This window comes from Cibotium barometz, chromosome 23, assembly GCF_041138505.1.
Source record: "Cibotium barometz isolate CiBa-2024 chromosome 23, ASM4113850v1, whole genome shotgun sequence".
Lineage (NCBI taxonomy): Eukaryota > Viridiplantae > Streptophyta > Polypodiopsida > Cyatheales > Cibotiaceae > Cibotium > Cibotium barometz.
In genome coordinates, this window is record NC_141068.1 from 47091244 (window position 1) to 47163332 (window position 72089).

Below are 72089 nucleotides of genomic sequence, written 5' to 3' on the forward strand. Positions count from 1 at the left end.
TTGTGTGTGTGCATTGTTGCAACCCTAACACTAATTCCAACATCACCCATGTAAATGTAAAGTAAGCTGCCTAGATCTAGAAAGGCATTCCAATCTAAAATCATCTGGGAGAATTCATAAAAGTGGGAAACATGGGAATATATATTCTATTGAGATTAACTCTAATTTAAAAATAATAGAAAATGTGGGAATATATATTACATGACTTAACTCCTCATAGCATACCTTAAGGGTGACTCTGTAAGATTCCTCCCCCGACCTCCTTTTTTGATCTTATAATTATTCCCCTCTCTGAAATAAAAGAAAGATTCTATTTTACCCTATTTTGACCTAGAGAGAGAAAATGTCTAGAGAGAGATAGTTCGAAATTGAGATATTTTTGGATATAAAAATCCTCCTAGTATCTAAAATGGGTTCCCCTGAAACAGAAATTCAAAAAGAACTTTTCAATGTGCAATTGGAATTAATTGAAAATAGGTATAAAGGACCTTAGCCTAACTAGGGTCTAGATTTTCAAAAATTTTTGGATTATGTTCTAATTAAGGTTCCTATAGGCCAATAGGATCAATCCATGTGTGGGGAGGAGATAAATCCGATACCCAAAAATGAGTGAATGCCCACATAAGATGAAGAGTTGACTATGTACAAGGTTTATTAGTAAAAGACTATGAGTATTACAAAAAAAATGAGATATTTTAGGTATAATGATTCCATTTTGACACATGTGTAAGTAAGGGGAGTCCCTTCAAGGAGGCACCTACTTCACATGCTTGAATGAGTTTTAAACTCAAAAATAATGTGATATTTTTATCTCTCCTCTCTCTTGGATCAAACCAAATCAAAAGGGAACCAAACTAGGTCCAAATCTTGTCCAAATTCAACCAAACTGAACCTAGAAAATTCTAGAAATTAGTTGGACTTGGTTAGAGGCCTCCCTCTCCTATAAATAGATCCTTAGCCCTTTGTAAAAAAATATGAGAACTATACTATGCCAGTATTATGCTAAAATAATGATAATTTTTACTATTCTCTAAAATTCTCTCCAAATTGAAGAAATTGGAACTTCCCTCTTTCTTCAATCTCCATTGGTGGCTCCATCAACATACCAAACCAATTGATTGGTTGGGGGCCTCTACTGTGATCAAAGAATCAAGCAATTTGTAAGGTAAAGGGTGAATTTTGATCTTTTTCTATAATTTCTCAAATGTTTCTCTCTTCTCAACCCTTCTCAAGCTTGAGACTAAGGAAATACATAAATTTCCATTTATGCTTAATTTTGATGGTTTTTATGTAATTTCTCTCTCTCTCTCACTCAAAGAATGGTCATTCCTATGACCTATTCTCAATCCAAATGAAGCTTCTCATGAAGCTTTTTCCTAATCCAAGAATAAATTCCATCCTTGTTTAATTGGAGGCCAAATTAATGGATTTTTTATGCTTTTTCCTAATCTAAGAATAAATTCCTAATCCAAGAATAAATTCCATGCTTGTTTAATTGGAGGCCAAATTAATGGCTTTTTATGCTTTTAAGTTAGTTATTTCATGAAAATTTATGATTCAATCCATAATGGGTTAATGATCAAATTAGGGATCATTCTAATCATATCCATAATGTTAAAGTTCATTCTTTTAGAATAAATTGAGATTTAAAAGTAATAGCAGTGGAGCTATGGAAAAATTTTTGTAAAAATTACACATAAAATATTTTCATTCAAAGTATGAAAAGAGGACTTCCTACCATATTCTAGGAATTATCATCCTAGATAAACGGATTGATTCTCATTGTAATCATAGAAATATTGATTTTTAGGTTTATGCATGAAAAAGAAATTTTTAGATAAATTTCTTTATCTATGAGAAATAATTAAATATTAAAAGAGGAATTTTCATTACATTTGGAATTCCATGATTGGATGGGAAAAGAGAGTTTCCTATCATATTGGAATTATGGGATAATTCATTTAATTTCAAAAATGAATTTTTAGATAAATTTATTTATCTATGAGATATAATTAAATGTTAAAAGAGGAATTCCCATTACATTTGGAATTCCATCATTGGATGGGAAAAAGAGAATTTCCTATCATATTGGAATTATGGGATAATTCATTCAATTTCAAAAATAAATTTTTAGATAAATTTATTTATCTATGAGAAATAATTAAATGTTAAAAGTGGAATTCCCATTACATTTGAAATTCCATCATTGGATGGGAAAAAGAGAATTTCCTATCATATTGGAATTATGGGATAATTCATTTAATTTCAAAAATAAAATTTTAGATAAATTAATTTATCTATGAGAAATAATTAAATGTTAAAAGAGGAATTCCCATTACATTTGGAATTCCATCATTGGATGGGAAAAAGAGAATTTCCTATCATATTGGAATTATGGGATAATTCATTTAATTTCAAAAATAAATTTTTAGATAAATTTATTTATCTATGAGATATAATTAAATGTTAAAAGAGAAATTTCCATTACATTTGGAATTCCATCATTGGATGGGAAAAAGAAAATTTCCTATCAAATTGGAATTATGGAATAATTCATTTAATTTCAAAAATAGATTTTTAGATAAATTTATTTATCCATGAGAAATAATTAAATGTTAAAAGAGGAATTCCCATTACATTTGGAATTACATCATTGGATGGAAAAAAGAGAATTTCCTATCATATTGGAATTATGGGATAATTCATTTAATTTCAAAAATGATTTTTTAGATAAATGCATTTATCCATGAGAAATAATTGAATGTTAAAAGAGGAATTCCCATTACATTTGGAATTCCATCATTGGATGGGAAAAAGAGAATTTTCTATCATATTGGAATTATGGGGTAATTCATTTAAACTCAAAGATGAATTTTTAGATAAATTTATTTATCTATGAGAAATAATTAAATGTTAAAAGAGAAATTTCCATTACATTTGTAATTGCATCATTGGATGGGAAAAAGAGAATTTCCTATCATATTGGAATTATGGGGTAATTCATTTAAACTCAAAGATAAATTTTTAGATAAATTTATTTATCTATGAGAAATAATTAAATGTTAAAAGAGGAATTCCCATTGCATTTGGAATTCCATCATTTAGATGGACAAAGAGAAATTTCTAGCATATTGAAATAATAGATATTTTAAATGAATTTATTTTATAAGAAATATTTGATGGGAAAAGAGGAATTCCCATGGTAATTGGGATCCTATAAATTAAATGGGAAGAAGAGGAATTTTTTTGTATAAATTTGATTTATGATTATTTTACCATAAGAGAAAATATGGGTAGAATTGATTTCTACAAATCCCATGAATTCTTTTATTCAAAAGAAGAATATTGAATATAATTCAATTGAGAAGTTGAGAAGGAAGACGGAACTAGTTGTCAGAAAAAGAATCTTTAATTAGGCCAAGACATTGGCTGAAATTTAGAAAAAGTCCTATTATCGGTATCAATCTAGAAAAAGCTATTAAATGGTAATAGCATGTGACTGGATGTGATAAGAAGAAAATAGGATGTGATAAGATGTGTATGGGTTGTGATAGGATGAGAATAGATGTGTGTATGGGATGCGATAGGATGTGAATGAATGTGATAAGATGAAAATAGAATAAGATGTGATGTAATGGAAATAGATATAAATGTGAATAATGAGATGAGAAAGAGATGTGCAAGGGATATGCATGTGTATGTGGATGTATAAATGTGGATGTGTTTGTAAAAGAATAGATGTGAAGGTGTATGTGGATGTATAGATGTATAGATGTGGATGTGGATGTGGATGTACGAATGTGAATGTGGATGTGGGATGTGAAAATGGATGTATGGATGTGGATGTATGAATGTGGATGTAGATATGGATGTATGAATGTGATTGTGGATGTGGATGTATGAATGTGAATGTGGATGTGGATATATGAATGTGGATGTGAAAATGGATGTATGGATGTGGATACGGATGTGGATGTATGAATGTGAATGTGAAAATGGATGTATGAATGTGGACGTGGAAATGGATGTATGAATGTGGATGTGAAAATGGATGTGTGGATGTGGATGTATGAATGTGGATGTGGATGTATGAGTGTGAATGTGGATGTGGATGTGAATGTATGAGTGAATGTGGATGTGGATGTGGATGTATGGATGTGGAAGTGGATATGATATGGAATGTGGATGTGGATGTATGGATGTGGATGTGGATGTAGATTTGGATGTGGATTTATGGAATGTAGATGTGGATGTATGAATGTAGATTTGGATGTAGATGTATGGATGTAGATATGGAATGTGGATGTGGATGTATGAATGTAGATGTGCATGTGGATGTATGGATGTAGATATGGAATGTGGATGTGGATATAGATGTATGGATGTAGATGTGGATGTGGATGTGAAAATGGATATATGGATGTAGATGTGGATGTGGATGTATGAATGTGGATGTGGATGTGGGTGTATGAATGTGGATGTGGATATGGATGTATGGATGTGGATGTGGATGTGGATGTGGATGTGGAAATGGATGTATGGATGTGGATGTGGATGTGGATGTGGATGTGGATATGGATGTATGGATGTAGATGTGGATATGGATGTATGTATGTGGATGTGAAAATGGATGTGTGGATGTGGATGTGGATGTGGAGTATGAATGTGGATGTGGATATATGGATGTGGAAATGGAAGTGGATGTATGGATGTGGAAATGGAAGTGGATGTATGAATGCGGATGTGGATGTGGATATGGATGTGGATGTACGAATGTGGATATGGATATGGATGTGGATGTGTATGTGGAATAATGAATGCGAATGTGTATGTGAAAAGATGTGACGTGGATATGAGTGAATGGATGAGATGTGATGACATACGAATCAGGACGTGAATGAATGAAATGGGATGTGAATGAATGATATGTGATGTGAATGAATCTGATGTGATGAGATGGAAAATGATGTGATTGGATGAGAATGGGTACACATATGAATTGAATGTGGAATAAGTAATGTGGACTGTGGACTGATGAGGGATAATGTGGAAAGACGAGAGTTCATTATAGAAACTATATTTGTGACCTATTTGTAAATGACTGTTTTATGTCAAGAATGCTGGGGAAGCATTTTGACCGTCTTGTGAATAAGGTCGTGGAGACCTAACTGATAAAGTTGCAACAGCTGACGGAGTCAACGGAGGACGTCTCGCGTAGCAAGGTCGGCCGAGGTCTTGACCAGCCTCAGTTCGATTTAAATGGTGAGCTTCCGGTATGGTGGATGAGGGACCAAGGAAGCGGCCTATGAGTGAAGCGCTAGGTGACCTGCGACGAAGGATCCTAGAGGGTGCTGACCATACGGTGCTCGAGCTCTAGGTCGCCAAAGACACCCACACGTGCGTCGTGGAAGATATTGGAACAAGGAGTAAGAGTTGTTTTCTGAAATCGGGCATGGATCTGGTTGACTGACCTTGCTGGTCCTCAACGGATGAGTCCATGGCTTTTTTTATATGGATCTGGTTGACTGACCTTGCTGGTTCTCAACAGATGAGTCCATGGCTTTTTTTATATGGATTTGTTGGTTGATCTTGCTGATCTTCAACGGAGATTCCATCTTGATTTTTATAAGTGAATATATTGCCGGGTACTATGAGGGAGCTAGGAACTATTGAAAAGGCCCCTGAGTGGACAGGTGGTGAGCGTTTTGGTTTCCAATGATGCCATAGATACTCTGATGAAGGAATGATTGGAAATTAAGATTCAACCGGATATTTTGGAGGATTGTGATCAGTAATACTATGGTTTCATTAAATGATTGTTTTAAAGATGGCTAAATCTGTGAAAAAGGCAATTTCATATTGGGTGTGTAAGTGGCATGATTGGTGTTAAATTTGCTTGAATATCCAGCTAGGGGGCCTGGGAACTCTTTTCCCTGGTACTCGGGACAAAACCTAACCAAATTCTAAATTGGATCCCATCACTACAGTGGTTGGGCAGTTGGCTAACCCATGGGACTAGATGGGGTTAGGCTGGACTGATGGATCCGTAAAATGAGACTCAATTCTGTTGTAATATGATAGATGAAGTAAATCCCCGGATAGTAATTGTTCTATGGATAAGAATCAACTGCTGTGCCTCTCGATGGAGAAAAAAGCATTGATCTCTATGATCCAAGTGCAAGTTTCCTCCTTGATCTGACCGAGTGTCTTTATAGGTTCGGTCGGATCAGTTTGGTTAGTAATGACCTTGACTACGTTAGAGTAAAAATATTTTGGAGGAAACACCCGTGCTTCCCGGGCGAGGGAAGTTTTTTTCGGGTTCGGTTTTAGATGAACTGAGGGATTAGTCTCCTGTCCAGATATCCGTGGGCTGAGGCCCCGAGTGAGAGGACCCTGCACCGCGCAAGGAGTGCTACTTCTGCTGCTAGCACCCCCGAATCCGCTGCTAGCACCCCCGAATTCCGTTGCGCGGAGGGGGCAGGGATCTTTCAGTTGGTATTAGAGCAAATTGGCTAATGAGGATCAACTGAGAAGCCAAAAATGTCAAAAAGTTATGAAGTAATAGTAAAAGGGTGGAATTGTGTGATGAAATTCATACAAACTGGTATTCAGACTGAAATTAGTAAATTGGTAATTGGTTCTTCAGATGGAAGTACCGCAATTGTATGGAATCCGTGACTTGCTTGAGGCCTAGACATGATGGTATTTACCTTATAGTTCCAAGGAACTACCCGTATATACCGAGGGTTATACCGAGGGTATAACTGCAGCTCTTTACTGGCAGTATATACGAGTAAATCTAAGACCTTGAAATTATAAGCTAAAATGCTATCTAGATGATGAATTCGAATGTGGTTGATATGATTTTAAAATTCTGGTTGAGAATTGATGAGTTGATTTGGATTCTGATTGGAAAAAGACGATTCCTAAATTTTGGTTAAAAAGGGCTAAGCTGAGCAAAAACCACAATGAGGATGAATAGGACAAATCCCTGTGATAATGTTCGTAACTGGAATGATGATAATGACTTTAGCAAATCATTATGAGATTAGTGGATTGTGCTGTCAGATTGCTACTGTTAACCCTTGACCTGGTGGATCAAGTTAAGGGATGACAAATTGAGAACTTGCTTGACTGAAATTCCCGTGGAGGAATGTTCAGAAAGAAATTTTTCGGTCTAATGGACTATTATTGTGTTAAAGATATGAATGATATGATCTGAATGAATTGTTATTTAATAATGAGTTCTATATAAGGGATATTTATCCCAAGATTTTGTTGGGTTGACCTGAATATAAGGAACCCCATAATAAGTTGGATCTTAAGGGAAAGAGTTGTCCTTTACTTTACGAGATGAGGACATCTCGCGTTTTTTAAGTGGGGTAGGATGTAAGATTCCTCCCCCCCAGCTTTTGAGGGGTATACAGGAGTAAGAACCTCCCTTTCTGATCTTATAATTATTCCCCTCTCTGAAATAAAAGAAAGATTCTATTTTACCCTATTTTGACCTAGAGAGAGAAAATATCTAGAGAGAGGTAGTTCAAAATTGAGATATTTTTAGATATAAAAATCCTCCTAGTATCTAAAATGGGTTCCCCTGAAATAGAAATTCAAAAAGAACTTTTCAATGTGCAATTGGAATTAATTGGAAATAGGTATAAAGGACCTTAGCCTAAGGGTCTAGATTTTCAGAAATTTTTGGATTATGGTCCAATTAAGGTTCCTATGGGCCAATAGGATCAATCCATGCGTGGGGAGGAGTCCTATCATATTGGAATTATGGGATAATTCATTTAATTTCAAAAATAAATTTTTAGATAAATTTATTTATCTATGAGATATAATTAAATGTTAAAAGAGGAATTCCCATTACATTTGGAACTCCATCATTGGATGGGAAAAAGAGAATTTCCTATCATATTGGAAGTATGGGATAATTCATTTAATTTCAAAAATAAATTTTTAGATAAATTTATTTATCTATGAGAAATAATTAAATGTTAAAAGAGGAATTCCCATTACATTTGGAATTCCATCATTGGATGGAAAAAAGAGAATTTCCTATCATATTGAAATTATGGGATAATTCATTTAAAATAAATTTTTAGATAAATTTATTTATCTATGAGAAATAATTAAATGTTAAAAGAGGAATTCCCATTACATTTGGAATTCCATCATTGGATGGGAAAAAGAGAATTTTCTATCATATTGGAATTATGGGATAATTCATTTAATTTCAAAAATAAATTTTTAGATAAATTTATTTATCTATGAGATATAATTAAATGTTAAAAGAGGAATTTCCATTACATTTGGAATTCCATCATTGGATGGGAAAAAGAGATTTTCCTATCATATTGGAATTATGGGATAATTCATTTAATTTCAAAAATAGATTTTTAGATAAATTTATTTATCCATGAGAAATAATTAAATGTTAAAAGAGGAATTCCCATTAAATTTGGAATTCCATCATTGGATGGGAAAAAGAGAATTTCCTATCATATTGGAATTATGGGATAATTCATTTAATTTTAAAAATAATTTTTTAGATAAATTTATTTATCTATGAGAAATATTTGAATGTTAAAAGAGGAATTCCCATTACATTTGGAATTCCATCATTGGATGGGAAAAAGAGAATTTCCTATCATATTGGAATGATGGGGTAATTCATTTAAACTCAGAGATGAATTTTTAGATAAATTTATTTATCTATGAGAAATAATTAAATGTTAAAAGAGGAATTCCCATTACATTTGTAATTGCATCATTGGATGGGAAAAAGAGAATTTCCTATCATATTGGAATTATGGGGTAATTCATTTAAAATCAAAGATAAATTTTTAGATAAATTTATTTATCTATGAGAAATAATTAAATGTTAAAAGAGGAATTCCCATTGCATTTGGAATTCCATCATTTAGATGGACAAAGAGAAATTTATAGCATATTGAAATAATAGATATTTTAAATGAATTTATTTTAAAAGAAATATTTTATGGGAAAAGAGGAATTCCCATGGTAATTGGGATCCTAGAAATTAAATGGGAAGAAGAGGAATTTTTTTGTATAAATTCGATTTATGATTATTTTACCATAAGAGAAAATATGGGTAGAATTGATTTCTACAAATCCCATGAATTCTTTTATTCAAAAGAAGAATATTGAATATAATTCAATTGAGGAATTGAGAAGGAAGACGGAACTAGTTGTCAGAAAAAGAATCTTTAATTAGTCCAAGACATTGGCTGAAATTTAGAAAAAGTCCTATTATCGGTATCAATCTAGAAAAAGCTATTAAATGGTAATAGCATGTGATTGGGCTGTGATAAGAAGAAAATAGGATGTGATAAGATGTGTATGGGCTGTGATAGGATGAGAATAGATGTGTGTATGGGATGCGATAGGATGTGAATGAATGTGATAAGATGAAAATAGAATCCATTCGACTAATAATTCTCTCAGAATTCAGTTCCTGAGAACCCTTTCTCAAACATCAAGGATTTCTTCAGGTTGGAGTTCCATCAGCCCTTGGGTTGAAGAAGTTAAGAGTTCATCATTAAGCACATGATTCGGGCTCGGTACATACTTCTTAAGTAGTAGGCTGACATGAAATACATTATGTACTTTGAGATGCGGAGGTAGAAGAAGTTCATAGGCTAAATCACCTACTTTCTTTGTAATCAGATATGGCCCACACTATCTGGGGGGATAACTTCTTGTACTTCCCAAGAGATAGAGAACTTCTTTTGGCACGTACTCGAATGAAGACCATATCTGCTTCTTTGAATTTTCTGTCTGACCTCTTCTTATTTGCATACTGCTTCTGTCTATCCTGGGGCAGCTTTTATATCTTTGCGGATTGACTGTATCTACTGCTCCATGTCGTCAAGCATCTGTCTGGACATCTCGACCCTAATCAATGGGTGTCGGACCAAGTTAATGGTCACGTTAGGCAGTCTTGTCCATACAGAGCTTTGAAAGGACTCATCCCGATACTTCGGTGATACGAAGCATTGTAGGCGAACTTGACTAGGTGCAGATAGCTTAGCCACTTCTTGGGTTCCCACCCTTAGGCTAAGGTCTTTTGAGCATATTATAATTTATTTCTAATGCACCTTAGGAATTTCTTTTTAAACTTCTGTTTCGAGCGAATTTATTTTAATAAGAAAGGATATTTTTCCATCCAAAGAAATCTAAAAACTGAATTACCTCTCTCTAGAATATTTTCTCTCTCTAGGTCAAACAGGTAGAAACAAGATCTTTTATTATTCTGAAAAGGGGATTGATCACAAGGGAAGAACTGGACATCTTGAGGGGCTGGGGAGAAATCTTACAAAATGAGGCCCGAAACACACTCAAATTGTGCATGCCAAAATGCACAAAAAATAAGTTAATGTAGTTAACTACACATACTATGGTATTCTTCCTTCACCCACCAAGAGGATGCCTCAATCTGAGATAGTGACTTCCATGTTTGCCTGTAGCTCTCATATCTACTAAAGGTGTTTCTCCAAAATCAAAGAGGGAAAAGATGGAAATACCCTTACCCATGTGCTGGTTCCTTGCTTGCCTTGAACATGGCTATTATCTAAGTTGTTCTTTGGGAATATGGATATTGGAGCAAGAATATCTTGCTCCTCTAAGATGGATGGAAGCTCTCATGTGAAATGTCCAAAATTTTGTTAGATGTCATCAAAGGACTCATGATGTAAGACATAAAGTTTATCAAGGATTTTTGAATAAGAATGAATAAGAACTAGAGGGTGGAAAAGGAAGGAAAAATTGAAAACATGTTTATCAAGGAATTATGAATGAGAATAAGTGTTATGAGGAGTTGATCCGGAATATATATTCCCACATTCCCACTTTTATAAAATTTTCTAGGTGGGTTTAGGTTGGGACATCTTTCTAAATCTAGATAATCATAGGTAACTTTCCGTGTACATAGGTGAATCAATACATGCGTGGCAGTATTTGTTGCATCGTCTCGATGATATGAAGTGTTGTATGGCTGTTTATATTTTTAATTAATTTATTTATTATTTGATTGTGGCTTAGTTGATACAAGTGCAGATCATTGGATTGGATAATGGGGAGGACGAGATGGTCAAGAATATTTTGAGATGACCAATTTTGAAATGTTGACAAATAATATTCCATTTTGTGACAACAAGCACCATTAATTCATTTTTGACGTCATTCATATTTATTAGTATTGTATATATTATTTAGAACATGTGAAATCTCCCTTGTACATATTTGATTTTTCAAGATATGTACACTTTTATAGATATATATGGCTCACATATATTTTTGAAGTAGTTTAGTTTGCACACCCAAGAAAGCTATTTTTAAAGCAAGGTATTCTTTTGAAGAAGTCGACATATTTGTAAAGCACACTATTTTGAGCCCCAAAGGCTATCTTAAGAAATATATTTAAGTACACCAAGAGGAAGCATGGGCTCACTCTGTGTGGAGGCAAACTGGACCCAATCTTGTGTCTTGAGTAATTGTTTATTCTATTTACACTTGATATTTTATATTGTTGCAATCATTAGTTTGGGTTCATGTCAACCTCGCATAAAATAGTGGTATTAGAGCCAAGAGTGATTGCAACTAATTGAAAGTCGTGAAGAGCTAGTGGAAAAAGAGGTGAAAGAGCTTGTCCAAAGGTACGTTTCAAATTGCAAGCATAGAGAGACTATGGTTTCAAAGAAAATAAATCTTTTGTTCATTAGATAATAAAAGCCCATAATTATTTTACCTAAGAGTCTCTACAAGGTGGAAAATAACTTTTCCATTTGCAAAACCATATGCCCAAGGACTCAAAGTAGTTTTTTTAATTTTCAGCCCTCTTCCCAATTGGCCAAAACCACCGAAGATTTTGTCCCACCCACATGAGGCCTCAAAACCACTTTTCCCTTGATACGTGGGCTGAATTTCATCTTCACCTATTAGGTTGATCTTTTTTCCCAAGTTACTTTTTAAAATTGCATGCACGCTGCATAAATACGTCGATTGTTGAAGCTTTCTCTAAGCTTTAGTTACTAAAGCTTTAAAGCTTTAAACTCAAAAGCTTCTTTTTAAGCTTTATATCATTAAAAGCTTATTCTGTAAAAAATCCTCTTTAAAACCTTAAAGCCTCTTCAAATTCTTGAATTTTTTTCTTTAGATCTCTGCTCTCAACTCTTTAGACAAACCTATGTACATTTCTCCCAATTCTAAGAATTTTCCAGAATTTTAAATTTACTTTTATCCTTCCATCTGAGCCCAAAAATTCTCATAAATTCTAGAAAATTACAAAAAATACCCAATCAATTTTTATTTTTTTGGAAGTTTCCACAGGAAATTGGATGCATTCTTAAAACTTATGATTTTGTGACAACTGAGGATAATTACTTATCACCACCAGGGCATGTTTGAGTGTAGCTAAACTAAATGCCAATGAAAAACGCATAGATTTAATTCATTGCCTGGATCAATGGAAAAGCCCATTTTTATACATTTTCATGGTTCCAAGGCCCTTGTTACAATCCCTTGCATTTGGGATAACTCACACAACACTTTACTCTCCTTCCACTTGTTCCATTGGATAGCCTACCCTTCTACAGGTGCCCCGGATGTTAAGAGTTCAGTGTCTTGGTGAATAAGCATAAAAACAAGTACATAGCTTCTTTCATATGCATACCCACCAAACTACCACAGATCCAAGTACAAAAGATAGCCATCATCAATTACATGAGCATGAGAAGGTGGAGTCAAGCTTGAGTAGTCATGTTACCAAACCATCTTGTCCCTACTGCACCAACCCTCTGCCCCCTTGGCTCCTAAGCTAAGGCACCAAGAGTGGGTTACACCATCCTCCCTCTTGGCTCCTGAAAGATCCCTGCCCCCTCCGTGCAATGAATTCCGGGGTGCTAGCAGCGGAAGTAGCACTTCTTACGCAGGGCAGAGCCTCTCACTCGGGGCCTCGCACATGGATATCTGGACAAGAGACTAATCCCTCGATTCTTCTAAAACCAAACTCGAAAAAACTTCCCGCGCCCAGCAGACATGCGATTCCTCCAGGATATTTTTATTCTAATGTAGTCAAGAGCCTTAACTAACAAAACTGATCCAACCGAATGCGTAAGTCACATGGTCAGATCAAGGAAGATACTTGCACTTGGATCATAGAGATCAACGCTTTTTTCCTCATCAAGAGGCACACCTGTTGATTCTCTTTCATAGAACAAAGACTATCCGGAATTCACTTCATCTATCGTAACATAGAATCGAGTCTCATTTTAGTAGGGATCCATCAGTCCAGCCTAACCCCATCCAATCCCATGGGTTAGCCAACCGCCCAACCACTGTAGTGATAGGATCCATTTAGAAATTTGGTTATGTTTTGCCCCGGGTACCAGGGAAAAGAGTTCCCAAGCTCCCTAGCACCGGCGCTTCAAGCAAACTTCAAGATAGTCACACCACTTACACACCCAATATGAAATTGCATGTTTCAGACATTCAGCTGTCTTTAAAACAATCTTTTAATGAAACCATAGTATCACTGATCATAATCCTACAAAATATCTAGCTTGAATTCTAATTTCCAATCATTCCTTCATCGGTGTACCTATGGCATCATTGGCAACCAGAACGCTCACCACCTGTCCACTCAGGGGCCTTTTCAATAGTTCCTAGCTCATAGTACCTGAAAATATATTCACATAAGAAAATCCAGATGGACTCTCCATTGAAGATCAGCAAGATCAACCAACAGATCCGTATAAAAGAGCCATGGACTCATCCGTTGAGGACCATCAAGGACAACCAGATCCATGCCCGAGTTCAAAAAACAACTCTAACACCTTGTTCCATTTTTCTTCCCCGATGCGCGCGTGGGTATCTTCGGCGACCCAGAGCTCGAGCACCGTATGGTCAGCACCCTCTAGGCTCCTTCGCAGGTCACCTAGCACTTTACTCATAGGCCACTTCCTTGGTCCCTCGTCCACCGTACCGGAAGCTCACCATTTAAATCGAATCGAGGCTGGTCAAGACCTCAGCCGACCTTGCTACGCAAGACATCCTCCATTGACTCTCCGCCGTCAGATGTTGCAACTTTATCACTTAGGTCTCCATGATCTCATTCACAAGATGGTCAAAATGCTTCCCCAGCATTCTTGGCATAAAACAATCATTTAAAAACAGGTTTCATAAATATAGTTTCTAATGAACTCTCATCTTTCCACATTGTTCCACATCATTTCTCGTTATTCCACATTCTTCTACATCAATTCACATTGCTTATTCCACATCCAGTCATATTATGTATTCCCATCGTCCTTCATCCATTCTCGTCCAATCACATTATATTACATCTCATCACATCTGTCCTCGTCACATCACATTATATTACATCTCATCACATCACATCATAACATATCCACATCACATCTCATCCATTCATATCACATCGCATCCATCTACATTCATTCAGATCCACATCACATCCATATATCATCACATCACATTCACATATATTTACATCCATTCACATCTACCCAAGTCCACATCACATCACATCTCATATATCCACATCATATCTCATCCATTTATATCTAACAAGATTCACATCACATCACATCCATTCACATCACATTCACATCTCACCACATCCACTCACATCTCATCACATCCATCACACCCCTTCACATCTCACATTCATTCACATGCATATCTATCACATCACATCTCATTCTCATCAATTTACATCACATCACATCCTTTCACATATCATCACATCTCATTCTCATCCATTTACATCACATCAAATCCTTTCACATATCATTACATCTTATTCACATCTCATCACATCCATATCCACATCCATTTACATCTCATCACATCCACATCCACATCCATTTATATCACATCACATCTCATCCACATCTCATCACATCGCATTCACATCTTATCACATCGTATTCACATTTAGTACCATTTTCTACTTTCGATACCGATGGGACGTTTCTAAGTTTCTGCTAATTGCTTGGCCTAGTTAAAGGTACTTTTTCTCGATGGATATTTTCATATTCTTTCTCAAATTTCTCAATTGAAATATATTCAATATTCTTCTTTTTGAGTAATAATGCTCAAAATTTCACTTTTGATAAATACTCATAATTTGAATTATGCCAAAAATTCCTCTTCTACCATTTAATTACTTGGATCTCAAATATCATGGGAATTCCTCTTTTTGCATAAAAATAAATTTACCAAAAATTCCTCTTCTTTTTGCATAAAAATAAATTTACCAAAATTTACTCTTTTCTCATAATCAATTAATTATGCATAATTACAAAAAAAATTATTTCTCATGAATATGATGAAAATCATTCTTTTTGCATAGGATGTCCAATCCTAGAATATGGTAGGAAGTCCTCTTTTAGCATTATGCATAAAAATAAGATATGTATTATTTTCTTTATATTTTGCCATAGCTTCGCTGCTATTACAGATAATTCTCAATTTTTTTCTAAAGAATAAAAGCTTGTAATGAAAATATGATAGTAGTTCCTCTCTTATGCTTAAAATCAAACTATGAATTTAAATCATAATTTTAACCATAATCATAAACTTAATTATGATTATTTCACTAGATTAAGCTAATTCCATTATTTTTCTTTTCCCAAATTGATAGGATAATCTGTTTCTCATTTAGAATCAATCAAAGTAGTTTTTAACTACATCTAAAAGAAATAACCATTATTTTGTTAACACAAAATCATAAAAATACCATTTTCTTAATCTCTAGCTTATCAAGCCTGGAGTTTAGCTTTGAATTAAGAGACTATCATTGAGAAGCATCCTTTTTCAAGGGATATAGCCATAAAGATGGCTATTCTTTTAGAGAGAGAGATTTACTTAAAGAAAGCATTACAAATAGGCATAAAGATTAACTTTCTCTTAATTAAGCATTAAGACTTTAAGGGAAATCTTGATTTGAATTAAAACAATTATTTAGAAAGCTTCTCAAGCTTGATAGGGGTTGAGAAGAAGAAAGTTATTGAGATAAATTGAAAAAAAACCATAAAATTTGATTTTACCTCTAAGTTTAGCTTGATTCTCTATTAACACTGAAGCCCCCAACCAATCAATTGGTCCACCAAGGGGTTAAGAGAAACTCCAAGAGTTGTTGTAGAGAGAGAGAGCTCCAAGCTCCAAAGATAGAGGAAAATTTAAGGAAAAAATATGATTATTTTAATATAATACTGGCATAGTATAGCTCCAATATTTTTTTACAAAAGACTGAGGGTCTATTTATAGGTGAGGGAGGCCACTAACCAAGTCCAACTGGGTTCTAGAATTTTCTAGGTTCAGTTTGACTCAATTGTTGGGGGATAAGATTTGGACTAGTTTGGCTCCCTTTCTTATTTGGTTTGATCCAGGAGACATGAGAGATAAAAATATCACAATTGTTTTTGAATTAAAAACCCTTCCACATGTGTAAAAGACGCCTACCTCAAGAGTCCCCCTCTCCTTACCAAGGTGTCAAAAATGCATCATTACTCCAAAATATCTCATTTTTTAGTAATATCTCATAATTTTTAACTAATAATCCTTGTACTCAGTCAACTCTTCATCTTATGTGAGCATTTACTCATTTTTAGGTATTTTCTTTTATTCTTTTGGATTTATCTCATCCCAACACTTGGATTAATCTAATTGGCCCATTGGAACCTTAATTGGACCATAATCTAATTTTTTTTGAAAATGTAGACCCTTAGGCTAAGGTCCCTTATACACATTTTCAATTAATTCCTAATGCACATTGGAAAGTTCATTTTGAACTTTTGTTTCAAGGGAATCCGTTTTAGACACTAGGAGGATTTTTATATCCAAAGATATCTAAATTTTGGATTCTCTCTCTCTAGGCCAAAACAGGGTAAGACAAGATCTTTCTTTTATTTCAGAGGGGAATAATTTCAAGAATAGAAGGGGAGGTTCTTACACCCTTACATCTCAAAAGATGGAGGGAGGAATCTTACACTACCGGCGAGGACTCGACAATGTAATCTATTGAGTCAATTGTACTATGGCTTTAGTTAACTGCATTCAATTGCAAAATCGGTGGATTGGGGAGAAGGGTTGAGCCTCTGATCCCAAGACCTTCGGTAGATAGCTTAGTTGTTTTCTTATTGAGTCTTGGTTTCTTAAAAAATCTTCAAAAAATCCCATTTGTGGTTGAGACACTCTCGTTGTTAGATTAGCATTTGCAAAGATCTTGTGAGCATACTAATAGTAGCCAATTAGGCTATTATGTAGCTATCCACTTGCTAATTCAAGAATCTCTCCACCTTGATGTCTTGCACCATGAGGAGCTATCCTCTGACCTTCACAACAGCACGGGCTTGTCCCAACCTCCATCCTTTCTACCTTCGTATATAGATTTGATATTAGAGAATGCTACTTTCCAACCTCTTTGTCAACATCTTAGGCCCTTTCCACATTGCCCAAATAACATCTTGCATGGGAAGCAGAAGCCTCTCATGGATGGCCTACAAATGGAAGCTAGATGATGGGGTGAAAAGTGAGCACACGAGTAGTGTGCAACTTGTTCTCTCTATTGATTTTAGGGTATGTCTTTTCTCTGAGCGTCTTGGTCTGAGCACATTTTTCTGAGCATGGCCTATATTGTGATTTCGTAGACAATTTTATCATAACATCACACACCATTTAGTCATAAAACTACCCCAAGAAGATACTATATACATTTCTACCCCACAAAGATGCCGCTAACATCACACACCCTTTACTCATAAAACTACCCTACAAAGAGGCTATATACATTTAATTACATTTCTTTCCAATAGTATTTAGGGCTTATAAGATCCCTTTATTCACAAAACTACTTTTCATGTCTACTTCATTTCAACACCCTCCACCTACATCATCCATCATTCATACTACCATGATAGATAGTGATGATGAAATGATTGCAAGTCACATGGTGAAGAATTTAGGGTGCAAATTTGCATGCATCTATGCCGAAACATTTATTAGTTGCATGGAGATACTTCAAGATTCAATTCACCATGATGATCATTTGTACACAACTCATAGTTTTGACATGCAAACCTTAATTAAGATATGACATGATTATCACATCTCTAGCAAATAGAAAAAGTTTTATGAAACCAACATGCTCAAAATTGAATATGCGATATTGAGATTAATATTCATGGTGGGTACTCACATGATGTACTAATAGTTCTTCAATATGATTACTACATCTCTAGCAAATGAAATAGGTGTAAGACACCACAAAAGTTATGCATGTTCAATACTAGGGCATCACAAGCAAAATGAATTGCTTGAAGGAAAATACTCATGTCAAATCACTAGACTCAATGCTTGAAAGGAAAAACTCATGTCAAATCACTAGACTCAATCTTCTTTACTAATGTCATCCACATAGATATTGCGACGATGCCTTCTCTCTTTGATGGGAGCATTGAATGCAATGTCATTACACATCATCTCAGCCATAGCACCTGCATAAGAAGGAAAAAAGCTAAAATAGATTAATCAATATCAATGCCTCATTGATAATAATATTCTCCAACCAACAAATAAGTTTAAAAAGATTAAACACGAGAGTAACATACTTACTAGTCGTCTGGAAGATTAACAACCATTTCCACATCTTCGGAATCATTTAGAGTCCCATAGTTGCTTAACACATTTCCCTTTCCTTTCTGTCCATCCAAAAATGGTTGCAATATAGAATTGCAAATGTCAGGATCATTCTCAATAGATAAGCATGCTCTCCCAGAATGCACGCATGCTTTTTGCATAGAACCAGTCCCAGCACCTAAGTCCACCACATGTCCAGAAATTGGACACAAGAACTCCAAGAAGTACAACATCATGCATGGAGCCTTCTCCAATGCACCTCTCCATGGAATACTCTCTCCATGTTTTATAGTCTGCTCACTTGTTGGTAAATAATGATGAAACAAACTACTTCCAAAAGCAATGCCCAATTTGGTACCAACCACGGAAGCATTTCCAGGATTACAAACACAAGACATACCAGCCCGATGAAGAAGGCATAAAACCACAACATCCACCTAAAGATAAGAAAAGAATTAAACATATACTTAGTACAAGCCATTTCATTATACGAGAGCATAAATTCTTTCAACAGGTCATTGTATGACAATTGTCTCACCTTATGATCAATACCACCAACTTTGATTGTGCAATATGCATCTAAGCATTGCATGTACATTCGACATGCAAACTCCAATCTACTGATCCTAGCATAACGCTCAACCAAATGAAGAACATGAGGAGCACACATAACTAGGATCCAGCCAGAATCTGAAACAACTGTGGCCGCTACTAGCAAGGAGTAGCGTACATGGTCCTCTGTTAATAAATTCCAAGATGGAGATGTGGAATCCTCTACTCCAAGAGCTTCTAGCTGTGTAGGCAGATCAATAATGACAAAATCTGCAGCCCAAGCAACACTCTTACCATTTCTTGTTTTTCTTTCACCTCCAAGACCCACAAAGTATTCCTTCATGTCTATATAGGCTTGTGTGAAGTTTGAGACAGACAATTGCTTCCCAAACTCGACATAATCATAGCACCAAACCTTGCAATGTGAAGCATCACATGTGCCACTCTGATTCAAAGTTAGAGAGGTCAATGGAATGTACAAAAAGCGGACAGACCTATCTTTCCATTTACATCCTTTCAGAATGGGTGTAGACTGCAGTACCTGCACATCTGTACCCACACCACATATGTAAAGACACAAAGTGATAACAACATATGTTACACAAACAAATAATAGCTTGAAAAAAGATCAAGAGAACTTACCATTATTAGTACCAGGATTTTTTGGTGGCCTACCACCCTTCTTTAGTTCCATACTTGAATCTTTGTCCTTTTTAGTCATCTTCTCAAGTGTTTTTTGAACCTCAATGACTGCATCATCCTCATGGACTGAATTTGAGCTTGATGAACCCATCTCTCCCTTTTTATGCTGTGCGTACAGCTCTACCTCCTCCTCGATGCAACATCCTTTTTTCATATCGAGCCACCACGGGCAGTTCTTTCTCTCCCACTCAGAGAGCACTTGCTTCCCTTCTTTTTCTATCATGTTTGGAGAGTACATACAGAATTTTAAGTCCTGAATTTTTGTCCATACTCGACATATGGGCAACAATTTTTTAATCTTACCAATAGCTTTTAAGGATTGCAAGAATCTGCATACAATAAGAGTCTTAGTACAGAAGCGAAATACTTAAGGATGGATTTTTAATTGAAAAGGAAAAAACATGTATTGCTTACCTAAACACCAATCGTCGAGATGCCCTCGTCATCTCCATTTGTCCTGTTTGCAGCTGTAGCAACAGTCATTGAATCCTTTAAATCTTCATAAAGTTCAAGTCTGTTCATTGCTTGTATTTCCCCAAAATACTCTCTCAACGTAGGATCTTGAGGAAGCACAAAGCTAGCTTGTTGACTAGCAAACAAGACCTGAGAGAGTAACCTCTCAGATTCACAAAGCAACTGATCCATCCATGCCTCTTTCGCCATCCACTTTATGAATTCTCTATCAGCTTTTGGCATCCCATAACTTGTTCTCAAATTTGAATCTGACCCTAAGATTCTGAGGGTTGCTAGTTGTGTCTCCTTTGAGACTTTTGCAATGGAGATGTTATACAACTTTTCCAATGTGACAATGGATGATTTATCATCAAATGGGAGGCTCCACAAGATATTAAACCAATCTTCACCATTTGTTGGTTTGACAATAGACAGAATCTACATATAAACAGTACATGTAATCGTCACACTCAACTGTATTTTTTAATCATACAATACATGCATATCCCATACCTTGATCATTTTGTAAACAAAGATCATATGACCAATCTCAAAAAACACTTGAACACTTTAAAAAGTCAACTTTATGTTAAGAATCATTAAATTAACCATACCTTGATCATTTTTCGACCATACTTGAGATTCACATCCTTTCGAATACTTTTAAGTGATTTCTCCATATCAGCAACACTCAAATTTGGCTGAAGTTCCTTTAGCTTTGCCTCATAATCTTGCTTGTATAGTGGCTAAAATATATTCCAAAGAGATGAATGAGTACAATGAATTAGTTAGTTCTAATTTAAAAGACATCCATGACAAATGGTATGAAACTTACTGCAAATACCATTCTCCCTAGCATCAGAGATGTCAAAGGATACCAAGTACTTGATCCTTTACTGCTTTCATTTGCCCTATGCTTTTCAAGTGTCCTTTTTTCTTCCTCAGAAAAAAGTGATAAGTACTCATTCTCATCACATGAACACATTGTCTTCGTGTTGAACAAATAATCCTTGAGATTTGTTTTAATAATTGCTGTTTCATTAAGGCTGAAAAATAAAAAATACATAGCTTCAAACATATTAAGAATTGTTCACAAAACCCTTAAAAGCTCGAAAAAAGGTAACACATATAAGTAAGAACTCGCACTTACAGATTGAACCTTTGAAGAGCAGCTATTAGCTTCATTTCTGTTTCTTTCTCTGGAGTAATAAAACTTGCTAAAACTCGAATATGCCATGCCTTTGATGTCTTGAATTTCTCCTCAATTAGAGACATCCATGCAACAGTACGGTGATTCCCCTCCCACACAAAAAACATCTTTCGAGACAAAAATGACCAATCAGCATCATCAACAATCTGTGCCTCAAATTTTGCATTTACATCCCTCCAACAAGAATCCCATGATTGTTCAATTTCATCTGTCACCTCTTGTGAAACACCATCTGAAAGTGTTGTAGATAAAATAAACATTCCTTTCTGTTGAATATATTTTTCTACCTCTAGAGCTTGCTTTAGGCTATCCATATCAGTTCATAGGCCTCTCACTCTTGTGTTTACAACACAACGACATAATGGGATCAAGGGAGCAATCTTTCCAGGATTGATTGCAAGAGATTCAATAACATCCTTCCCTTGGCCAATATCAAGTGCAGCAGGAAACTCTTGCTCAAACTCCTCATCTAGTTGTTTATCCTCTTTCTTTCTCTTCTTAGAAGATTCCTCCACAATTATAGTAGTGTCTTCAAAGTCTTCCATCTCCTTATCCTCTTCAACTTCAATTTCAACCTCTTTTTGAATCTCTAAATTTGGTGTAGATTCCACTTGCAAACTTCTCTTGCTACTTGTCCTTCCACCTCTCTTGCCTCCTCGTTCTCCTCTTCCACCTCTCCCCCTCCTCTCAGAAGTTCTTAATTTTACCATCCTGCCAATGTGACAAAGATGCATTTAAAAAAAGAAGTCATCACATGGCATAGAATAGACTTACAAGGTCAATTAAGTCCCAGCATTACTTCAGTAGCATACAAAGAAACCCCAAGAGGCTTCAAAATAGAAAATACCTGAAGCTTGATCGTGATGCTGCTAATTGAAGTTGCACTTGACGAGATGATGGGGCTTGAGGAGACTAGCTGGACAACAAAAGCATACAAGAAAAAGTTATTAAGCATACAAGAACAAGTTATTAACCTTAAAAGCGTACAATCATACTTGTAAATCTAAGAGATGAAAGATCACTAAACTTTTGATATGCTTGCATGTTCATAGATATGAGTTGTGGCTTCTTGTTTTGGACAAAACTCATGTATATCCTCCTCGTCTCAAGCACCCTAAGTAACATGTATGGTATCTCTCCTCAATCTACTTATATATGCTAAGCCCAAAATCCTTTGAGGAGATCTACACCCCCATATGCAATGTTGTACTATCTTACAAGCTACCGGGCATCTAGGGTCTGCACCCCTAAGTAACATGTATGGTATCTCTCCTCAATCTACTTATATATGCTAAGCCCAAAATCCTTTGAGGAGATCTACACCCCCATATGCAATGTTGTACTATCTTACAAGCTCCCGAGCATCTAGGGTCTGCACCAAAAATAGCTCTCCACTAAATAATGGGGAGGCCACCATGTAAAGCTCAAATGGGCCAATAGAAAAGCCTGAGACTTGGAACTCCAAATGGAGACTCAATTTGGTTCTTAGCAAGATAGAGACTTCAACATAAAGTGTCCCTACTCTCTATTCACAAGGAAGGGCGACAAGTTTGGGTTTTGACTTGTCAGACTTTTGGATGGAGTTTTTGTGGAAACCATGGCCAACCATTTAGGAGTAGTGAGTGAAGATGGAGAAATGCCTGGATCACCAATTTACCAAAACCAAACAAAGTATTACACATACTTGAGGCCCTAATAATTATGGAGAGAATCAACAAAAAAGGGGGGGTATCTTACTTCAAGAAGGATGGATAGTCCTTTGTGTCCTAAATTTAAGGACTCTTGTTGTCTAATGTTACATCAAGGTTTTTGGAAGATCTACATACCACGCCAAAGAACACACATAGTAGTTATATGTGTAAATGGTAGTTATATGTGTAAATGGCTAATTACATGTAGAGACCAAATTTATTTATTTTGGGGATGTATTTAAAATCTTGCTCTTGGTGGAATATTGGATTGCTAGGTGTTCTCAAGGCATTATTCTAATGGTCTGCTTTTCCCATGGTTTTGCTGCTGCTGCAGGGCATCAGAGAGGAAGAGTCACACACCACCACCATACAACTTGGGTCATCATTAGTATTTTGGGTTTAATGTTATGCATTATGGATTTTTAGGGGAGAGGCTATATAGGAAATGTTTTGCTGAGCTCGTCACAAAAAAAGGTCAAAAAACATTTACTGAAAACATTGTAAATAAATACATTGTAAATAAAGCACTAGCCTTATCATTTACTGAGGACAGCGATGGCAGAGGCGGTGGCGGCTTTTGACACGCGGAGGAGCTTCCGAATGATGCAGCAGCGCGCCTTCCACAGGTGTAAAGACGCCGTCCACAGGTTGACGTCGAGGGAGGCAGAGCAAGGGCGAGGGCGAGGTTGACGAGGGACTTGACGTTGGCTTAACCTGGTCAAGCGTGTCAATCTCCCACAACGGGAGTCGGCGACGACTCAGGTTCATCTACACGCTCTCTAATGAGACCTAGGCTCGTCTACACGCTCTCTAATGCGGAGGCAGAGCAAGGGCAAGGGCTAGGTTGACGTCGAGAGGGAGGCAGTTGACGTCGAGGGAGGCAGAGCAAGGGCGAGGGCGAGGTTGACGTCGAGGGAGGCAGAGCAAGGCCTTGATGATTTGTATACAGCGATGCAGAGCAAGGGTGAGGGCGAGGGCGAGGGAGGCAGAGCGGCGTTGAAGATTGAAAACGAAAGGCCAAAATACCCCTTTCGTCGACGAAAGGGGTATTTTGGCCTTTCATTTGCATGAGGAAAAAGGTGGGCCACCCCCAAACGATGCCAAAATTAAAGGATACCGTCTTCTTGTTATTTGTGTAAGATTCTCATGATTTTATTGTTATAAAAAATTTCATGAAAACGATGCCAAATATGGTCGGTCATTTAAGGATACCGTCTTCTCTCATGATTTTATTGTTATAAAAAATTTCATGAAAATATCGTGTGATATCGTGTGTCTGCTAACACCATTGCAAAAAAACAAAATGGAAAAAACAAAATGGTTGTTTGAAGTTTAAAGTCGATTTTTCATAGGGATATCAGTTCAAGTTATGGCATTTATGGTTGGTGAAGTTATGGCATTTATGGTTGGTGTTTAAGAGACTAATGAGGAGAATTAAGACAAATGTTTTTTTTTCAAATTTGGGGCTCCTTTTTCCTCATGAAAATGAAAGGCCAAAATACCCCTTTCGTCGACGAAAGGGGTATTTTGGCTTTTCATTTTCATGAGCCCTTAAGAAAATTTAAAGGCCAATAGACCCCTTTCGTCGACGAAAGGGGTATTTTGGCTTTTCATTTTCATGAGCCCTTAAGAAAATTTAAAGGCCAATAGACCCCTTTCGTCGACGAAAGGGGTATTTTGGCTTTTCATTTTCATGAGCCCTTAAGAAAATTTAAAGGCCAATAGACCCCTTTCGTCGACGAAACGGGTCTATTGGCCATTTATTTTCATGAGAGCCTAGAGTACAGAGAGCCACGAGGGCGCGGGAAAGGTGGGTCGCGAGTCATCACGAGGGCTAGGGCGGCGATGGCCGATCCAATCCATAATTCATCCAAGGGCTCTCATGAAAATGAATGGCCAATAGACCCCTTTCGTCGACGAAAGGGGTCTATTAGCTTTAATTACAATCTATGCTACCAAACTATGATGTTAATAGGAACCATGACTTATAATGATTATCATACGAATTCGATTGCTAATGAGAATGCAGCAATGATGAGTGATCATTTAATTAAACATCATTACTGTGTGAGGTTGATAATTTTTCATAATTGTGAGGTTGATAATTTTACTGTGTGAGGTCGACATACAATTAAATTTTTTTTGATTAATATTCAATTAATGATAGACCCCTATTGGAGAGAATAATTAAATATAGAGGCCAACGAAAGGGGTTTATTAACCTCTATATTTAATTAATGGTTCATGAAAGATAGAGGCCCCTGAAATGGTGAGGGCTGGTGGTGATGTATGCCCTAAAGGGATACAAAATATAATTGTCCAAGATATTATTCTGGAATCTTTATTGTCTAAAAATGTGCAAGATGGGATTAAGATGTCGGATGTTGAGCTACAAGATTTGCTAAAACAATGTGAACCTTTGCTTGACAAAAGAAGGTAATTACCATAACATTTGTTATTGCATTGGTTTATTAAATTATGTTATCACAATGAATATTGATCAACTTTATGTCTGTGTAGATTATCAAGATGGATTGAGGAGAGTCGACGTGACTCTCAACCTGTGTCAGATGGGCTAGATGGAATTTTATACTTGAAAAGACATTGTAGATATAATTATTTCCAAAGTGTAGTGTTTCCTGGACAATTGCAACATAGTTCATTCAGCAGGTGTCATGTATTTAAAATGTCTACCCAAGGTTCTGGTTCAGGGGTTGATTTGGTAAATAAAATGAGACCTGGAGGAGAACTGGGTCATTGTTGGGTGTTGTTTGACTTTGTGAAGCGAATGAAAGATTGGACTACCATGGCTTGCCATGTGTATAATCCTTTTATCCAAGAGTTGCAAACAATTGCAACTTGTGACTTCAAGGTGGAAGATACTGACGCACAAATTCTATTTTGGGATACTCTCAACAAAGTAATGGTTTCAGAAGGGTTTGACAATGCTGAATTCAAAGGGTTCATGGCAGATGAGGCCCAAGCCAACTGGAGAGCTGTACATGCCACTTTCAATGGTGGCCCTGACAATATAATGGAAGGGAAAGAGCGTTCTTGCCTTTTCCATTGGGAGCAAAGTCTTCATTCCCATGCAAAGGCATGTATAGAAGTTGGCAGCCAAGAGGAATTTAAAATCCGATGTAGACGCTGGAAGGATGCCTCTACAGAGCAAGCTGCAGAAGTCGAAATGAGAAGCCTAAGGGCATGGTGGAATGCAGGCCATGCAAGTGACTCAGACTTGCCACGGCTTGAAACTTGGTTTGCATGGTGGCATGCTAGGATTTCCCATTGGGGCCACTACATTATAGAGGTTGGTTTTGTATTTCTCTTGAATTTTTTTTGTCATGTTAATAATGTAATTTTGCCATTACAATATCTCTGCAGAGTATGTCAGATAACGAGAAGTACTTGATACCTCGAACAAATCTAGCAGAGTCTATTCATGGTAGTTGGAGGGCTGGATTGAACCATGTCAAATATGTTGGTCTCTACAATGCCTCTATTAGTGACCTCTCAAATGCAATTTTACAAAGCGCTAGATACACATCTTTTTTGAAGGGCCAGTTTATCGGAAGTGGGCCGAGTCTGGAGACCTTTAAAAAAAGATCTTTAAAATCTCGGATTGACATTAGTGCCAAAACAGTTGTTGATCTAACAAGTGATGTTGCAAAGGAAATGGGTGTTGCATCTGAAGTATGTTTTAATGATGGAGATGACAAGACTGTGCGAAGGAAAAGGCCAAAGTCAATGCCTTCAAATATATGTGAGGATGATAGTCACCGCTCTGAGTACAGTTATGCAAATAAGAAAAGATACTCCATGTCTTCAAAATCTATTACTAAATTTGCAACAGAGAGTTTTGAGGATGATGATTCCAAGAGTGTACAAGAATATGAAGTGCATGATGCAAATTGGGCATTACGAAGAGTTCCTATAACAAGCCAAGTCCGTTGCCAGGCTTGGCTTGGACAAGGAGGAAAATGTAACAAGCTTGTCAATATAAAGGATCGTGAAAATCGACGTGGAGTTGTTGCACCATCATTCTTTGGGAGGATTCAAACACCAATTGGAGTGCGCTCCCAAATGATTTGGTTTTGTGGAAATGATGTAACCCACACGTGGAAGCCATCAACTAGCATTACAGGTATTCCAGGACCATCACCAGGAAGGTGGAAGGTTCAATCAGGAACATCCTTGACAAGTGCAGAGATTGCCAGGTTGACAAGCTCAGGGTTTGTCATATTAGGAGTGTCAACTCCGATGGTGGGTGCAAGTTGTGCTTCACCAATTCAAGCCCATGATGAAACAATAGTATTGCATGAAGATCGACCTCGGCGTCGAGATGGCAAAGCAATCAGATGGTGAAACAAAATCTCCAAAGAAATGGAAGATAGAATTCAGAGGTCATTGGTCATGAAATGCATTGTTAAGGACGCAACAGTCGTGAAGGCCATGGAGCATGCTGAGTTCATTGTTTCTACAGAAGGATCAATGCAAAAAGGTATTGAATACAAGATTGACATTTCTCCATTTCCTTCTTGCAATTGTGAAGACTTCATTGGACGATCCCGCAAATTGGATGCCTATATTCCATGCAAACATATTCATTACATCTTCCTTTCATACCTTGGATTGGATAGCAGAAATAATATGTTTGTTCACCAAGCCACCTTGAGTAAAAAAGAGATATTCCAGGCATTGTCCCGCATGCCTTGGTTTAGTTTTTGGAGACTGTACTTTCATGATGGTCAACAAAAAATGGAAGGGCTATTATAATAATCCTTTTTTCATAAGGATTTTGAAGCACAAAAATGGTATTTTTTTGAAGACTGAACCTTCATGATGTTGAATACAAAATGAAAAGATATCTATAATAATCCTTTTTTCCATGAAGATTTTAAACCACAAGAACAATGTTTTTGGGGCCTTTTGCATTTCTCCTTGTGTAAATTTTTGGTTTGTTTCTCTACTTGTTGATAATTGTGGCAAGACGCTTTGTAGGAAACTTATTTGAAATAACATGAACTCAACACATCTAGTAGTAGCAAAATACCAAACTATGAGTGTAAAATATTGACTTAAAATTTGGCTATATTTGTTACATTTCCTTTTGTACCTTGGATTGGATATAAGAAATCCTTTTTTTCATGAGTAATTTGAACCACAAGGATAGTGTGCTAATTATTCTCCACTTGATAATTGTGGTAGGACATTTTGAAGGATGATTTTACATCACAAAAGTTTGAACAAGTCTTCTATGTGATAAATCATGTCTTCATTTTCATTTGCATAGGTAGAAAACTTATTTGAAATAATGTGAGCATGTATTGGAAAATACAACAAATAGCAAAATAGAAAATATTGTGAGTGTATTTGACTTAAAATTGGGCTATATTATTTACATATTAACTTATATGGATAGAAAAGATAATATTTTTGGTCACCAAGCTAACTTGAGTACAAAAGAGATCTTCACAACATTATCTTGCATGCCTCAAGGCCTGGTTTTTGCAGATTGCACACCTTCATGATGTTGAACAAAATTTGAAAGGACTATTATAATAATACTTTTTGCAGATTGCACACCTTCATGATGGGAAGCCTTGTAGGATGATTTTACAATCACAAAACTAGTTGTTGTGGTTTATTAGTTTACAAGGATAACCACTTCTTTTATTGTTTCTTTAATTGAGCAATATGGACCCTTCATTTACAAAACGGTTTCATAATCATGGCCTCACTTCAAGAGTTAGAAAACTTGTTTAGTCAGAAATGAGGATATCCATTTCTTTTCTTAAGCAATATGACCCCTTTATTCACAAAAGGGGTCCATACACTTGGATTGTTTTCATAAACTTTGACACAAAAAAACTACATTCTGATCCAATTTGCTCAAATGCTCAGATGGTTTTGCTCAAAAATTAGAAACCCCCTTGATTTTACATCACCCTAAACTTTATATCACATTTTGTTTGCTTAATAAACTTTAGAGGACAATGCATTTTCTCAATAAGCTTTCCAATTTGTAGAATTATTATTAAAATGCTACATGATGTTGGAAGAAAACTTTTACAAATAAAAAATTAGATAGATCGTTGACTTTCTAGAAAAATATCTTCAAGGAATGAAAGAGGCATAAAAAAACCATGGAAAGGGCTTCCTTAAGGGGCACTTGAACTTCAAAAGAGAAAACATTGGCATAATCCTTTCAAGGCTTTTAGCTCAAATTTTGAAAGAAGGCGACTTATTTAATCCACATACTTTTGAACTTGAAAACTCTGATCCAAAATAGCTTGTTATGTGTAAAAATTTAGTAGTATATATTTATTTTTTTAGATCATGCTTTTTGTGAAAGCTATTGCAAATGCTTTAATTGTGACAACTGTAATTAAATGCATCAAGAAATCTTTTATGTTACTTTATACTTTTTATACTAGATGCTTGTAAAAATCACACACACGTGCCTCAAGGGCACACATAGTATAATATAAGCTCCAATGTGCATGCAATATGAGCTAGGTTTATTTGAAGGGCTCAAAGCAAAGTTTTAAAGAAAAAAATGAGAATTTAGAGAGGCTTTAAGGTTTTAAAGAGGAACTTTTAAAGAATAAGCTTTTAAGGATGTAAAGCGTAAAAAGAAGCTTTTAAGTCTAAATCTTTAAAGTTTTGATAACTAAATCTTAGAGAAAGCTTCAATCATTGGTGCATTTGTGCAACGCACACGCGATTTTAAAAAAGTAACTTAGGAAAAACAATTGCCTCGACGCTGTTGAGGAGGAGTTGAAGATGAAATTAGTTTAGCTAGAGATCAAAAACATTGGTGGTTTTGGCCAATCAGGAAGAGGGCCTAAAAATTAGAAAAAACGCTTTGTGTTTTAGGGTGGTTTTTGTAGGCAGTTTTAGAAATGGAAAAGTGGTTTTTCCACCTTATAGAGACTCTTGTAGGGTGGTTAAAGAATTATGGGTTTATATTACCCAATGAACAAAGGAATGCTTTTCTTTGAAACCATAGTCTCTCTATGCTTGCTGTCGGGCCTTTTGGCTACTCAATGGGACTCTTCTCTCATGCCTTGAGGAGACTAATCTTTAACCCAAACACAATATGCCATGGGAAACATGCAATGCATCAGTGAGATATATCTCACTTACCTCTATCTCATTTGCTTGAATAGGGGACTCCTCGTCGTGGTAGAGCTATGTCAATAGAAGCATGCTAAAGTAGTTCAGTAAAGCAACCACCATCATGCCTCAAGTGTAGCCACTTCTCTCTTTACTCCCTCCCTCACACACACTCACACAAGCATTGAAGGCAAGAGATAGGCAAGGTTTGCGAGAAGAATAGAGCACTATCTTTACTTGAGAGCATACAAGAATGAGGATTTAGAGTTACAATCTGGCCTTTATACTTGGCTCATAGTGTTCACACTTGGCTGACCAATGTTAAAAATAAGGTCCTAGTGCATCCAAGACTCCCTACACTAGTGTAAATATGCTCTTCTAGCACATTCAAATCAGTCCCTCTTCTTACTCATGCCCTTCTCAATACCTCCCTTCAATAGCACTTCTTCTCACTTTTCAACACGCTATTTTATGCGAACCCTCTTGGACACAAGGGAAAACCCACTTATGAATAGAGAATTAGGATATGTTTAATAATCTGGAAGTTTTTTTCCCACGAAAGAAAGAAGAGGATCTTCTCAACAATTATCCCTACTGATCAAGATGAGAATATCTAGAATCTTTCAACAAGGGGAGGATGTAAGATCCCTCTCAAGTCATTAAATAAGATATATCTAGAATCTTTCAACAAGGGGAGGATGTAAGATCCCTCTCAAGTCATTAAATAAGATATGACTTTTCCCTCTCAAGTCAATAAATAAGATATGACTTTTCCTTTTTATCTGTAAATTCTAGAGAGAGAAAATTAGCCCAAAGAGAGAAAGTTAAGTTTAAAAAAACACTATAGAGCATACACTTTGGAGCAACGTGTTATTCTCATCAAGAGGAGTCCACCCACATGTTTAAAATAGGTAAACAGAGATTTAACAACCCTCCTAGTTAATGGCCCACATGAACGACCTAACCAGTGGCTCCCCAATGCTCAACTGGCCAATAACTCCCATTTGGGTAATACCAATAATATTCCCTAAAAATGTAACTCATATGTTCCCATTTTTTTCATTTTTTGATCTCAATTTATGCTATAAGAAACAAATTCTCGATCGAACGGTCTCATATCCTCCATGTCTTTCACAAAGCACTTGTATCATTCGGGTCCACCCTACCACCCGCTTTCCATTTTTTAAAGCTTTAGAGATCCGAACTTTCAAGTACACACACAACCATTCCCTTTTGCTTTCACTCACACATGCCAATTAACCTTTTACACGTGCCCCTAAAAATTTTGTAGTAAAAACTATCTTAATAACATCACTCCATGGCTTTATTTCATAATAAACTTTATGTACTATGAAACGTGCCAAAATCCATGACTTGTACTTGTATTGACCTAATAGTAGTCTCTTGACCACATAAGACGTGTTGGAGGAAAATCTCATTATAATATGTTCCCTTATCGAACTTGTCAGACAAGGAGATCTTGACTAATCATTACCACCACCCAATTCGTTGCACTTTCCTCATAAATTTTTCTTTCTTTAAATCCGTGTCTGGAATCCCAATCCAGTGAGCCCAATGATGCCGAAGGGGTCGCTTTGCTTGGTTGGCCGACTACCAAAGCGAGAGCATAATGAACCGCCTAGGTTGCTTCGCCTAGGCTCATCCGAGCCTACCCAAGAGAGCACCCCAGTGACTCCAAGCTAGGGTGGGTCAAAGCCATGTGGCTATTGCCTAATAAGTATGGTTACATGGACCCATTCCACAAATAGTAGGCCCACTTGAAGGATTTCCTGTGGAACATCTAATGGAGTAGGGTGGGTCAAAGCCATGTGGTTGCTCCTAATAAGTATGGTTACATCAACCCATCCCACAAATAGTAGGCCCACTTGAAGGATTTCTTGTGGAACATCCAATAGAGCAGGGTTCTTTTCATATCCATGTGCAAAAAAAAAAGGTGATGAGACTCCACATACACACTCTATACAAGACATAACGAAAATGTGGTCTAAGTACATATTCACAACTTTAAACTTTAATTAAGAAATTCACATGCATATGCTCGAAAGCAACCACATAATCAATTTATAACCTCGTGGTAGTCATCCACAAGACAATAAGCATATGCTCGAAAGCAACCACATAATCAATTTATAACCTCATGGTAGTCATCCACAAGACAATAAGCCATCAACTCCATCATGCATAGTATGGACTAGATACTACGACATCCCCACTAACGTCATCAGTGCCCAATAGTGGGTGTAGAACTTGGTATCAATATATGCTCCCACACCCCCCCCACGCGCGCACACACACACACACACACACACACACACACGTAAGAGCATACATTCATACAAAGGTTTGTGTACTGAGTTTCTATCAGAGCTCCGGAGATACAGGGCAGACTCAGCCATAATGAAGCCTAGCACTAAGGATCGTAACAAATAGAAAAAATTATTACAACAAAAAGGTAGTTGATAGGGTATATGCACCACTAAAGATAGAAAGAATTAACACGATATCAACTGGCTGCAACTTGGACGAAAACTTCACAATGTGAAATTTGCATGTTCGCTAATACAACATAAAGATATACCTAGATGAATCCAGGAACATGCCCAAATTCACCTTATAAGAATGTGCAATTTAGTCATCCACAAGATAATAAACCATCAACTCCATCGTGCATAGTATAGACTAGATACTACAACATCCCCACTAATGTCATCAGTGCCTAATAGTGGGTGTAGAACTTGGTATCAATATATGCTCCCACACACCCCTCCCCCACGCGCGCGCGCACACGTAAGAGCATACATTCATACAAGGTCCGTGCACTGAGTTTCTGTCAGAGCTCCGAAGATACACGGCAGACTCAACCATAATGAAGCCTAGCACTAAGGATCATAACAAATAGAAAAATTTATTACAACAAAAAGGTAGTTGATAGGGCATATGCACCACTAAAGATAGAAAGAATTAACACAATTGGCTGTAACTTGGACAAAAACTTCACAATGTGAAATTTGCATGTCCACTAACACAGCATAAAGATATACCTAGATGAATCCTGGAACATGCCCAAATTCACCTTATAAGAATGTGCAATTTATAACCTCACGGTAGTCATCCACAAGACAAAAAACCATCAACTCCATCATGCATAGTATAGACTAGATACTATGACATCCCCACTAACGTCATCAGTGCCCAATAGTGGGTGTAGAACTTGGTATCAATATATGCTCCCTCCCCCCCCACGCGCGCGCGTGCACACACACACACACACACACACGTAAGAGTTACATTCATACAAAGGTCTGTGTACTGAGTTTCTGTCAGAGTTCCGAAGATACTCAGCCATAATGAAGCCTAGCACTAAGGATCATAACAAATAGAAAAATTTATTACAACAAAAAGGTAGTTGATAGAGCATATGCACCACTAAAGATAGAAAGAATTAGCATCTTCAGTGGAAGAGGCTGTGTAGGCGATATCCATGTCTCTCGTGTATAGAGCTGCCATAGGCTTCTCATGGTTTGTCTCAAGCTTGTATGATGAATCATGACCATAAGAAAAGTCTTAAGCAATGATGGGTTTAAAAAGTGCCTTTAAAAACACATTCTACAATCTGAATGCTGCTTGTAAATATCATACATAGGTGCTCATAAGAAATCAATCATGTAGAATAGAAAAATCATCAGCAGAGAAAACCACAGAACAAAATCCACGAACAGTATCTTAGCAAGAAACTAGAACTTCTTGAGCAATTTGAATTGCCCCAAAAAGCTCATGGTTTAGCAATCAAGAAACAAGGAACCCTGTTGTTGTGGTCAGATATTTTTTGTCAATCAAGAAACAAGGAACCCTGTTGTTGTGGTCAGATATTTTTTGTCAAGCAAAAAACTTGTAGAATAATCTACTAAGTGCATGGGCAACCCTGCTTAGACTTTAACTTATAGTGGTGTTTAGCATTCCCCAACCTATGCTAGGTGCAAACACAAGTCCCATAATTTTACTATTGTTTTATACAATTTAATCTTCTAACGTAATTACAAAGAAGAGGCCACTAACTTTTCTTAATGTGTTTATCTTTAGAATCTTCAAGTAGACCTTTACTATTGCTTAAGGATGATGAGAAAGAGCTAGTCTCTTGACTTTTAATACTCACTACCACTTGAGTAGGTGGTACATTTTCCCTCTTTTCTTCTTTTCCTCTTGTTATACATTTTCTCCCCAACTAGTTTTATTTTTTAATTTAATGAATCAACTAATTTAAAAAATTGCTATGGCATACTTGCCACCTTGTCAAATTTTTCATTATGGGGTACTGGTCTTTATGGGTACTGGTCTATATGGATAGCCATATAAATTCTTCCAAAATTCCAAACAAATTTCTAAGACCACAAATATTTTTTATATCAACAATTTTCTATGGTCACAATCCATGAAAATCAAAAAAGAAAAAACACCACACACTCCCACTCAAACTTATATCTCTTTATGGTCTCCCAGACCTTAATTGGGATTAAGATTTCTTAACCTTTACCAATATGGTCCAATCTATGACTCTAATTATATGATTAAGAATTATTTTTTATCGCTTAGAGATTAATAGTTAATGTCTACAATATCTATTATTCCCATGTATGAAACTCCTATGATGGATAGGTATCACACTAGGCCATAGCTTAGGATATAAAAAATTTCAGGTGTGTAATCGTAACTAGCAATCCTACTTTAGGGGTTCGTAGCCCCAGTTTTTAGTTAGAATTTGTAAGTGACCCCAAAAGAAAAGTTTAGAATTTTGTCTACAATTTTGATCTTAATGAAGGTCTCTAGAAAATGACTGACACTAGGTCAAAATGGGCCTCTATAATTCACAAAACTACTCAAAACTGTAAAAATGAACTAGCAGCCATATTTGGGATCTAATATCTCACGATCCAAGTAGGAATTTGGAAAGGAAATTGTTGTAGAACTTTAAATGAGTTCCTTTTCTTTTAAAAGTTACACAATCCAAATCCAAAGGTGGGCTGTCAATAAGGCTCTGGAGGACTTACGAGGAATTTTTCTCCTAATCTTGCTAATCCATAAATTAAGGTTTCTAAGGTAGTATAATCAATTCTGATCATAGAGGTCCCTTAGCATTATGCTAAAATAGGCCATCAAAATTTGATTAGAGTAATTAGAACAATTAAGCCATAGGTAAGGCCTAATCAAGCTTAATCATTCTGATGGTTATAATAATAATTCAAAGATTGGTAAATACTTTTCATTAAACCTTACATCAATATTTCTCACTATAGGTTGAAGCATAGATCTTCATCCATATATAACTATTTCTTGGAAATTTTGAGAAGGTGATTTTAGTTTCTCTCCCAATTTTATAAAACAAACATAACCAAAACATTAATGTGGGAAACCTTAAACCAAAGCAAGGTTTAAAAATTATAATCTCGAAACTTTGACACGTGGACTAGCGTACGCACTACTTAATTAATTAAAAGCATTTAAGTAGCTTATTATAATTAAAAAATTAATTAAAAGCATTTTAGTAGCTTATTATAATTAAAAAAATTCTTTTCATATGCATATTCAAAAAAAATTTCATATGCATATTAATTAATGCCACTTACGTGGCATTTATTAACAAATATATTATATTTAGTTAAAGGATGCCTATTAATTAAAATGTAAGGTCTTCTTATTTTGAATGTGAAATTGCATGGACATTTATTGTATATTATTTGCAAATCAAAATTCACGAACATGAAAACAAATCAATGAGAATGAAAAACACAAACTCAAATAGAATATGCAAAATGAAGGTTGACACAACAAAATCTCAATCCATATTCACTGTGGAGAACTCATAAACACAAACTTGTGAGGCTAATATAGTCAAACCAAAACAAGTGAACAAACTTGAGTTTCGAGATGCGAAATCTATAAGATGCAAGCATCATCCTTTGGCAACCCCGTAACTTTTCTAGTTGTTAGTGATGAGAAGGGTATAAACTCTTGTCCATCAATGATGGCTTGACTAAACTTGATTGTTTTCTCCTGTACAGAAAAGTATAAATTGCTAAAGTCTTCTTTTGTGTCACAATCATCACCATCAACAACAATCGGATGTTGTTGGCTGGTTCCTTCATCGTGTTGTTGATTGTGGGCAATCCCTTATGAAATTCTCCACTTCTTTATCATAGAAGTATCTTGTCCCAGTAGTCTCCATATAGAAAATAGTTTCTACATCCACACATTTTGTTAGGTGCAGAATTTTGTTAGCTCTCTTCCTCTCCTTCACATTACCAGTTTTTGTTATTATCCATGATGCAGTTAGATAATATTTTCCACCTTGTATCATTCTAAGCAAAGTGCTTTCTAGAGTTGCGCCTAATTTATTAGGAATCTAATTTTCCATGTAAACATAGGCACGCTCGAATAGGTTTATTGGTGTCAATAAGACTTTATTTTTCAAATCACCTTGCCCATATAAAGCATACAGTTGATGGCCATGAGTTATTTCTTAGGATGAAACTTTATGATAAAAGAATTTGAAATGGTTCTTGTGTAGGTCTTTCATACAATATCCTAGCATACCTTTAAAAGTATGCATATGTACTTGGCAAAGTGCTCTACACATCACTAAACCTCCTTGTATTTTAAATAAATCCCATTGCATGTACCAAGATGGAGCCATGATGGTGACAACCATTTGGATGTGCAAATGATTGAGAGTGCCACCCTTGTCTCAAGAGAAAACAATCCATTTACACACTCCATGAAAGTAAATTCTTCCAATGGTTCCCAATTAGATAGATCGATGTCACCATTACCAATGCCTATGGTTATTGAAGCATCGATAAGCTTGTTGTTTTTTGCTTCAAGGAATTGTGGACAGTGCTTCACTAATGGATCTTTGTTTCTTATTTTCAGAAGACCCTGGAATCAAAGTAACAATGGAATAATTATAGTGCATCACTATGCAAATAATATTTATAGTGGATTATTATTTTAAGAAGTCAAAATTTTAAAGTAACTAGACTGTCAAACACATACACAATTTTTAAAAGAGCTGAACTTGTTTTCAGACAGTGAACAACAGACAACAAAATTTGGAGAAGCATTACCTTGAGATCTTGTAGACCTTTTAACTGCCACAAAAGGTTACAAACAGAGGCTGGTCCCATAGGAGAAGTGACTATTCTAGGTGGTGCAGAGTCAGCACCACCCATAGGAGAAGTGACTATTCTGGGTGGTGTAGAGTCGCACATGCATTCCTACAAACAGTACTTGCAGTTGTTTGTGTTTCATGACAGAGAAGAGAATGAGAACTAGGACCAGGCGCGCAGAGTTTGTAATATCTTGAAGAGGAAATCTATATTGTGGCATGATGAAAAGCATGCACAGAACAACGTCGAAATCATATTTATAAGCACTACAAAGTTTCTTTCCATAACTCCAAGAACATAGGGCAAGCGAACACACATGATCCTTCCTCCATGCAGGCGCAACACATACCAGAATAACACGGATGCCCATGCAAGAGAACACGTCAAACAGTATAAACATGGGATGAGCAATATGCGTATGATCGTCCTATAACATTCCGAAAGAGGAAAGAAGCATGCGATTCGATAGCTGTTTTTTTTTCTTTTATGAGAAGATATTTGCAGATATATTTTTAGTCGTGTCATGCATATTGTGGACGAATGTTTTTTTTCCTTTTATGAGAAGATATTTGCAGATATACTTTTAGCTGTGTCATTGTGGACGAAGCCACAACTAATTAATTAATGGCAGGGGAAAAACGTTTTGGTGGCTTATTGAGACAATTTGTTTGATATGTATTAATTAATGCCACTGACGTGGCATTAATTAATACATATTTATATTAAAACCCCCTCCTCCTCGTCTCTCTCCTCCGGCACCTCTCTCTCTCTCTCTCTCTCTCTCTCTCTCTCCCCCCCCGCGTGTTCCTCTCTTTGTCTCTCTCTCTCTTCCTCCTCCCTCATGGTCACCTCTTTCCTCCCGAAGACCTCCTCCCTCGTTGTTTGTCTTGCGCACGCTTGTCTCCGTTTCTTTGTCTCCCCCCTCCCCACTTGTCATCGACAGAACCCTGCCAACTCCCACGTCTTGAACAAGAGACATCAACGCGGAACTGCATCGCTGATGTCTCCTGTTGCCTGCATCATTAAGACACATAGTTGAGAGAGAGAGAGAGAGAGAGAGAGAGAGAGAGAGCTTGTTTGTCTCGCGAGTTCATAGGAGGGCCTACTTACTCCGTGGAGAGGCATGCACAGGAGGGGAGAGAGATAAACACACGTCCAAAACAACCGTCAAAATCTACTATAAATGGAAGAAATAAAATCTATAACTATAGTATTGCAATCTACAAGGCCTAAAAACCTGAAATCAAAAAATACCTTACAAACAAAAACGAGCAAATTATAAATTTAGAAAAAAACGTTTTGGGGCCTTATTTTGACCGATTTCCGTGGCTAAAGCGACCCTATGTTTTCATGAACATATATATGTTTATTTGAAATTTTGCATCCAGCAGTTCACAGCGTAGGCTCTCATCGATGGCGGAAGACGACCTGGAGAGCGCAGCAGCTCAACGGCGGGAGAGGCTTCGGGCCCTGCGTGCCGCTGTGGAACTGGTGGGGCCCGAAGAACAGCAGGCCCAAGAACCAGAGGAGGAGGACAAGCAGGAGCAGCAGCATCCGCCGTAAGTGTCGTAGACCGTATAATTGCCCCTCTTTAGCATTCGAATATGCATACACACGTGTTGAGCCATACCTGCCTAAGAGTGTATCTATGTGTGAAACAGTCACAGCACATCGATTTGCACATATGTAGCCTCAGCTATATCCGCACTGGCATAAAACCATGCATATGCAGATGTGTAGCCATACATACGCCAGAATACTTGTATGTAGATGCAACACCAGAAATCTGCGTACGATGTATAAATATAACAATATTAGAATTGTGTAGAAATGACTGTTTCATCAAATAATAAATACCTAAACATTGTGTTCAAGCGAAAAAAATTGTGGGGAGAAAAAGTCAGACCTAGTGCATCCCCTCTTCCTTGTCCCCCATCGTCCCTCCTTTTCCAACGTCCTGGAATGGGGCGAGGTTTAAAATTGCATTGACTATGAGACATGGCCCTAGCATAGCAACAGTAGGCTGCCCTACAAACTGTGAATCTGTGACACACCTCACCTGTAGTGGTTACAGCCAGCCAAGGTATCAGTCGGGCTGCAAGCCAGGAGCATCTGGTATTGTGCGTAGCCATTGGGCAGGTGTGCACAGGCCTGGGGACTGTGTTGGGATTGGCGCTCAAGGCTGCATGGCAGGCACCCATTGGACAGAAGGCTGGCAGTAGTCTATATTGGCTGACCAGCATTATTGATGCATATATATTTGTGCCTTGGAAAATTGGCAAAATAATCCGCATACTTCTTAGTGCTAGGTGTCTATAGAGCGTTTCTCTACAGGCATCTGGCCAAGGGAGAGCATGGGTTGAGAATTGACGTCTTCATTCTCAGTCATCATTTGTACTTGAATTTTTGGACTCATGTGTGTGCTGTGTGTGTTTGATTTCGTTGTTATCTTCTCTATCTCTACTCTCAAATCCTAGCACATGGACATGCATGTTCTATAGTCGGTAACAGAGCCTAGGGTTTTTTTCTATTCATCACCCATGTGGGTTGGCTGCTTGGTTAGGGTAGAGCCCTAGTTTCCAGGAGTGCACAAGTTGGGGTTGGGAAAAGTCACTATCTCATTAGCCGGTTAGGGAGGCATCCAGTTAGCCCTCTCTTTTGGGAGTCCATCATGAGAAGAGTCCATCACGCATCTCCAATGAGTATATAGTGCTGATTTACACCCCACAGCTAGTCCTCCACATTCAGCAATAAAAGAAATACATCTTCACGGTGGAGGCCCTTTAGAGGGTATTAAACATACGCATATGCCATTGGATTTGCGTGTCTAAACCATAAAGGAATTGTCCTTTCTTGTCCTTTGTTGTTTTTTTGCAACTGGAAAGCTAGGTGAGTGACTTTATTGGCACATTGGAGGACTGGCTGCTCGTTTTGGCACACACTAGTACTCATCCTCGAGTCGCTCAAGATAGCGAGGCGATAGAAACGCTTCTTGAGGTTTGTGACAAACTAGTCCCATTCATAGGCAGCAGCCCCAAAGTGGGAATTTGCTTGGGCCCAATGTGTCCACCAAGAGATAGTTTCCCCTTCTATGTAGCAGCTAGCTAACACAACTTTTTCCATGTGAGCAGCAAAATAAGCCTGATGAATCCATGAGTACAAAGATGTGGGGTCGACGTGAGCAGCGAAATAAGCACGTGATTGTTGGGTCAACTCCGCAATGGAGGTAGCCTAAGTAGATGTCTGGGAAGGGGTTTGGGAAGGCATCTCGGTGATAACTAGTGGAGGAGAGGGGGAGGTATCTTGAAGAGGTATGTGCTTCTCCAAGGCTTAAATTGCAGCCTTGTACTCCAGCATTTGTTCCCCTTGGTGCACTATGATGCTCATGAAATCTTGGAACATGGCGTTCATATAACCACTGGCAACTTGGCTTCGTGATGTAGTCGTTGTAGAAGAAATAGTTTCTTCAGGGGTCTGGTGTTCTCTCTCATTATTAGTGGTTAAGTTTTTCCTTGACCGCAAATTAACCATCCAATATGTGTGTGGGGAGACGTTTCCAGTCGCTTCCGGAGGCTATAAACCAGCCATCCTTCAAGGTACAGGAGTCACACCGGAATGGGAGTGCTACTGGCATCTAATAATCAACCGCCCAAGCAATTTTTTTCTTGCCTGAATCTCTTCGCCAAAAGGCAAAGCTGCGATACCATTGTAACATGTGGAAGCTTACAGATAGAATTATGCTTTGATAATGAGTATTCAGCAGCTTGGTTCTTGACGATAGCACAATGTAACGGAGATAAGAGTGCAGAGAGAGAGAGAGAGAGAGAGAGAGAGAGAGAGAGAGAGAGAGAGAGAGAGAGAGAGAGAGGCATCCGCTGAAGCCTTGTTGTGTCCTAAGCTTGATTAAGAACAAGATGCTGATTAAACATGATTAAGACAAGAGAGAGAAGAAGAAAGAGAGTTGGTGTTAGGTTTTCTGTACTAATATGGTACAAAAAGGTGACTATAATGCTTGTACATGATGTAGGTCCTTGGTCAGTCCCAAAGGGGTGACATCTGGCCCCTTCTACATGCTAGATGCTGACTTCTATGCTGAATATGCTAAATTCAGTTGAATGATGGCTTTTATGCTTTTATATATGAGGAGGATGTTGGTTGGCCAGCTATAGGGTTGTCGGTCTGTTGCTTGGACAAATAATAGGCATTAGGGCCCCTTTAATATGCTGCACCTACTTTACTGCTACCCACACTTGCTGCCCTTCACACTAACACTTGGCCAACTGTTGCCTAGGACCCCATGTTGGTTGTGATTACTGTTTGCTTCCATGCCCTCCAATGAGGTTATGGTGATGATGATGATAATATGGTGCTGATGTTGACATTGATGATAATGATGTTGAGGATGATGGTGATGCTGATGATGATTCTATTGTTGATGATGCTCTAATCACTGTCCTAATTGTCTGCTTGAATCCTAATTAGGGATTATGCTATTCATGCTGGAGATTAGCCATGGCACGGGTGTGCATGTGACATCCCCTCTTGCTAAACTTGATGATGAGGTGGACACTCTGTCATCCTTCTTCCCTAGACTATTGACTTTAACCTTATACTTTGACTCTGTTATTTTTGTTGAACACTTTCCACTTCTCATGCAGTATACGCCAAGCTAGGACCGTGTGAAAACAACGAGGCCTTCTTTATACCTGAGTTTAGTGAGTCTTTAGCAATCCTTTAAACATCATACATGAATTGAAAGATGCAGTCAAGACGACACCAGATGGAGTCCCAATCACCCATTGAAGCCCCCCGCAAGCAAGAGTATTTTACTTTATTTCTTTGGGACAACTGAATACAAGCTGAATTGTGTCCACAAGATTGAGCGGACAAACTGACTGACTGACCGACCACCAAACGCAAGGACGAAGTGACCAAACTCTGGGCAGAACTGTGCATAAGTTGTAGGCGATTGTGAAGCTATCTTCAAAGAGAATACCCGGCCCGAGATTGAGGGTTGGTGTGTTGAGAACTTTGGAAAGAGACTGAGCTTCGGATGCCTTGGGCTTGAAAGCACAAAGGATGCTGAAAGTATGCAAAGGCAGGCTGTCTAAGCACACATGCTTGAGAATGTAAACTTGAATTTTAATCTGATGATTTATGGACTATGGCAAGCTCACCATTTTATATGTCCATAGGGTGCTGGTCGGCTGGCATTAAAGCTGTCGTCCTGTTTTTATTTGCCACGATTAGATTAAATAGTATTAAATGTTGAGTTATGGTTGTGGGCTTTCCTGGCTGTTGGCCAACTCACCTCAGACCTAGCCGATAGCCACCCAGGCCACATGGAGGACTGCCAATTGCTGCCCAGGCCACCTCTAGGGCTGCCTATTGGGGCTTTATGTTGGATGAGAGTATTTGACACCCATTGCAAGGCTGTCCCTTCCTTGGGTTGGCCTTGGGGCTGGCCCCTACTACATGGATGCAACTAATATGCTTCTGATGCATTCTACTCCTAGGCTGACATCTATATGTACCTACATGAGGACTACTTGCTGAATTCTCCAAAGTGGGTTAAGAGGACTAACCTAACACTGACCTAATAGACCTCTAAGGCTGGGAGACTGACTTATGTAGCTCGTGCTTGACATGTCCCGGACTGGGGCTCACAAAGGGGTCACGGCATACGACGAAATATTCTATCAAGGTACTACTTATGTACATGTTTCTTGCACTGTTGATGAGCCAGTTTGTCACTGTGTACCACAATGCATGGGTGCACGTGACATTCCCTCTTGCTTAGCTTGGCGGCAAGTTTATGGCTTTGAGGTAGTCTGCTTATAATTGTGGATACTCGAGGAAGAATTCATCACAATGCGATTGCACATGCTTCAGTGATTACCGCTACTGCTACAGCACAGGCTGCCGCTTCACCGTTGCCCCAGCGGTCTACTCAGGTTTTACGCCAGTCTTGCAAACCTGATGCACTAACAACAGATGAAAACAAAGTGACGGAACATACAACACCTAGGGGAATGCTTCCCCCCTCTGCTATCGGAAACTATCTCCAACCTGCCCTCACTATGAACTGGGATAGTGGATGTATCCCCCGTAAGAATGTGACCAGAATACCTGCAGAGATCCTGTAAATCTGAACGGGAAGCAGTCATGTGCTTGGAAGCACCGCTATCTAGAATCCACTCCCGAGTATTTGTTGCGGAGAATTCTCCAACCTACTCCCTGCCTAAAGAAAATGAAACAGCGGTGTCTATCACCTCCAGGTGCACAAAAGCCGGGAGTCTTCATGATTGCTGTTGAGGAATCTTCACCCTTCTCGGTCTTCCGCTTGGGACACTGCCTCCAATAGTGGCCTTTCTTGCCACAATCATTACAGGTCCTCTCAGCCTTTAGTTTCTCGCGGTCAGCGAACGGGCTTCTTCTCAGAAGACTTCTCCGATGAAGCCTTCCCTTCGGCTGTGTTACGGCCTTTTGACCGTTGGCCAGTTAAGGCCTCCGAACCTCCACCCTGAGGAGGGTTCGTGAATCATTCCTCCTGGTCCAAGACCATGGGCACAAGCTCCTCCCACGTGATGGTGCTGAGCTTGCCACTGGTTATCAAAGACGAGTAAAATGCTGAGTACTGAGAGGGCAAATGCGACAGCAACGTTATGGCCATGTCCTCTGATGATATCTCCTTCCCAGCCTGAAGAACTTCCCGCTGAAGAGCCTACAGCTTGTTAATATGCTCCCGCATCGTCAAAGACTTTGTAGGGCTCATAACCCGCATCTGTACTTCCAAGGAAATCCTCTTCATGGGCGATACCCTGTTGTAAAGAGAGGCCAAATGCTGCCATATACCCATAGTTTGGAGGAAGACCATGAGGGCCATCAGCCGCATTGGATGCGAGTGGGATGGCCCTACATCTGAGGCTCTGCGGACACGAGAGCTAAAGCGGGAAAAATCATGCATAGAAGTGCAGCTAGAGCCCTTGAAGGAAACATGGAAAAAGTATGGCTGCACTATATTGTGTGATGGGTGGTCAGATGTACGCAGGAGAAATGTATACAATGTTTTGGTGTCATGCTGCAAAGGCATTATGTTTTTGAAAGCCATTGATGCCTCCCTCCCAGGTCTCACAGTTACAGGTGCATTTATTTGGACACATATAAGGGAGGCTATAGTGCAAGTTGGGCCTGAGAATGTTGTGCAGGTGGTGACAGATAATGGAAGTAATTGTAAGTCTATGGGCTCTATGCTAGAGGATGAATTTCCAGCCATTGTGTGGACCCCTTGTGCATCACATAGCCTCGACTTATTGATTGAGGACATAGGTCAAATACAATGGGTTGAAGCCATCTTTTGCACCGCACGAAGCATGGTGAAGTTTGTGAAGAAGAGGCCAAAAGTCTTGAGCATGTATCGGGCCTACAGCACTCTTGAGCTATTGCAGCCTGCAGCCACCAGATTTGCATACATGTTCATTGTGCTTGAGAGACTCCTGCGAGTCCGCAGAGAGTTGGTACGCACTGTCTACTCAAATGAATGGCTAGAGTGGGATGAGAGAGAGAGCCCCAAGGCAAGAGCTTTTGTGCGTGATGTCATGAGAGAGGAGTGGTGGGTAGAGGTTGAGGGGTTGATCAAAACTCTCAACCCCATCTACACAGTGTTACGCATTACAGACATGGAGGGCAGTACTCTAGGCCTTTTATACGAGTACATGGACAAGATTGGGGGGGCTCTCAACAACCAAGACTACTTGAGAGCAGAGCAATAAGTCTCCTCAGTCATGGCTACCCTTGCTTTACTTCTTATCTTTATTTTACTCTTGAGTCTTTACATTGGTCTCGACTCTTGACTCTTGTTTTTTGTCCTTTTTTATCTTATGGTTTGATCTCTAAAGGGTTGATGAAATCAAGGCTGTGTGGAATCGGCGATGGGATTGGTTTCACAGGCCGATTCATGCAGTAGCACATGTATTGCATCCTTTGTGGCGAGATGAGGAGCAATACGAGAACGAGGAGCTAGAAGAAGGCTTCATGACATACATGAGGAACTTGACATCTGGTAATGTGCACATGCTGAAATGTATAGAGGATGATCTCTTGGCCTTTCGCAACCAGACAGGGAGCTTTGGTCGAGAGACTGCAAAGCTTCGAGAGACTCAGCTCTACAGCCTGTCTCATGGTGGGAGAAGTATGGAAATTGTGCTCCCACGCTGGTAATTCACTACCCTTAACTACAGTTTACATAGTACACTGTACAATGTGCATCTTTCTTGTTTCCACTTAGTTCTAATTTCTAATTGTATGTGCATTTCAATAACAGAAACGCATCGCCATTCGAGTGCTCTCACAGGATTGCAGTTCGGGTCCATGTGAGAGGAATTGGAGCACTTGGGCCCTCTTCCATACAAAGAAGAGGAATAGGCTGAGTACCGCTCAGCTAGAGCGGTTGGTGTTTTGTCATTGCAACCTCCAGCTCCTTGAGAGGAATGCCCGACATCCGGAGCCTTCACAGGTGAATGTGGATAAGATCGACATCATGAGGGAGAGGTTCATCCCAGAGATCCCACGGAATGAGCGTGATATGTACACCTTGCTTTATGAGGAGCTGACAGTGCCGAGCCACAACACCTGCTGCACCACCCATTCTCAGAGGCAGAGGGGGGGATCCATCGCTTCCACTTCAGCAGAGGCAGAGGACCACGATCCTGCCATTTCTTCATTTGAGCCTGACTCTCATGAGTCGGAGGATGACTCCTCCATGGATGATCTTGATGAGTGATTTTTGGAGCACTTAGCTCTAGGATTTTGTCATGCCAGCAGCTGCTGCCAGCCTGCCAGCCACATGGATATTTTTTGATCATGTTTTGTATTTACTATAGTCTATACATATGGATTATGGATGATGGATGATGGATGATGGATCTTGTTTTGTATTGACTCTTTTGAGGCTTGAGCCTACAGTTGTCATTTCTGAATTTTGATCTATCATTTGAGTCTTTGACATTGAACTTAAGCAAAGATGTATTTTTCAAGCTTTTGTAATGTTTTTATTAATTATATATGTATGTATTAAACCCTAAAACCGAAACTCCGTTTCCCCGTTTCTTCCCGAAGGCCGAAACTCCGAAACTCTGTTTCCCGCCGTGCTCCGCACCCCCGTTTCCGAAACTCGTGGAAACTATGCATATACCTCCAGCCAGCGTCATATGCTTTACATGATTGATTACCTACGGTGTGCAGTTGAGGAAGATAAACGAACAGACCCTGGCGTTGACACGATCCCACATCTGTGCCTGTGCCTCCCGGTCCTTTCAGATCGACGGTAACTCCCCTTCCTCTACTTCCGGCCATGGAACCCCAACGACGACGAAATCAGCGAGGTCGGAAGACTCCAGAACAGATTTCATCATAACCTTCCATATGCCGTAGTTGTTCCTGTCCAACTGACGGTCCATCGGGAACGTGGGGAGTGTAGGGATCTTCACATGCTTCTCGGCCATCTCTAATAGATTTGCCATTGCGGGGATGTACTCTGAAAAACGGTGGGTGGGTGGGAACAAAGAAGAACTTACACCTGCAAGTGGCTGTCTAGTAAATCAGCCCGCCGTCCTCTTGCTTCTCCTCTTCCCGAACAGTCCTGAACAGTCCACCAATCAGCAACACAACAGTCCCCCTCTTGCTCACACAAATCCCAAGAACTATCAAGAGCCTATAGCTCTGATACCATGTTAGAATACGCAGCGGAGATGATGACCAGATCTGGGAACACAAGAGCAAACGCAATGCAGAAAACAACAGCACAAGAGAGAGAGAGATAGAGGCGTGTAACTCTGCTCTATATACACAAAGAAGATCCCGGAATGATACAACTGTGACAAGGGGCTGTGGGGCCATTTTATATGGCCCCCAAACAGTAGTTGGCCTGTTGTAGGGCAACCGACAGGACAACAAACTCCACGACCAGCCATCATCACCAATCGGCTACTAGCAGAGCAGGGTGTCGGCCAGCTCATTTGGGAGGTCGTGGACCTGAAGCAACAAAACCAGCCATCACCAGCATGTCCAAATACAGTCGGCTAGCTTCAGAGGTCCTCCTTCCACCACGGGGCTGCCACCCAAGCCACAGAAAAATAGGGAAAAGTGGGGAAAAAATACGGGGAGTGAGGAAAAATGAGAAAACATTTACAAGGGCGGGCACACCCACAACAAAGGCCTTGGTGTCAACATAAAGACAAGAGATGACTTCTAACAGATGCCATATCGTACAAAAATATGGATTTTTCTAGGGAAAAAAATAATATATATATATTTTTTCAAATTTTTTTCCCCAAAAAATATATTTTTTGGAGGTAATGGTCTTGTTCTTGCTTGTCTTTGGTTGTTTGAGCGTCCTCTATGCTATGATGATTCCATCCTTTTTAAAATACTCCATATCTCGAAATTGAAAATACCTAAGTTTATAAGTATTTTTTTAAGACACCACATTTTATCATACGATAATAATAATTTTTATATCACACCGTATTTTTTCGTACGGTATCGAATCGACTATCGTATAGTATCGTACCTGACAACTATGATTGGAACTATATGGATGGAGTTAGTTGGTAGTAACTCCTTTAAGTCATTCGACAGTAACAATGTGGAGTCGGTTGGGAACGATGCTGACAGTCAACATAGAACAATGCAGGCGGCCAATTGAAGGATGGAGTGCCACAAGTCGCAAGAGGAAGAGAGCTAGCATTAGCAGACATACGTGGTCATGAAGATGATGACAGGCAGCATAGAAAAAATCAGCATAAACCCTAATTCTTTAGAAAACCCTAAACATGCTAGTATCCTTCTTTGATACTAACTGAAGGAAGTTAGGGTTAGCCCATGCAACTGCATGATGAGGAGTGAGAAACTGTGAAATTATGGAGGATGAAAGATCTCCATCATGGGGAGAGAGAGAGAGAGAGAGAGAGAGAGAGAGAGAGAGACCCAATGGGCCTATGAGACCAAAGTGATACAATAATGTCCATGGCATATCTCATCATGGAATGGAAGCCTTGGGTACCTGTGGGGATCCATGTGATTGATGCGATGGAGGTATGTGACTGTCTGGAAGAGTGCCTCTACTACCATCGGGGCTGTTGGGGTAAAGGCATTATGCCCACCCTTATAGTGTGTACAAGCCCATAAGTTTTATAGTACATAGTACACTTAGTACTTTTAATATACTAAGTGCACTATGTGTACTAGAGCAAATATACATGTGTGATAGGGGAGTCACACACTCATACTTTGTGAGATGACTTATCCCCATATGTCTCTCTCTCTCTCTCTCTCTCCCTTCTCTGTGTGTGTCTCCCACATGAAACCCTAACTGTACAAGCTGAGCTTCTTTAGAGCCCTTCAACTGGTATCAGAGCCTCAGTGCATGATGAAGCGGCATCTGTAATTACTGGCTATGGCAGCACTGCCTCCAATATTGAGGACACTTGCATGCCAAGCTAGCACGAAGGCAAGTGTCTGGACCGGCAGTTTGAGGAGTTTCGCGCGTAGCTGGAGGAGTCGGGCGCCGTGCGGGAGAGGCTCCGTTCCATCGTCGCCGACCTCGATAGCGCAACTCGCCTCATGCAGGCTCAGCTCCTCCTCATCCACCACTCCACTCCGCCGTCTGTGACTTCCCAACATCAGCCCTTGCCCGTCTGCTGCACAATCGCCGCTGCCGGCTCCAAGGTATAGTCGCCCTACTCGTATGCACGTTGCCGGTTCTCCCACGCCGCCTGCGTTTGCAGCCTGCCGTCTACGACTCAATCCGGCAACCACCTCTTCGTCATTAGCTCCCGCATGCATAGCTCAAAGTTCGCTCATTGCAGCTTGTGAACTCGGCTACACGAGTCAGCAAATACGACGCCCCCCCCCCCCCCCCCCCTTTCCTGCAACAGAAATCAGAAATTTTCAGAGGTATTTGCTTCAATTTTGGGATTTGCATGTCCATTATCATCAATTGAGCAGGTATAGGTCCTAATGGCTCAGATTTGAGCACAATCGGCAACATTGGGTGACATTGGTCACATTCCTGGTCAATTGGCAGGAAATTGGGTGTTAACATTTGGGGCTTTTGATGTAATTGTGCCATTGGGCATTCATACATGCTGTATGATGTGAGCAATTTCACATTCGGGGCTAAATTGCAGGAAATTGGAGTGCAAATCAAAGGGCTTTTGTGCCAATTGGGTTGTTTTGCATGCAGGCACTGGCATTTGATGCTTTGGGCAATGTGTTGATGCCTGTCAAGCACTCAATGTGCCAGTAAATCAAGGGGCTTTTATGTATTGGATGTATATGTGGCCAGGGGGAAGCATTGTGAAGACTCTGGATGCCTTCATGTGCATTAATGTGCCATTCATGATCAGAAATTGATCTTAAATCAAGGGGCCTTTCAAGATTTTGTGCTTGTTGAGCTTGGCAAAGCGGCAGGGAAGACTTTTATGCCTTGAACCCTCAGTAATCCACTTGCAGTCAAGGGGCTTTTGCCCAATTTCTGTCCGGGACTGTTGTATGCAGTGGTGGGGACTGTCAAGGTCTGATTTTCACTCATTTGGACAGCCAAGAGAGCATTTATTGCTACTGTACTTGCTGGTACAGATTTGGTACAACTTTGTACAAGTTTTGGCATGGCTGTACATTGATTTGAGTGAGGAAAAGGCTCATTTTCAGCTGCTGTACTTGCCGGTACAGATTTGGTACATCATTGGTGAGCACTTAGTACTGTTGTACAATATTTTGGAAGGGGAACAGAGCACATCTAAGGTGCTGTCATAAATCTGCAGCAACCAGATTTTGGTGATTTTATCACATTCAGTGGGAGGAGAGTTGCATTCGTGCTTCCGCAGTGGGAGATAAACTTTGGGAGAACAACTGTGAGCACTTTGTGTGCTTTTGGTGTAGTGTTTGCACATCTTGTAGGGAGTCAGGCATTGACTGTGTCAAAGGTTGCATATTGCTATGGCAACCATAGGTGAGAGCTCTTCATTGCTTCACATCAAAAAGCTTGAAGGCTCACATAATTATGACATTTGGCAAACCCAGTGCTATAATGTGTTGCTCCAGAAGAAGCAGCACAAGCCCATCAAAGAAAGGGGTGTAATGCCCGCTTCTCTTACTGCTGAAGAATGGGAAGATATGGATGAGCTGGCAAGATCCACCATCATGTTGTCTGTGTCAGACTCTTTACTTTTCAGCATACGTGAAGAGAAGACAGCTTGGGGAATGTGGCAAAGATTGCAGGACTTGTATGCCCAGCAAAGTGCCTCAAGCAAAGTGTATTGGTTGAAGAAACTCATAGGTCTTCAAATGAAGGAAGGGGCGTCTATGACAGCCCATCTAAATGAGTTTAATGGTGTTGTCAGCCAGGTCATCAATCAAAAGTTGGCAATGGACGATGAGTTCAAAGCCACCTTTCTCTTATGCACTTTGCCAGAGAGTTGGGACACATTCAGGATAGCCACTAGCAATTCAAATGCTATGCTGTCATATGCAGATGTGGAGGGTGCTCTCCTTCAAGAGGAGATGAACAGGAAGAACAACTTTGTTGGAAAGTCCAATGCAATGAATGCACGTGGGAGATCCCAGCAAAGGGGTAAAAGCCAAGAATGGGGAAGGAGCAAGTCCCGCTCCAAAATGGACTTGGAATGCCATTATTGTGGCAAGAAGGGACATTCCAAAAAGCAATGCTACAAATGGAGAATGATCAAAAGGAAAAGGGCAAAGGAAAAGACAAAGACAAAGATGAAGCCAAAGATGCAAAGCCAAAGGGCAAAAGTGGAGTCAAGATTGAAGAAGTCAATGTGTCACATGCAGGTGATAGTGAGGATGAAGTCCTATTCATGTCTTCACTTGATGCCCATTCACTTCATGCAGGAGATGGTCATGGTATGCACTCGTGGATCATTGATTCAGGTGCCTCCTTTCATGTCACAGGTTGCAGAGACTTGTTTGTCAGGTATACTGCTGGCAATGAAGTGTTAGAAGTCATCTCCTGTCTAGATTTATACACCAGGGCCTTTGTTGTGGGTGTGCCCGTCCTTATCAGGTGTTTTATCATTTTTAGCTGGCCGACTGCCTAGACTTCAGTCGTGGACCTCTGTGATGCTGGCCGACTGGATGTATGCAGTCGTGGGCCTCATCTGCTGCTGGCCGACTGTTGATGCAGTCGTGGAGGTCTCTTCAGCAGGCCGACTGCCTATCTGGGGGCATATAAATAGGCCCCCAGCCCCCATACCATATTTGTATCATATTCGGGATCTTCTTGTGTATATCAGAGCAGAGTTACACGCCTACATCTCTCTTTCTCTTGTGCTGTTTTTCTGCCTGTGTTTTTGCTCTTGTGTTTCCAGATCTGGTCATCATCTCCGCTGCGTATTCTGACATGAAGGAGTAGTTTATTTGGGTGACAACCATGCATGCTAGATTCTCGGCAGAGGTGATGTGAGGCTTGTGTTTTCAGATGGCTCACAGCTTATGCTCCATGATGTCAGGCATGTGCCTGAGATCAAGAAGAACCTGCTTTCTACTGGACAGCTTGATGATGCTGATTATGTTACCACATTTGGTGGTGGTAAGTGGAAGATTAGTAAGGGCTCACTGGTTGTTGCCAGAGGCTCTAAGGTGGACACTCTTTACTTCATGCATGCTGGTGTTTGTCACCATGCTAATGTAAATGCAACCGAGCTTCCGGAAATCTCCATGTGGCATAGCCGGTTGGGACACATGAGTGTCAAAGGAATGGAGCAATTGTCTCGTTTTGGTTACTTGCCTTCTCTAAAGTTCTCAAGTTTTCAGTTTCGTGAGCATTGTATACATGGCAGGCAACTCCAGTGCCCCCACAAGAAAGCTCTTGGATAGAAAGATGCTCAATTAGAGCTTGTGCATACAGATGTATGTGAGATGCCTCAGCTTTCTTTGGGAGGGGCAAAATATTTTGTGTCTTTTATTGATGATGCCACACGCAAGGTGTGGGTTTATCCTCTTCGTTTGAAGAGTGATACATTCTCAGTGTTTGAGAAGTTTGTTGCTCATGTTGAGAATCAAACTGGCAAAACACTGAAGGCTTTGCGTTCCGACAATGGTGGAGAGTATATGTCCAAACAGTTTCAGGACTTTTGTGATGCTAAAGGCATCAAGAGGGAGCTCTCTGCTCCTTATGATCCTCCACAAAACGGGACAGCAGAGAGGATGAACAGGACCATTCAGGAGAAGGTCCGTTCTATGTTGTCACATGCTGCGTTAGCTCATGGTTTTTGGACTGAAGCTGTTATGACAGCCGTTCATCTTATAAACAGGTCACCTAACACGAGGCTTGGTGGGAAAGTACCAGAGGAAGTATGGACAGGGAAGCCTCCGTCCTACAAGCACTTGAGAGTGTTTGGTTGCGTTGCGTACGTGCACATACGCAGGGAAATACGCACCAAACTTGATCCTAAGTCTCACAAATGCATATTCCTAGGATATGGTGACAGAGGTGAAATGGGGTATAGACTTTGGGATCCAGTGAATAGAAAGATTGTACGCAGCAATGATGTCATTTTTGATGAAACATGCATGTATAAGGAACCTGCAAGGCAACAGGAGCCTGGCAGAGTCATCTTTGATGATGATGGACATCATGGACAACAACAAAGGGCTGTAAATCAGCCATTACAGCAACAAAACCAGCCCTTAAATGGTGTTGAAAATGGTCCAAATGGACAGCCAGAAATGGCAGAAGATATCCCTATGGATATCCCACAGTTAGAGGAGATACCGGGCATGATCTTTCAACCTTATGGCATGGAACAGGAGCCACCAATAGGTGATATGCAGGCTGGACAGCAACCTGCAAATGATGGTCATTGGGTACGGAGGTCCACAAGACCCTCCAGACCCCCTGACAGGTTTGTTCCAGGGGTTGACTACTTGATGCTCACTGACTGTGGGGAGCCCTCTTGTTATAAGGTTACAGAGGGCAGACAAGGCTCTTTGGGAGCGTGCTATGAAGTCAGAGATGGATTCTCTGCACAAAAATGGAACATGGAGGTTGGTGCATTTGCCTACAGGCAAGAAGGTTTTGCCATGCAAGTGGGTTTACAGGCTCAAAGTTGCACCTGATGCAAAGCCAAGATACAAAGCCAGGTTAGTGGCTAAGGGCTTCAAGCAGGAATATGGTGTGGACTTTGATGAGATCTTCTCTCCAGTGGTCAAAATGACCACACTTAGAGCTGTATTAGCTTTGGTTGCTCATGATGATGTGGATTTGATTCAGATGGATGTGAAGACTGCTTTTCTTCACGGTGATCTCCATGAGGAGATATATATGCAACAGCCAGAGGGTTATGCAGTGAATGGAAAGGAGAAGCTTGTATGCAAGCTGAAAAAGAGTCTTTATGGGCTCAAACAGGCACCAAGGGAATGGTATCATAAATTTGATACATTCATGAAATCCCAAGATTTCAGGAGGAGTGACATAGATCACTGCTTATACACCAAGAAAGCTTTGGATGGCAGTCTATTGATCCTCATCTCGTATGTTGATGATATGTTGATTGCCGGGAAATCTCGTAAAGAGATGGATGCCTTGAAGAAGAGTCTGCATCAGATCTTTGATATGAAGAATTTGGGTGATGCAAATCACATTTTGGGTATGCGGATACTTCGGGACAGAAATCAGCATGTGTTGTATTTGTCTCAGAAGGAATACATTGGCAAAGTTTTGCAGAGGTTCAATATGGAGGGGGGGAAGAAGACTAGTACTCCTTTGCCTCCATATGTGAAACTCAGTGCTATGGACAGCCCACAGTCGGATAGTGACAGGGCTGATATGGCCAAGATTCCGTATGCTTCAGCTTGTGGCAGTCTCATGTATGCCATGGTTGCTACCAGGCCGGACATTGCATTTGCAGTGGGAGTGGTTACTAGATACATGGCCAACCCTGGCAAGAAGCATTGGGAAGCAGTGAAAGGTGTCATGACTCATGAGATACCTGAAGGGCACACAGGATATGTGCATCTGCTTTGGTAAAAAGGATGCATTAGTGCATGGTTACACGGATTTGGATTATGCCGGTCATCCAGATAACCGGAAGTCTACTACCGGTCATGTGTTTACATTCACAGGTGCTGTGTCATGGATATCCAGGATGCAGAAGTGCACGGCCTTATCTACTACAGAGGCCGAGTATATTGCAGCCACAGAGGCTTGCAAGGAGGCATTATGGCTGTCTCGGTTAGTGGTTGATTTGGGTTATACAGGGGATATTCCATTGTTGCATTGTGACAGTCAGAGTGTCATCCAATTGGCAAAGAACCCTGTCTTTCATGCAAAGACGAAGCATGTGGATGTGAAGTATCACTTCATCAGAGAGGTGATAGAGAACAAGCTGATTCAGCTTGTCAAGATTCATACGGATGACAACCCGGCTGATCTGTTGACAAAGAGTATGCCTCCAGAGCGGTTTGCTCATTGCAGACACTTGATGGGCATTGGATGAGGCCAGTTTCAGCCTTGATATGGCCTTGTATATTATCATGTACATGCTGATTTTTTCTTTTCCTTCATTTAAGGGCACTTTGCCTTTAAGTGGGAGGTTGTTGGGGTAAAGGCATTATGCCCACCCTTATAGTGCGTACAAGCCCATAAGTTTTATAGTACATAGTACACTTAGTACTTTTAATGTACTAAGTGCACTATGTGTACTAGAGCAAATATACATGTGTGATAGGGGAGTCACACACTCATACTTTGTGAGTTGACTTATCCCCATATGTCTCTCTCTCTCTCTCTCTCTCTCCCTTCTCTGTGTGTGTCTCCCACATGAAACCCTAACTGTACAAGCTGAGCTTCTTTAGAGCCCTTCAGGGGCTGCAGCAAACACGAGAGAGCAAGAGAATGCATGACTCAATGAGATGATCGCTTCTCCTTTTGTGTAGAAGCTTACACCAAGTACATGCTTTTGTAGGCTGTAAGCCTATCTTTTGACTCAAGGGAATCACACACATACTAGACAAGTGACACATGGCTCACTTTTTTTATCCACATCTAAGGGTAGGTTCACACACACTAACATACTTAGCCCTTTTAGGGGCTGTTCACACCCAGACACGAGTGGGTACACGTACACAATGGGTACAGACACAAAGACTGATACACATATACGGGACTCCGAATCTCATCACTTTTTACAAGGTCAGGTAAGGGGAGTCGATTTTTATCATCGTGGCATTTCATGATTCGTTTGCAGCTTTTTTAAACGCTGTGCACTTTGACTTCTGTGACAGGTTATTTGATATAAATGTTTCTAACCTTTTGAGAGATATGAACATATATTTTAATTATGGACTTCAAGCCTTTAATGAGTAAGAAAACTTGAAAGGCATTTTTACCAGCTTAAGGAGATGAAGTTTTTTTTTTTAAAAGAAAAAGTTCATTTAGTATAAGATGATTTCTTAATTTCTTGTATTACAAAGTAGATTACTTGAAAAAACAAATGTCCTTGTGACAATGCAACAACCCGCCCAACAACGTAGTTGACTTAAAATTGGGATCATATTTTTTTTTCACTGATTTGGCTTTACAATTTTCTACACTTTATTCGCTTAGTTTTTGTTTTTGAAAGGGAGCAAGATATAAAATTCCGGAATTATATGCCACGGGACAAACAATTACAGCCAAGTAAAGTTTCTCCCGCAACTATTCCAAAATTCGATGATCCTGTGGCCTCAGAATCTGTCGCAAATGGTACAGAGGTAAAAGCATGAATGACTTTGCAGAACACTAGTAAGGGAGTTGTCATGATAATGTTTCTGTATTGGATGTTTTTCCATGTGGCTAAGGCTTAAGCTTAGTGCATAAGCATCTTGGTTTTGTTGGGATCATGTATCAAAGACAGATTCCTTAGCATGAAGGACAGTATTCTAGAATTGTATCAGGGATTTGTGCCATGCATGAAAAGGATTCAGAAAATTAGAGAAGACTAGCGTTGGTAAGGAAGTGTTCCCTCCTTACTTTACAGGCTCAGAATAAAAACGCCTTTGGCACTCGAAGCAGCAGGCTTTTTCTTGATGTGTCACAAGCACCAGGTCTCTGTGCACCTACCTGACCCCTTCCTGTAGTTGAGATGCAAGTCAAGGGTGGAGTTATGTTTACCAAGAGGTTGATCACTCTGGAAGATTTACAGTGTTAGAATGGCACAGGAACCAATAATCTCCAATGTTGGCAGGCGAACGGCCCATAAGATGACCACAGGCCTCATTGGCCTTCAGAAGCAAACTTTTCTATAGCTGAGCCCCCTTAGAACTTAATATACTTGTGTAATCTTCTCATTAATGGATAACTCAGTAAAATTAATGGAGAAAGGTAGAGAGCTCTCGTATTTAGGTAGCCTCATCCATTTTTGCTTATTTTGGGTTGTGTGTGTGTAGGCTGCTTGCTTATGTTTTCCCCCTTATGTGCTTTGTGCAGGATCCTTTTGTGAGCATTGCACCAAAGAAAGCCAATTGGGATCTACGCAGGGATGTTGCCAAGAAACTGGAGAAACTTGAGAGGCGCACTCAAAGGGCACTCATTGAACTTATGCGTAAGCTCTTTTCAATATTTGATGTTTTGAATAGTGTTCTTGATTGTCAAATTGCTATTCCACAGCTTTTATGAAACAAGCATCGTCAGAATCCAGATCAACTTTACTGATGGCCGAGTATTGATGCAGAGGAGGAGGAAAAGCGGCGGCAAGAGCTTGCAGCTGATGGGCAATTGGTAGAAGAAGACTGAGAAAAACAAACAATTGTGGTGGCAAGGCTTGCTTGGCATGCTTTGAGCTTGAAAAATACAGTGTGTCACATTCAACAAATAAGCTGAAATGTTGGGCCAATGAACCTAATGCCTTGAGCCATTGAAACTTGCGACTCCCTTCTGTTTGCATGAGGTGCAAATGATATTGAGCTTGAAAGAGAAGCTACTACCCTTTCTTTTGGGTTGCAAATTGCCATTAGAAATGAATTTTAGGTGATGTTCACTACGTGCAGTTACTGAACCAGCTATCCATTTTGAAAGACGCTTTGTTAGGACAAGTGCAAACTGTGTTTTTATTCCTTTTGGTAGAGAAGATGACAATAGCTGATCGGTGTCTGTTCAGTCCTTGCCTTGATCCTTGTTAGTTGTCCGTGAATGCTCATGTACACGACCCTTCACATGCTCTTGGGTGCTGAGTTGTAGTTGTTTGGCATGATGATGAACTTCTATACAATTCCTTTATGGTTGCCGTTAGTCTATCACTCGTATAACAACTCCATCAAACAAATTGATTCTGCATTCCCATGCATTGAGAAGGTACAATAGCTGGTTAAATGCTTGGGGCTTACCTGGTTAACGCAAGTGATGTTTTTCATAATCATATACACAGTTCTTGGGGAAAAGGGGCATGGTCTTCCCCTACAAACGGGTGTCATAGTTCACACAGCGTTGACGGAGAACGGAACTTATCTGACACACTATTTTCACCAACAAATAGGTATAATAGCCCAGGTGGTTAGAGCTCTTGTCCATATGCGCTATTAGTCTTGGGTTCCAAACCCCACCAACTTCACTTGCAGTTGTCGTTTTGTGAGCAAGATGAAGTCGGAAGCAAATTTCCTTCAAACCTATCTGCTGTGACATTTGGCTTTCTTCAAATTTTCTTCAAACCTCTCTGTGACATGCCTTTCTTCAAACCTGTCCGTGACATGGCTCTTCAATGATTGGCTTCTTGCCACCTAAGGTGCCCGATCCGAGGGGAATGTCGAAGCTGTTTGAACCCAGCCTTAGTGTGTCCCCCATCCTAGGTAATACATACTTTCATATAGAACACATAGAACAGCCTTAGTGTGTCCCCCATCCTAGGTAATACATACTTTCATATAGAACACACAGAACATTGGTTACGGGACTATTTGTTGTCGAAGCACTCTTAGCATAAAAAAGGACCAACAATTAAAAGTAATGTATTAAAACAACCAATGAGGTGATAGCTCATGTGCTAGAGATGTTCATCTAGGACCAAGAAGTCTTGATTTCAAAACCTCACATGGTGCTTCCTCGGCAGCATCGCGCATTTAAGTGTAATTATTGTCCAATAAGTACACCAACCCTATCATAGACCTAGTGCCTAAATTTTTTGTCATGAGCCTAGAGATGCAAGTCAACACACGTGAGCCTAGAGACATTAGTCTCACTGGAGGCGTGAGTCAACATACGTGAACGTAGAGATGTGAGTCTATCAAAAAAATCTCATAGTTAAAAAAAGTGGAAAAAACGTATACTTGTAGCTTGAGCACAACAGATGCGTCTCAAATTAGTTTTGCACTAGAGATCGTTTCATTAGAGTGAAACTCGATGCAAACCCGATTTGGACTAATTGTTGGAAAAGATAATAAAGTCGACTATAGTGCATCAAAGCACACTTTTTCTAAAACCAACTTATAGAAGCTTCTTCATTACGGAGCTAAGTTCTAGTTCTTCTTTGCTCAGACAAGGAACAAGGAACACATGGAAGGATAAAGAGCCAATGTGTGGGACTACCTCAAACCAAAGGTATCCATAATAAGGACATTCACATAACGTGTCCTCACTTGCCATAGTGAGCTTGCAACCTCATAGCCAAGACGGTGGAGGAGTGCCATTGGAAACTATACAGCCCAATTCCATGGGCAAGAAATCCCAAACTCTAAGAAGCTTCTTCATTGCGGAGCTAAGTTCTAGTTCTTCTCTTCTTGGACAAGGAACACATGGAAGGATAAAGAGCCAATGTGTGGGACTACCTCAAACCAAAGGTATCCATAAGGGCATTCACATAACGTGTCCTCACTTACCATAGTGAGCTTGCAACCTCATAGCCAAGATGGTGGAGGAGTGCCATTGGAAACTATACAGCCCAACTCCATGGGCAAGAAATCCCAAACTATAAAAAACATAGGGTTTTATACAACCACTCCCTTGCGCTCCATCGCTATGTGAATATGGAGAAGACATACTTAGGATGGCGTTTAAAATAAAAAGAGGATTTGACATAAACATAATACCTAGAGGCTTAGAGTTGGGCAAAGCAAAGCCAATCCAGAGTCTCAAGGATGATAACCAAGATATTCAGTATCTAGAGAAGTTTGATTAAACTTGCAGGGCCATGTGAAGGATTAGTGATCCCACCAAGGTCTGTTCATTCAAACTTTACCTTGAAGGAAAAACAATAGTTCTCTAAACCAACATGAAAAGGCCAACTACGAGAACTAGAGACACATTTATTGTAGGATTCTCACCTAATGAAGCTAGATGGAGCCCTATCACATAGATCTATAACCTCAAGCAAGAAGAGGGTAAAATAATGTGAGACTACATTAATATAACTAAGTATCTTCACATGAGATTTCTCCAAGATTGGGCTTATATGATTTTTTGGTCTTTTGTAGACATTAAAATCTCTCTCTCTCTCTCTCTCTCTCTCTCTCTCTCTCTCTCTCTTTCCCCATGTTAAAGATTAGCATGGTTTCACCTGCTCGACCTTACCCGCTCAAACATGCACTTGCTTTTGTAAGACGGACCTGGAATATATAAAGCGGGCTTACCTTGTGCTTAATGTTAAATAGGAAAAGTCTCTAAGAATTTCATGTACATCCCTTCTTAAGGCTATTAATAGAGGTCGGACCCTTTTTATGTTCGGTTGGCCTAGTGTGAAAACTAGTTACTTGTATATAAGTCGTTTAGTAAAGCAATACACAATCATTCCCTTGCAATAGAATACTTGTGAGCTCCTCTCTTCTCTACTCTTGATTGCTTGTGTACTGTTGGATTCATGCATGCTAGATGGATACTTGGTTTTCTTGTAGGTTTCTCTCTTCTAATAGCTTCTTTTTCTCCTGTCCTGACAGGGATTAGCCTAGTGCTCCATTCATCATCCATTATAAGCTTTTGGGATTACTCAAGATTGCTTGGTGTTGATCAAGAGGTGACACTCTGAAAAACATACATTTTTGGAGTCTTAGATTGTTTACGTGTGTTTCTTTTATTTTGGTTTGAAGTTTATTTTTATTTGGGCATTCTACTTTCATCATTAGAAAGGGTAAAGCTTGATTTTTTTAGTGATTTGCATGATTTTGAAGTCCATAAGACCTTGATCTTATTGCATTGAACCAAGGAATAGCTTAGCGATTGTGATTAGGAGTCGAACCCACTTCGAAAACATGATCATTAAACTCCATTAGGTGTGGTTTAGAGTAGGATATGTAATTTTTGTTCATTCATTTCATTTTTTTAAAAGAAAAATTATATAATATTATAATTGGTACGTTAGAAGCATGTAAAACCAACAAAAAAATCAAAAGACACTTGCATAACCACTATTAAATAGGATTATGATCCTATTTCACCTCTCATCAAGCCATAAAAATCTAAAAAGAAACTAGGCCAAACGAGCTCTTAGGTAGGGTAACGTGAGTCCACAATCTCGCAAAAAAGGGTGTGAGTCAATACACATAAGCCTGGAGACGTGAGCTGTGAGCCTAAAGAGAGATGAGTCGTGAGTCTAGAGACGTAAGTCAACAGACGTAAGTTAATCCAGAGGTATGTACACCTAATATTGTACCAACCATTTAGTATTGCCTTAAAGACTTATAACGACATACCTACTCATGTTCTTTAAGGATTTTCTTATCATACAATCTATACTAGCTATAATTTCAAGAAAATTTCTTTTCCTTTATAATTAGTGAGACCTTAAATTATAATTATTGCTTAATAATTGCATACCAACTCTATCATAGGCCTAGTGCATAAAGTCCTATCTCCCAGGTAGGCCTATTTCATGAAAATAAAGTATACGAGCCTAGTTCATACAAAAAAGGCATGAGCCTACAACAATCAACACACAAAGCTTGAGTCGTTCACTCAAGCTATGGTGGATAGTTGTGGAGAGACAAATATCACTCATTACATGGTAGGTTTATGCAAGATTTACTTGCAGAGAGACAAATATCACTCATTACATGGTAGGTTAATGTGAGATTTACTTGTGGAGTTTTAAGTCTTTGATGTTGAAAGGATGTAATATGTATGATTACTATTTCTCATGATAGTTGGTTTTTTGTAGCATATACTATATGCACATGGTGCATATTTTTATTAATAAATATGGCTCCTTGGACATGTAGACCACTCAAGAAATGGAGAAGTCCCACTATTGAGTAAGAGGTGTCTACTTCCAAAACACTTGTCATGGGGGAGGATTATTTGGAGGAGATATTTAATTGGGTTTTTCAATATACCTTTGGAAGGTTGCGAAGATGTAGAGGGCACAAGCGTCCAAGCTTACAGGTGTCAATTCTGAGAAGTGGAAGCGAACATCCGTCCTTGTTTGTCGTGCTACTTATTATAGCGATTCACAAAATGAGAAGACATGGTAGGCATTAGGTGAAAGTAGCTTGTACAATTGTTGCATGTGTACTTGTGCTCGAATAAAAAAAGAAAGTTTTTCTTTGTGCCTTGCCTTTAAAAAAAAAAGGGTCATAATGCCATTTTTGGCCCTATAAATACCTATAAGAACTCATTCACCTCATTCACCTCACTCTCACTTTCTTGTCTCTTTCTTCCTCTCTCTCGATTTCTCCCCTTGTCTCTCTCTTTCTCTAACTCTAAGAACAAGTATGCATTCATTTTCACACCATCACCATGGAACGAACCAAACAAAGTGTAAGAAAGGAGCAAGAGCCAATAAGACAAAAGTGTTGGAACGGTGGTCTCCAACCCCATTTGATCCCTTTTATGTCCCCTTTTATTTGGCATATTTATCTGACGTTTTTGGGTATTTTTTTTAACCTTTTATTAGGTGTTTTTCCTAGTCGTGGACTTTGTCCTCTGTCATGGGTTTTCATGCTGGCCGACTAGCCCCCATGATGCATATAAGAACATGCCTTTTTCCATTTAATTCATTCATCATTTTTGTTCAAGTGTTGGATCATTGCTCGCTACTCTAAGTCTCTCTACTTCTACTTGTTGTTGCCTTCAACTATTCTCTCATGGTATCAGTGCATTGAGGTTTTGAGGCTCTTCCTTCTACACTTTAGATGAAGATTATCAACCAACATTTTTTCAAATCCAGCCCTCCCTCCCTCCCTAAAATTTAACACAATTTTTTTTTGCAGTATCCCTATTTTTTGTATTCTATCCTTACCCGGACTAGTGGTAGCACTATGCACTTGCTCCATTAGCCTCTCCCTCCCATACTTCATCGTGCATCGGGTTGGCTCTCCCATCTTCACCTGTGTGACTTGATTTCTAGAAGGAGTATATCTTTCTTTCACCTCACCTAGCATCTAGGGAAGAGTGGGTAGCTACTTGCTGCAACCTTTCGGTTGTAGCCTTTCGGTTGTAAACTCAAGAGAAGGATTTCATGGCTCTTCTACACTGACTATCATCTCTTCATCTATTCCCCAAATTTCCAAGGAATCCATCCTAAGATGGGATGTCTTATTACCTTGATTGGTCTTTTTAGATGAAGACTTTACTTCGGTATTATTGACTATGGGATATTGTTATCGGGTTGCTGAGCCAGTAACTTCTCCTCGGCGGGTGTGAGATTGATGCCTGGCTTGATAAGGATTCTTGGGTACATGTGTTCATCATCTTGAACATTAAACCATCAGTTTCTTGTCAATTTGATGACAATGATGATGAGACCACATACGAATTTTGGGATGCCATTCAAAGGAGGTATCATAGAGAGATCTACTCATAATATTTCCTTGGAGAATCAGCTTGCCAACTTGAAGATCTTCAATACTGCCAACATCATGGATTCCATCATGAAGTTTGTTACCATCTAGGAGCAATTCATGTCTTTAGGGAGCAAGGCTACTCATGAAGACTTTTTTCATCGTCTCCTTGCTAAATTACACAAACTTTCTCATCTTTCTGTAATACTATTTTAGTTCTTCCCTCTATTCCCAATCTGCATATGGTTGTTGGAATGCTACAGGATAGTGCTACTACGAGGAAGAAAACAAGAAGGCAGGGTACTTTCGAGACCCTTCTTTAGGTCAAGGGAAAAGACAAATGTTAGTCTAAGGGTTCCACCAGCAACAAAATTGACTCTAAACCTACTAAACTATCCTGCTCATAAGGATCTTACTTGCCATTATTATGGTCACAAAGGTCACATTTAGCCTGATTGTGTCGCTAAAAGAAGAGCTAAAAGAAGAGAAAAGGTGGTTCTACAAAGAAGCCCACGAATCAAATGTTTTTGTCTACCAACCAATCCTATAGTTCCTCTTCCACCAAGGAAGTTGACTGTCTTCATCGACATTGAGGAGCTTCCCCCACCACGGACTCAACTATTCCTACCACCTCATGTCTTATGGATTGCGTGGTTGATAGTGGGTGCACTACTCACATGACTCATGACGGGCCCATTTTGCATGATATTTGGCCTAGCTCTTTGAAGGTGTCCATTAGTGATGCTTCCAACCTATAGGCATCTTGTGTGGGTAACGTGTGACTTAACTCTTCTCCTGGCTAGCCTTCTACTATCTGAGGATGTGCTTTATGTTCCCAATCTCTCTAGTAGTCTTCTCTTAGTGTTTTGGATTGTAGATAAAGGCTACATTGTCTTCTTTGATAGCTCAATTCTTGAGATCATTGACACTAGCACCTTGAAGGTTGTTGCCAAAGGTGTATAGGAAGGCAATCTTTACACATTGAAGGACTTTGGTGGCTCTTTAATTGAGCCATAGTCTCATTTGCTACTTATTTTTCAAAGCTATCATGCCTTGGTAGTTGAGGAGGATACAATGTTGTGGCATGCTTGGTGTAGGCTTGAACTATGCTTCTCTTTAGCATAGTTGTCTTCTCAGTAGATGGTCAAGGGGAGTCTTCCGCAAGCCGAAACCCTCCCACATGACGTATGGATTTTTTGCATGGCAAGCAACATAGAGAGCCTTTCCCTCACGAGGCTACTCATCAAGCTTCTCTCATCCTGGAGCTTATCCATATGGACTTGTGCAGTCCCATGCAGACTACTACCCAGGGTGGTGCTAGGTGATTCATGCGTATTATTGATGATTTCTCACATAAAGTTTGGGTGTATCTCTTGGCAAAAAAATCTCAAGATTTCTCTTTCTTTCAAGAGTGGGTGGTTATGGTTGAGAATGCGACCACACATAAGGTTCAACAAGTCCATTCGGACAATGGAGGAGAATTCATATCCAAAGCCTTCCACCACAACTTTTGTTCACAGAAAGGTATTGGCCATCGTCAATTCTCCACACCTCGCACTCCACAACAAAATGGTGTGGTTGAATGCAAAAACATAGCTTTTCAAGAGATGACTATACCATGATTTCTTCTTTTGATCTTCATCGCACTCCACAACAAAATGTTGTGGTTGAATGCAAAAACATAGCTTTTCAAGAGATGACTGTACCATGATTTCTTCTTTTGATCTTCATCGTTCTCCACACAAAAGTGGTTACTAATATGACACTAGAGGAGGCTTTTACACGATAAGAACCTTCAATTTCACATATCAGGGTTTTCCTTTGTGATGCCTATGCATATATACTTGATTCTATAGGTCCAAATTTAATCCCAAATCTAGGAAATGCAAATTCCTTGGTTATAGCTCTCAATCCAAAGCTTACAGGTTATGGGATCTGGAGATGAAGTCCTTAGGGATTTCTTGCAATGTTCACTTTGTGCAACCCTCATTTGATGATTCTCGATCTCACCCTGAGCTTACCATAGAGGTTCCTCATCCTCTTCTTCTCCTCTTCTTCCTTAGAACCCCCACCCCCATCAACGTCTCCACTAGGCCAGCTTCTCCACCCCAAGTTTTGCTGCTCTCAGCTTCTCCTACTCCTCCTGCGTTTGTGCAACAAATGATTGCCCCCAGGCCTCCCTGATGGTGGTTGGAAGTCACTGACTCTCATAATTTAGATGTTGATCTTTATCTGCTTGCTACTCCTCAACAACACTTTAACACATGCACTAAGATTATAGCAGCTTTGTCATTCCTGTAACCTCACCTTGACGAGTAAAGTGGTGCTAAAGAGGCTCTTACTCTTCCTGCGTGGTGGGTGCAACTATGGAGGAGCCGAGATTGATCCATTGAAACTGAATGATACATGGGAGCTTGTGGATCGAACTTTGCATAGGCAGATCATTGGGGTTAAGTGGGTCTTTAAAATCAAGTTTCATGCCAATAGTTCTATGGAAAAAAACAACGCCAGATTAGTTACAAAGGGGTATTCTCAGATTGAGGGTATTGACTATGAGCAAAATGTTGCACAATGCCCTCCTCTTTATGATGGATCCTAAATCCAAACTTTCCCAAGAAGATCCTACTCCCATCTTTGAGGACAGTACATAGTACCGGAGGCTTATGGGTTCTCTTATTTACTTGGCTTATACTAGGCCCCCGACATTTCTTAGTTAGTTCTCTTCCACTCCATAACATTATCATTAGCAAGCTGATCTTTGGTTCTTTGATACTAGGCCCCCGACATTTCTTAGTTAGTTCTCTTCCACTCCATAACATTATCATTAGCAAGCTGATCTTTGGTTCTCTTATTTACTTGGCTTATACTAGGGCCCTGACATTTCTTAGTTAGTTCTCTTCCACTCCATAACATTATCATTAGCAAGCTGATCTTTGGTTCTTCGATACTTATATGGTACCTTGGACTATGGTCTCTCTTTCAGAGGAGGCACTGAGCTTGTTGGACACTCTAACACTGATTGGGCATGTGATCAAGATATGAGGCGGTCCACTTTAGGTTTTGGCCTCATTTCTTGGAGATCCAAGAAGCAGACTATAGTTTCTCTTTCTTCCACTGCGGAGTTGAGTACCATGCTTATTTAGATACGTGAGAAATTATGGTTGATGCAGATGCTAAGCAATCTTGATGTTCTTTCAGACTCTTCTATTCGCATTCTTATAGATAGCCAAAGTGCCTTGACATTGGCACACACTTCATCTTTTCATGGCAAGACCAAACACATTGAGGTTCATTTTTACTTTTTCGTGAGATCATCGTCGCTGATGCCATCGTTTCTCTAGAGTATTGTCCCTCTTAGGACAACCTAGCTGATCTCTTCACCAAACCTCTTCCTCAAGATACTATTGATCCCTTTAGGACAACCTAGCTGATCTCTTCACCAAACCTCTTCCTCAAGATACTATTGATCAGCTCCTTACCCATATGGGAGTAGAACCATTGTTGTGTTGGAGCTGAGAGGAGCTATTGGATTGATCACCTCTAGCCCCATTTGATCCCTTTTATGCCCCCTTTTATTCAGCATATTTATATGATATTTTGCATATTTTTCCCACCTTTTATTAGGCATTTTTCCTAGTCATGGACTTCGCCTCAGTCATCGCCTAGACCACCACAAACTCCTGTTTTGGTACGGGGCCCATTCTATGACCTGCACTTCTTCTTGCACCTTGAGATGGTTGCGGCTACCACCCCACTGAGTCACCAAGGGGCATGCACTTCTCTTCGAGCAAAGATGTGGTCTTATGGGAACGAGGAGGCCTTGATAGAAATGATCCCAAAGAACTCATCCATTCTCAATTTGCACTTCTCTAAGTCATACAAGAACATGAACTCCTTGCCCACTATCAACAACAACCATAGAGCTTATTGTGCTAAGCTCAAACAACCATAGAGCTTAGTGTGCTTAGTGTGGGGCCTATGATGTCCCTACACCATCGTGTCAAGAAGAGGATGCCACATCCTCAACACCATAGGGAAAGGCCATCGATCCCCAATTTTTTGCTCTATAGAGGGAGGTCTCCTTAACCCTGAGGTCCTTGGCATCATGTATAAAATTGCCTAAGCTGCAAGGCCAATGTTTCCACCTCCTCATTCAAGTCCACCTCATTGAGGAGGAAGATGAAAGTGGTGACCCCCAGGAGAGAAATTTGGTCCCCAATTTACCCTTCTTTAGGGATGCAACTTCTCCATCGCCAAGGTGCATAGATTCTTGAAAGATTGAGCAACCTTCTTGTGACATCTCTAAATGAAGGGGCACTCAAATTTGTTGATGTAGTGGTGGATAAGGTCACAAGGCACCCACTTCACCTTTCTTGTGTGGGTAACATGATGGAGTGGGGCACCAAGTGCTGCTCCATGTACTTGATGGTCTACTAATAGGCTTTGTGCGTTAGACCAATTGTCTTGGCAAGATCAATGGAGAGGTTGAACATGTAGAAACATTAATTCTGCTTGGGGTAGTCTATAGTGGCAAGGAAATGCATAAAAGCATCGTATTCTGCCATGGCACTAGGATATCTAGAGTGTGGTTTGAGAAAGGTTTGCTAGAAGCTCTAGTGTGTTGTTTCACAAAGGTGTGCTAGGAGCTTTAGAGTATGAGTAGAGAAAAGTAAATCCCAAAGTGGTTATTTATGATTTGAAAGGTGGACATGGCCTTAGTTTGTTCATACATGGCCATTGTTTGGGTGCCCATAACCTAACCTTGTTAGAAATTGATAATTAATATTAATTAATTAATAACATCATTACCAAAAAGTACAAAAAGAGAGCTACTATTGTTTGAGCATCCAATTCTTACTTTTTGTAGACATTGACAATTAAGTTAATTAACACATAACATCATTTTTTCAAAATAGCACAGAAAAAGCACAAAAAAGAAAGCAAGATGGAACTTCTATTCAACATCAACAAATTACATCATTGATGTATCAAAATTTGGGGGCTAAACAAAAAAACAAAAAATCTACATTCAGAGGTTAAACAAAACATCTAAACTCAAATTGTTTGGGAGGTAGTCCTACAATCAAAAGACCATTGTAGGTCATCGGGGAATCCATGACTCATCTACCATAGTGGTTGGATCCATCCGATTTCTAATCTATAAGAGCAGAAAAGGAACCCAATATTAGAAATGAGTGAGCAATCAACAAAGTTAATGCACAACAAGTGAAGGAAAATCACCTTTCTTTTTTTCAATTTGAAGCTTGCCTATGTTATTTCCTTGAACCCCATTATGTTGAAATGCTCATGGAGGTTCGCAAGGCTCGAATGCTTGCTAGAATTCACTCTTTCCACTGAGCCACCGGGCATTCTAATAGATACTTCATTTGGTACAACCTCTTCCTCTGATGCTTAAAGTGGTATCCATTTTGCATGCTTCTTCATCTGTTCATAGTGGAAGCAAACATATAAAGCAAAGCGTGATTTTAATAAAAAAGAGTCGGATGAACCTATTTGTACTTATAGATGTCATTCTTGTGCACCTCTCCACTACTACGAGCAAGGAAAAACATTTGTGTCCCTTCTATCACTTTACATATGAACATGGTGTGAGATTGGGTTAATAAGGAGTGGGAGCTTATCATCAACAACATTACATTAGAACCTGTAGATGATATCCTCACTTGGCTCAAGCCACTCTAGCATTGCCAGCTCTGAAGTGCTTCTCTCTTGAGAGGCGACGTTGTCTCCTCTAGCTTGTTGTGCATGGGGAAGCCTCCTCTTGTTTTCAAAGTTAGGGTATTTTGGTGTTTCCTTTTTGAAAAGTTTCAAATCAAGCATTCATGTGGTTATGGTTTTCCCACGGGACATATTATTAAACTTGCACAAAGCATTACCTTGTTGTGTGACTTTTTTTGGCACAACATTTAGTAATGTCATGACCATGTTACATTCTATGCATTTTGCTAAGTGAACTAGCCTGGTGGAAAAAGGCTATATAGAGTGCCAATGGAAAAAAGGCTATAACTAACTTATCATGTACATAACTTGTCAATATTAATTACACACAATGCTAGCATATGCAAGTTTGGGAGTTAAAACTTTGAAATTGGATATATTTGAGCCCTATAACTTTGACAATGTAGACGTCCTTCCCTCATCAAGGCATCATCTTTAGCTTGGCTCAACCCCTCACACTACCAGAGGATGGCTTTGCTATATAGCCTTGTGATGTAGTGGGAGAGTCAGGGTTTCATGAAATAGGATTTTTTTCTAGTACACGGCTATACACATGGGTACTTCCGCATGTAGCTATACATGTGGCTATAGCCGCATATATAGCTGCAATGTACAACCATGTACTATTACAAAATTAATTCTTTCGTGGAGTGTGCGCGTTTGTGCGCGTCCTTTCTTTGCCCATCTTTTCTCCTAAAAGCCTATGCTAAACTCATTTTCTCTCCTCCCTTCATCTCCCATACCTCGTTTTCTCTCCTCCCTTCATCTCCCATACCTCGAGCATGAAACTCATGCTCTCTATTTATGTGCTTTCATCTCCAAAAGCAGAAGTTTAATGGTGAAGGTAAGGGTTTATTTTCTCTATTCTCTTATGTTTGTTTCAATCTCTATGTGCATACTTAGGTCTTGATTCTTATCTTCTTCTTTTTATTATTCTTCTCACTTGTCTTCACACTTATCTATTTTTTTGTTAATTAACTTTATTATGTGTGCTTGTTTTGTAGGATTAGGTTTTTTGATGCTTGCTTATTTGGCTTTGTTTGCAACAAGAAGGTAAACCCTCTTTTTCTCTTAATATTTTATGCAAGCTCTATGCATACTTCTTTCATCTCTCTTTTTCTTAGTGTTAAATGAATTTTCTCTCTAATATGCCTATGTACATAGAGTATGCATAGCTCTAATTTGTTTATTTTTGTGCTTCTTCTTGTAGATTGGAACTTTTCTTTCAGCGAAAACTCAACTTTTCTTTCAGCGAAAACTCTACTTCTCAATAAACACTCAACTCCTCTAAATTAAGGTAATATCACTTATCTTTCACAAACCCTTTCTAAACTTTTTTATGGTGCACCCTCGGGTGCTTGGGAGCATTTTTTAAATCATGCATGTAATCGTTTTTTAAAGCTTATGCATAAAGCCTCTTGCATAAAGCTCATGAAGCTTTATGCATGAAGGCTTTATGCATTATGGCTTCATGCAAGAAGCCTTTATGCAAGGTGGTGGGCTCTATGCATGAAGGCTTTATGCATTATGGCTTCATGCAAGAAGCCTTTATGCGAGGTGGTGGGCTCTATGTATGAAGCCTTTATGCTTTAGCCTTATGCATAGAGGCTTTAAAAGCATAAGGCATTATGCATAAAGCCCTTATGCTTAACCCTATATACATACAGCTTTGAGGTTTAAGCATAAAGCCTCTATGAATAAGGCTTAAGTAAAGTGTTTAAGCCTTATGCATAGAGGCTAAAGCTTAAGGGCTTTATGCATGAAGCCTTATGTAACATGCATTATGGCTTCATGCATGACGCCTTCATGCACAATGCCTTTATGCTTAAGCCTATACATAGAGGCTTTATGCATAAAGGCTTCATATATAGAGAATTATGCATAAAGGCTTCATGGATGAAGCCATACATAATGTATGTTGCATAAAGCTTCATGCATTACACCTTTATGAATTAAGGGCTTATGCTTAATCCTCTATGCATAAAGCCCTTATGCTAAAGCCTTATGCATAAGGTCTTAATGCATTATGTCTTCATGCATGAAGCCTTTATGCATTATGGCTCTATGTATATGAATCCTTTATGCATAAAGCTTTAAGGCTTAAGAATTAAGACTCTGTATAAAACTTTAAAGCTTTATGCATAAAGCTTTAAGGCTTAAGAATTAAGACTCTATGTATAAAACTTAAGCATAATGTTTAAGCCTTATGCATAGAGGCTTTATGCATAAGGCTTATTCATAAATCCTTATGCATAAAGACGCATGAAGCCATAATGTAGGTTACATAAGGGCTTTATGCATAAAGATTAATTCATATGGCTTTTGTATAAATATATATGTAATTTTTATTAACATATACATTTGCTTAAAATTTTAGATTTTCCTTCAACATAAGTTCAACTTCACAACACAAACTCAATTTATCTTCTTCTCAAGGTAAGAATACTTATCTTTCATAATTCATTTCTTTACTTGTTTATGGAGCATTTTTTAAATTATGCATGAAATTATTTTTTAAAGCTTATGCATAAAGCCTCTTTGCAGAAATATCATAAAACCTTTATGCATGAAGGATTTATGCATAATGACTTCATGCATGAAGCCTTTATGCGAGGTGCACTCTATGTATGAAGCCTTTATGCTTAAGCCTTATGCATAGAGGCTTAAGTATAAGGCTTTATGCATAAATCCCTTATGTTTAAGCCTATATGAATAAATCTTCGAGGCTTAAGTATAAAGCCTCTATGCAGCATAAGACTTAAGTATACTATTTAAGACTTATGCATAGAGGGTTAAGCGTAAGGGCTTTATGCATAAGGGATTAATGCATGAATCCTTATGTAACATGCACCATGGCTTCATACATGAATCCTTTATGCATAAGGGATTATTTCATGATGCCTTTATGCTTAAGCCGCTCTGCCAGACAACCCTGAGACGGTGAGAGGATACCCTCAGCTGAAAATCGCTATCGATATAGCATGTTCCATGTGC

General features: G+C 39.2%; 5 protein-coding genes across 6 annotated transcripts; 2 read left to right on the top strand and 3 right to left on the bottom strand.

The window, feature by feature from the left end:
- Nucleotides 1–18194: 18194 nt before the first annotated feature.
- Nucleotides 18195–20264, bottom strand: LOC147626012 (uncharacterized). Of its 2 annotated transcripts, none has more exons than XM_086817884.1 (4): nucleotides 19882–20264; nucleotides 19226–19788; nucleotides 18664–19124; nucleotides 18195–18545 (listed from the first exon to the last, which is right to left on the bottom strand). In XM_086817884.1, coding segments are annotated over exons 1-4 (1323 nt in total). In that variant the 5' UTR covers nucleotides 20180–20264; the 3' UTR covers nucleotides 18195–18544. The 2 variants fall into 2 exon arrangements, with proteins under 2 accessions (XP_086674010.1, XP_086674011.1); XM_086817885.1 differs by having other exon boundaries at nucleotides 18465–18545; nucleotides 18660–19124; nucleotides 19882–19948.
- Nucleotides 20265–20355: 91 nt separating this feature from the next.
- Nucleotides 20356–21918, bottom strand: LOC147626013 (uncharacterized). The gene is made up of 4 exons (XM_086817774.1): nucleotides 21545–21918; nucleotides 21230–21440; nucleotides 21009–21140; nucleotides 20356–20832 (listed from the first exon to the last, which is right to left on the bottom strand). Exons 1-4 carry the CDS (start codon nucleotides 21916–21918, stop codon nucleotides 20356–20358), a joined length of 1194 nt encoding a protein of 397 aa, XP_086673900.1.
- Nucleotides 21919–21924: 6 nt separating this feature from the next.
- LOC147626014 (uncharacterized) lies at nucleotides 21925–22516 on the bottom strand. The gene is made up of 2 exons (XM_086817775.1): nucleotides 22452–22516; nucleotides 21925–22315 (listed from the first exon to the last, which is right to left on the bottom strand). The coding sequence occupies exon 2, from the start codon at nucleotides 22312–22314 to the stop codon at nucleotides 21925–21927; it is 390 nt and encodes a 129-aa protein (XP_086673901.1). The 5' UTR covers nucleotide 22315; nucleotides 22452–22516.
- Nucleotides 22517–38936: 16420 nt separating this feature from the next.
- Nucleotides 38937–57885, top strand: LOC147626015 (Cwf18 pre-mRNA splicing factor). Its single transcript, XM_086817580.1, has 4 exons — nucleotides 38937–39154; nucleotides 56240–56369; nucleotides 57085–57199; nucleotides 57329–57885. The coding sequence occupies exons 1-4, from the start codon at nucleotides 39009–39011 to the stop codon at nucleotides 57388–57390; spliced, it is 453 nt and encodes a 150-aa protein (XP_086673706.1). The 5' UTR covers nucleotides 38937–39008; the 3' UTR covers nucleotides 57391–57885.
- On the top strand, nucleotides 44426–46281 carry LOC147626016 (uncharacterized). The gene is made up of 2 exons (XM_086817886.1): nucleotides 44426–45811; nucleotides 45919–46281. Exon 1 carries the CDS (start codon nucleotides 44471–44473, stop codon nucleotides 45365–45367), a length of 897 nt encoding a protein of 298 aa, XP_086674012.1. The 5' UTR covers nucleotides 44426–44470; the 3' UTR covers nucleotides 45368–45811; nucleotides 45919–46281.
- Nucleotides 57886–72089: the final 14204 nt, after the last annotated feature.

Excerpts from the sequence above, each read along its gene's own strand:
- LOC147626012 (XM_086817884.1), bottom strand. The coding sequence starts at position 20,179 with ATGTACTCTCCAAACATGATAGAAAAAGAAGGGAAGCAAGTGCTCTCT. Across the intron at positions 19,789-19,881 it reads AAATCCTGGTACTAATAATG|ATGTGCAGGTACTGCAGTCT; the intron begins GTAAGTTCTCTT and ends GTGTGGGTACAG. Across the intron at positions 19,125-19,225 it reads TTGGTGGTATTGATCATAAG|GTGGATGTTGTGGTTTTATG; the intron begins GTGAGACAATTG and ends TCTTATCTTTAG.
- LOC147626013 (XM_086817774.1), bottom strand. The coding sequence starts at position 21,918 with ATGGATAGCCTAAAGCAAGCTCTAGAGGTAGAAAAATATATTCAACAG. Across the intron at positions 21,441-21,544 it reads GCTCTTCAAAGGTTCAATCT|CCTTAATGAAACAGCAATTA; the intron begins GTAAGTGCGAGT and ends TTTATTTTTCAG. Across the intron at positions 20,833-21,008 it reads ATGGTCGAAAAATGATCAAG|ATTCTGTCTATTGTCAAACC; the intron begins GTATGGTTAATT and ends GTTTATATGTAG.
- LOC147626014 (XM_086817775.1), bottom strand. The coding sequence starts at position 22,314 with ATGGTAAAATTAAGAACTTCTGAGAGGAGGGGGAGAGGTGGAAGAGGA.
- LOC147626015 (XM_086817580.1), top strand. The coding sequence starts at position 39,009 with ATGGCGGAAGACGACCTGGAGAGCGCAGCAGCTCAACGGCGGGAGAGG. Across the intron at positions 39,155-56,239 it reads CAGGAGCAGCAGCATCCGCC|GGAGCAAGATATAAAATTCC; the intron begins GTAAGTGTCGTA and ends TGTTTTTGAAAG. Across the intron at positions 57,200-57,328 it reads GGCACTCATTGAACTTATGC|AGGAGGAGGAAAAGCGGCGG; the intron begins GTAAGCTCTTTT and ends GTATTGATGCAG.
- LOC147626016 (XM_086817886.1), top strand. The coding sequence starts at position 44,471 with ATGAGGGCCATCAGCCGCATTGGATGCGAGTGGGATGGCCCTACATCT.